Raw genomic sequence first — 71,588 nt, 5'->3', positions numbered from 1 at the left:
CCTCCCAGGCCATTTCATTTAGCACTCCAGGAATCCCACGGTGTCTCAGGTGGTCGTGGCCCTCAGATGCATTATTCCGACCAACTAGCCTACAGTGCACCACCAGCTCCTATTAGTGCACCTCCACTCTAGAGTTATCTGGGTGGTTATTCAGGTCGACATGGTCAGTTTCAGGGTCAGCAGTCACAACAGCCGAGGTTATGTTATACTTGTGGTGATCCGAAGCACATTGCTAGATTTTGCCCTCGGGCAACGGGCATATCACAGCATCAGAGTTCTCGTGCCATGGTTTTCGCACCAGTTGTTGCACCACCTGCTCAGCTAGCTAGAGGTAAGGGTCAGGCAGCTAGAGGTAGAGGCCAGACTGTTAGAGGTGGAGGTCAGGCCGTTAGAGGTGGAGACCAGCCAGCTAGAGGTTGTCCCAGGGACGTAGTTCAGAGTGGTAGGGCCCAGCCCCGGTGTTGTACTTTCCCAGCCAGGCCCGAGGCTGAGTCTTCTAACGTTGTTATCACAGGTATTGTTTCAGTTTGCAGTAGAGATGCTTCAGTTCTATTTTATCCGGGGTCTACTTACTCCTATGTGTCATCCTATTTTGCTTCATATTTGGTTGTGCCCCGTGATTCTCTGAGTGCTCCTGTGTATGTGTCCACACCAGGGGGGGATGCTATTGTTGTAGATTGTGTTTATCGTTCGTGTGTGGTCACCATTGTGAGTCTTGAGACTCGTGTAGATCTTCTACTTCTTGATATGGTTGATTTTGATGTCATACTGGGTATAGATTGGTTGTCACCTTATCATGCTATATTAGATTATCACGCCAAGACAGTGACCTTAGCCTTGCAGGGGTTGCCTCGATTAGAGTGGAGAGGGACTCTTGGCCATACTACCAGTAGGGTTATCTCTTATGTGAAGGCTCGGCATATGGTCGAGAATGGGTGTCTAGCTTATTTGGCTTATGTCCGTGATTCTAGTGCGAAGATTCCTTCCATGGATTCTGTGCCAGTTGTTCGTGAGTTTCCAGAGGTGTTTTCTGCAGACCTATCAGGGATTCCACCTGACAAGGATATTGATTTCTGCATTGATTTGGCTCCGGGCACTCAGCCAATTTCCATTCCGTCATATCGCATGGTCCCGCCAGAGTTGAAAAAATTGAAGGAACAGTTGCAAGATTTGCTTGATAAGAGCTTCATTAGACCTAGTGTCTTGCCCTGGGTGCACCTGTGTTGTTTGTGATGAAGAAAGATGAATCGATGAGGATGTGCATAGATTATCGGCAGTTGAACAAAGTCACCATTAAGAACAAGTATCCATTGCCAAGGATTGATGATTTATTTGATCAACTTCAGGGTGCCCAGGTGTTTTCGAAGATTGATTTGAGATCTGGCTACCATCAGTTAAGGATTAGGGCATCTGATGTCCCTAAGGCATCTTTTCGGACTCGGTATGGGCATTACGAGTTTCTAGTTATGTCATTTGGGCTGACAAATGCCCCAACAGCATTTATGGATTTGATGAACCAGATGTTCAAGCCCTACTTGAATTCCTTTGTGATTGTGTTTATTTATGATATCTTGGTCTACTCCCACAACCAAGAGGAGCATGAGCAGCACCTTCGGATCGTTCTTCAGACTTTGAGAGACAACCAGTTATATGCTAAGTTCTCAAAATGCGAGTTTTGGTTGCGTTCAGTCGCTTTCTTGGGTCACGTTGTATCAGTAGAGGGTATTCAGGTGGATCCTAGGAAGATTGAGATAGTTCAGAACTGGCCTAGACCTACATCAGCTACAGAGATCCGTAGTTTTCTGGGTTTGGCGGGCTATTACCGTCGATTTGTGGAGGGGTTTTCATCCATAGTAGTCCCGTTGACCGGGTTGACCCAAAAAGGTGCCCCGTTTAGGTGGTCAGACGAGTGTGAGGCGATCTTCCAGAAGCTCAAGACAACTTTGACTACGGCACAAGTATTGGTGTTACCCACAGGTTCAGGATCTTATACAGTATATTGTGACGCATCTCATATTAGTCTGGGTCCGGTATTGATGCAGGGTGGCAATGTTATTGCATATGCTTCGCGGCAGCTGAAGGTTCACGAGAAGAATTACCATGTTTATGATCTAGAGTTGGCAGCCATTGTTCACGTGCTGAATATTTGGAGGCACTATCTTTACGGCATGCCATGTGAGGTATTCACGGATCATCGGAGCTTGCAATATTTGTTCAAGCAAAAAGAGCTCAATTTGAGGGAGAGTAGGTGCTTAGAGCTATTTAAAGACTATGATATCACCATATTGTATCATACCAGGAAGGCCAATGTAGTGGTCAATGCTTTGAGTAGAAAGTCAGCTAGTATGGGTAGCCTTGCTTATATTCCAGTTGGTGAGAGACCACTTGCATTAGATGTTCAGGCCCTGGCCAATCAGTTCGTGAGGTTGGATGTTTCTGAGCCCAGCCGTGTTCTAGCTTGTACAGTTGCTCGGTCTTCTTTGTTTGAGTGCATCAGAGATCGGCAGGATGACGATCCTCATTTACTTGTCCTTAGAGACACAGTGCAGAATGGTGGTGCCAAGCAAGTTACTGTTGGAGATGATGGAGTTTTGAGGATGCAGGGTCATATTTGTGTGCCTAATGTGGATGGACTTCGTGAGTTGATTCTTGAGGAGGCCCACAGTTCCCGGTATTCTATTCATTTGGGCGCCGCCAAGATGTATCAGGACTTGCGGCAACATTATTGGTGGAGGAGGATGAAGAAGAACATAGTTGCATATGTAGCTCGGTGCCTAAATTGCCAGCAGGTAAAGTGTGAGCATCAGAGACCTGGTGGTTTACTTCAGAGGTTAGAGATTCCTGAGTGGAAGTGGGAGCGTATCACTATGGATTTTGTTGTTAGACTCCCACGGACTTAGAGGAAGTTCGATGCAGTTTAGGTCATTGTGGACAGGCTGACCAAGTCAGCGCATTTTATTCTTGTGGCAGTTACCTATTCCTCAGAGCGGTTGGCAGAGATTTACATCCGCGAGATCGGACATCTTCACGGTGTGCCCGTGTCTATCATTTCTGATCGAGGTACGCAGTTCACCTCGCACTTCTGGAGGGCAGTACAGCGTGAGTTAGGTACGCGGGTTGAGTTGAGCACAACATTCCATCCTCAAACGAACGGGCAGTCCGAGTGTACTATTCAGATCTTAGAGGATATGCTCCGCGCATGTGCTATAGACTTCAGAAGATCGTGGGATCAGTTCTTGCCCCTTGCAGAGTTTGCCTACAACAACAGCTACCAATTGAGCATTTAGATTGCTCCCTATGAGGCATTATATGGTAGGCGGTGCTGGTCACCAATTGGGTGGTTCGAAAGTATCACGATGATCCATCCTATGTGTTAGATTTCAGCTCTGTCTAGTTGGACAAGGATTTGACTTACGAGGAGGAGCCGGTGACTATTCTAGCCCGGCAAGTTCGCCAGTTGATATCAAAGATTTACCCTTCAGTTCGAGTGCAGTGGAGAGGTCAGCCTGTTGAGGCAGCTACTTAGGAGTCCGAGTCCGATATGCGGAGTAGATATCCCCACCTTTTCACCACCTTAAGTACTTTTCTATGTCTGCTCGAGGACGAACGGTTGTTTTAGAAGTGGAGAATGTGATGACCCAAAAGGTCATCTTATGTTTTAGAACTCGATTCTGCGCTCTTAAGCCTTAAAAATCTCATTCTTACCTTCCTCATTTTGCATGCGCAGTCCGGGCGTGTTTCCGAAAAACTTTTATATTGAAAATTAATGAAAATAAGAATTTTTGCCTTAAAAGTTGATTTTAGTTGATTTCGGTCAACATTTTTGGTAAATAGGCCCGGATCCGTATTTTGATGGTCTCGGTGGGTCCGTATCAAATTATGGGACTTGGGCGTATGCCCAGAATCGAATTCGAAGGCCCCTAGCTTGAGTTATGAATTTTTGATGAAAATTAAAAGTCTGAAAATTATTATTTTTTAAGAATTGATTGATGTTTGGCATTGTTAGTACCGGGTCCGTATTTTGATTCTGGAGCCCGGTATAGGTTCATTATAATATTTAAAACTTGTGTGTGAAATTTGGTGAGAAATGGAGTTGATTTGACGTGATTCGGACGTCCAGTCGAGAAGATAGGAATTTTAAAGTGTTCTTGAGAATTTCATTTGATTTGGCACTAAATTCGTAGTTCTAGGTGTTATTTTGGTGATTTGATTGCGCGAGCAAGTTCGTACGATATTTTTAGACTTGTGTGCATATTTGGTTTGGAGCCCCGAGGGCTCGGGTGAGTTCCGGATAGGCCACGGGATGTTTGGACTTTGGAAATTTTGGTTTTCTGCAGATTCTGGTGTTCTGGCATGTCCTTCTTCACGTTCGCGAAGGTACTCTCGCGAACGCAAAGAGTAAACTGGTGAGGCTGAAATTTCTTCTCCGCGAACGCGAAGTGATGGGGGATTTACCCTTCGCGAACGCGACCGGCTCATCGCGAACGCGAAACACTTGGAGACCTGGGGGAGGGTTAGCCATTCGTTCATCGCGAACGCGAGCAAGGTCTCGCGAACGTGAAGGACATGGGGTAGTGACCATCGCGAACGCGAGCAAGGTCTCGCGAACGCGAAGGCTTGGCAGCCGATACTCTTCGTGAATGCAACAGTGGCCTCGCGAACGTGATGCACACTGTCGTCCAGTGCATAAAACAGAATCAAGAACGGGAAAAAGCCATTTTTCCAACTTTCATAAAAACAAACGGGCTAGAGGCGATTTTTAAGAAGTGTTGGTAAGTGATTCTAAACCATTTTCTTTCAATTACCCATTACATTTTATGAATTATCAACCAAAAATCTAGAGATTTCATGGTAGAATTAGGGGTTAGGGTAGAAACAAGGGATTTCGGAAATTTTGGGATTTAGACCTCAATTTGAGGTCGGATTCCAAAACCAATTTTGGTCTGAACCTCGGATTTTGACCAAGCGGGCCCGGGGTTGATTTTTTGAGTTTTCGGAAGAAAATTTGGGAAATTTAATTTATGCAATATAATTGATTCCTTTAGCAATATTTGATATTATTGAGTCATTTTTGAATAGATACGAGTGATTTGGAGGTGAATTGTAAAGGAAAAGCTGTGATTGAAAATTAGGTGGTCTTCGGAGCAAGGTAAGTATTGTGTCTAACCCTAACTTGAGGGAATTAGGAACCCCAGACTATTTGTTATGTGAAATTAATGTGAGCGGCATATATGTGAGGTGACGAGTACTTATGTGCTGCCAATTTACCTGTTTTCCCTGTTTCTCCCGTTATTCTTATATTGTCTCTTTCCTATGCCTAATTGCTACGTATTTATACTAGTGTTGTTAAATTGATCGTTCTTATCATGTTTACGGATTTTATGGTGATAATTGAGAATTTATTTCAAAGTTGAGATTGATATTGTGGAACCAAATGTTGAATTAAGGCTTGTACTTGTTATTCTATATTCCTGTTATTAAGTATGCATTGCATTATGGTAAGGGAGAGTGTTAATGCAGGAAGGGTGATGCCGTGCCATATTGTGAGTGTTAAAGCACGAAGGGTGATGTCGTGCCATATTGTGAGTGTAAAAGCACGAAGGATGATGTCGTGCCATATTGTGAGTGTTAATGCATGAAGGGTGATGACGTGCCATGATATGAGAGTTAATGCACAAAGGGTGATGCCGTGTCGTTTCTATTGATTTTTATGGTGAGGTTGAGAGTAAAAGCACAAAGGATGATGCCGTGCATTTTTCCTTTACTGTATTCGTGTTCCTGTTGATTCATAATATATTGGTTGTTCAAGTTATCATTCTGCTATAGTTCTTTATCTCGTATTTCCCCCAGCATGTTTCCCCCTCCTGATATCTCCTATCTAATTCTTCATTAGTGTTATTTGTATATACATTGTTGAACTGTACAGGTTGATTTGTAGGTGCCTTGCCTTAGCCTCGTCACTACTTTGTCGAGGTTAGGATCGACACTTACCAGTACATGGGGTCGGTTGTACTGATACTGCACTCTGCACTTTCTGTGCAGATTTTGATACCGGCTCGGGTTTATCGAGATTTTAGTTGTTGGACCCGCTATCCGGAGACTCAAGATAGATCTGTCGGCGTTCACAGATCTTGAAGTCCCTGTCTATATTTTCTGCTTTACTGTTTCTTTCATTCAAACAATTGTATTTCTCTCAGACTATTTCTTGTAGTGAATTATAGAATGTTCGTGAATTGTGACTCCAGATCCGGGTAGTAGTAATTATTGTAGTTTTTATATTATTCCACACTCATTATATTTCACCTTCGTTAATTTGTTGTTATTTACTCAATGGGATAAGAATTGGTTTAATGAATTCTCTAACGTTGGCTTGCCTAGCAAGTGAAATGTCACGGTCCTGGCGGTGGAAATTTCGGGTCGTGACAATTATGATCATTTTGATCATTTGCTCATATCCTTTTCTAGGATTGTTACCTTTGGAACCGATCGGTTTACTACGCTTCATGCGTACATTAAACTTTATCCTTCAGGGACCTTAATTTTAATAGGAGTATTTGTAGCTGAAATATGATATTTAATATTAGATCACCAAATGCTTCTGTCATTTGACTTGAATTATCTTCTAAGTGAGGATCATATTAATGATAATTCGATTCATATAGCATATTTCCAGTTGTTTATTCCATCCCCCAAATGTTAGAAAAACTAACTCATATCCCCAATTGTCTTTAGGAAACTTATCTTTGTGCATTGTGGTAGAGAAATTAATCATATACCACACATCAAAAGTTATTAGATAGTAAAATTATTTGGTTTTTGATCCTAAACCAATTGTAAGGGGAGGACTTATCATATTTTGTTGGTCTGATGTATACAAGTGTTGTTGTATGCAATTTAGAAAATCTTAGACCAACACATGAGGCTTTGTTCTCATAAGCAATAGTTTAGCCATTAATAGGAGGTATTCAATGCTAAACTAGCTTGGATATAAACCAGCATCTTCAAGATGAACTATCTTGATTTCATAATCTGAAAATTATGCTCTTAATTGAGAAAGGCAATTTGAAATGTCAACTGCAGGTTGACAATAAAGATACATGTAACCATCTCATATATGCATTTATAAGTGGTTCACATGATAGGTGAATGAGCCCATATTCACCTTTTATATATTCCAAAATTCAGGGGTTTTAGTCCCAACTTTAGTTGGTGTAATCAATTTATTATGAGAACAAGCAACACAAGAGAATTCTTGAAGAATCTTCTAGCTCTTCAGTATATGCTTATCTGAATTCTCAAATAGCCCATTTAAAAATGGCAAATGAAAACTTCAAGTTTATCATGGCACGTGCTATCACTAAGTAAACTTCTGGTTTACTATGGCATAAACTTTTACATCAGTAAACTTCTGATTTACTGTGGCTACTTTTGTATTAGTAAATTTCTGGTTTACAGTAGCTACTTTTGCCTCAGTAAACCTTCTGGTTTACTGTGACTGTTTTTGTATTAGTAAACTTCTGGTTTACTGTGATACATGATATAGTACAAATTGAAGAATAAGGCGGGTCACTTCTCACATACATATTATTTTACCCCCTACAATTGTGGAAACATAAAGATTTTCAATCTTTCAATCATTTGTAGTCTCAATATGATAGCCATTTGAATTAGTAAACTTCAGGTTTACTACAACATATATTTTGACTATAATCATGTAATATGAATGATATATTTGTATATAAGTTCTTCGAGAGACTTTATTTATTATCCACAATCTAATATTTATCAGACACTACTGGTGTCATGTGTCTTCTGGACAAACAGTTAGCTCTTCAAAAGTTGTTGATACATTTTGTACTATCAGATATTGCTCAGACACTTCTGGTATCATGAGAGAAAATCATAATCAAATAAACAATATAAAACAATTGTTGAAGCACAAAAAAATACCTCTTCGTAATATTTTCCAACTTCAGGAGGAAATTTCAATTGTTTTACTTCTTCAGGACAAAATTTAAAGATGAAATATTGAGTATATATTCTCTCAATCATATTAACTCTTCTCGAGGTAAATTTTAATAAATTTACATCAAGAGCGCGTTCATATTTACGGCTTTATTAATATTATCACATTCACTTCAGGGAATGGATTTATATTTATCAAAAATTCTTATCCTTCAGGAAATCGAACATAATTATCTGAACGCGCATTAATCACATCAAATTGTGATATTTCAACCTCTTTTAAAACATTTACTACTTCAGGAGAAAATCGAGGCGTACATGTAATATAGAGAATATGTCTCTAGCTTATCTTTAATTGTAACCATAGAAAGCCTAAATTATCACTTCTGATGGTCATAGGCATATACCACTTCTGGTTGTTAACAAAATTTAGTTATAATGAGATATATGAAACATAACCACTTCTGGTGGCTATATATTTCTTGCAAACTCTGCTGGACAACCTTAATTTTATTCAGACCTTTATTTGTATTATTCTAAAAACTCGTGCACTTGTGACTCCAATCCTGGGATGGTATTTAGACATCGCTATTATTATGGATTATTCACTACATTTCAGACCTTACTTCCACATTTGTTTCTTTATTATTAATTAGTTTAAAATTATTTTAAAATGGCTAATATTATTCTAACGTTAGCTTGCCTAACAAGTGAAATGTTAGGCGTCATCACGATCCCGAAGGTGGGAATTTCGGGTTGTGACAAGTACCTTTTCAAGGTATTAGAACACATAAATAATTATTAAATTTAAAGATGACCTTTTGGGTCATCACATTCTCCACCTCTAAAGCAAACGTTCGTCCTCGAAAAGAATTAGAAAAAAAAGTACCTGAGCTGGTGAAAAAGTGTGGATATTTACTCTGCATGTCCGACTCGGACTCCCAGGTAGATACTTCTACCAACTGACCTCTCCATTATACCTGAACTGAAGGATAATTCTTAGACGTCAACTGTCGGACCTGCCGGGCTAGAATAGCTACCGGCTTCTCTTCATAAGTCAAATCCTTATCCAATTGGACTGAGCTAAAACCTAACACATGGGACGGATCACCATGATATTTCCGGAGCATAGACACATGGAACACCGGATGAACTACAGATAAATTAGGTGGTAGTGCAAGCCTATAGACTATTTCACCCACCCTTTAAAGAATTTAGAAGGGTCCAATATACCTAGGGATCAACTTACCCTTATTTTCGAACCTCATTACACCTTTCATAGGTGAAACCCGAAAAAATATTCTTTCTCCAACCATGAATGCAATATCACGAACTTTACGGTCTGCATAATATTTTTTTCTAGATTGAGCTGTGTGAAGTCGATCCTGAATAACTTTGACTTTGTCCAAGGCATCCTGTACCAAATCGGTACCCAACAACCGAGCCTCTCCCGGTTCAAACCAGCCAACTAGCGAACGACACCGCCTTCCGTATAATGCCTCATATGGAGCCATATGAATGCTCGACTGGTAGCTATTATTATAATCAAACTCCGCAAGTGGCAAGAACTGATCCCAATAACCTCCAAAGTCTATAACACAGGCGCGAAGCATATCATCTAATATTTGAATAGTGCACTCTGACTGTCCGTCTGTCTATGGATGATGTTGTACTTAACTCAACCCGCGTGCCTAACTCACGTTGTACATCCCTCCAAAAGTGTGAGGTAAACTGCATACCTCGATCTGAAATAATAGACACGGGCACACCGTGAAGGCGGACAATCTCACGAATGTAAATTTCAGCTAACCTCTCTGAAGAATATGTAACTGCCACTGGAATGAAATGTGCTGACTTAGTTAACTTGTCCACAATGACCCAAACTACGTCAAATTTTCTCTGAGTCCGTGGAAGCCCAACAAAAAAATCCATAGTGATACGCTCCCACTTCCACTCAGGAATATCTAACTTCTGAAGCAAACCACCAGGTCTCTGATGCTCGTACTTAACTTGTTGACAATTCAGACACCGAGCTACAAATGCAACTATATCCTTCTTCATTCTCCTCCACCAATAATGTTGTCGCAAATCTTGATACATTTGGTGGCACCTGGATGAATAGAATACCTGGAACTGTGTGCCTCTTCAAGAATTAATTCACAAAGCCCATCCACATTAGGCACACAAATACGACCTTGCATTCGTAGAACTCCATCTTCCCCCACAACAACCTTTTTGGCATCACTGTGCCGCACCGTATCCTTACGGACAAGTAAATGAGGATCATCGTACTGTCGCTCTCCGATGCGATGCAAGTTAGAACCCGACTGGGTTCCGAAACATCTAACCTCACGAACTGATTAGCCAAAGTCTAAACATCTGCAGCTAATGGTCTCTCACCAACTGGAATATATGCAAGACTGCCTATACTCACAACCTTTCTACTCAAAGCATCAGCCACCACATTGGCCTTTCCGGGGTGATACAAAATAGTGATATCATAATCTTTCAACAACTCCAACCATCTTCTCTGCCTCAAATTGAGATCTTTTTGCCTGAACAGATACTGCATGCTACGATGATCAGTAAATACCTCACACGAGACACCGTAAAGGTAATGTCTCCAAATCTTCAAAGCGTGGACAATGGCTGCCAATTCTAAGTCATGAATAGGATAATTCTTCTCATGAACTTTCAACTGCCGCGATGCATATGCAATTACCCTATCATCTTGCATCAATACTGCATCAAGCCCAACGCGAGATACATCACAATACACCGTATAAGATCCTGAACTTGTGGGTAATACCAACACTGGCGTCGTAATCAAAGCAGTCTTGAGCTCCTGAAAACTCAACTCACACTCGTCTGACCATCTGATTGGGACACATTTTTGGGTTAGTCTGGTCAATGGGCTTGCTATAGATTAAAACCCCTCCACAAACCGACGATAATAACCTGCCAAACCCAGAAAACTCTGGATCTCTGTAACTGAAGTAGGTCTAGGCCAATTCTGAACAGTCTCAATCTTCTTAGGATCCACTTTTATGCCTTCTGCCGATACAACATGCCCCAAAAAGGCAACTGAGTTTAAAAAAATTCACATTTTGAAAACTTGGCATATAACTGATTATTCTTCAAAGTTTGAAGTACACTCCGAAGATGCTGCTCATGCTCCTCTCGACTGCTGGATTAAATCAAGATATCATCAATGAATACAACCGCAAAAGAATCCAAATAGGGCTTGAACACCCGGTTCATCAAATCCATAAATGTTGCTGGGGAATTCGTCAACCCAAATGACATCACTAGGAATTCGTAATGCCCATACGAGTCCGAAAAGATGTCTTAGGGACATCAGATGCCCTAATCTTCAACTGATGGTATCCAGACCTCAAGTCGATCTTTGAAATCACCTTGGCACCCTGAAGTTGATCAAATAAGTCATCAATTCTTGGCAGTGGATACTTGTTCTTGATAGTAGCCTTGTTCAATTGCCGATAAACTATACACATTCGCATTGAACCATCTTTCTTCTTTACAAATAGTACCGATGCACCCCAGGACGAGACACTAGGTCTAATGAATCCCTGATCAAGCAAGTCTTGTAACTGCTCCTTCAATTCTCTCATTCAATTCTTTCAACTCTGGCGGGGCCATACGGTATGGTGGGATAGAAATGAGCTGAGTGCCCGGAGTTAAATCAATATTGAAGTTAATATCTCTGTCGGGTGGCATTCCAGGCAAATCTGCAGAAAATACTTTTGGAAATTCACGAACAACTGGTACTGAGTCCATAGAAGGAACATCCGCACTGGGATCGCGAATATAATCCAAATAGGCTAGACACCCTTTCTCGACCATACGCCGACCCTTCATATAAGAAATAACCCTACTGGTAGAATGCCCAAGAGTTGCTTTCCACTATAATCGAGGTAACCCCGGCATGGCTAGGGTCACCGTCTTGGCATGGAAATCCAATATAGCATGATAAGATGATAGCCAATCCATTCCCAAGATGACATCAAAATCTACCATATCAAGAAGTAGAAGATCCACACTAGTCTCAAGACTCCCAATAGTAACCACACACGAACGATGGACATGATCTACCATGATAGAATCTCCCACCGGAGTGGACACACACAGGAGCACTCAGAGAATCACGAGGAATCACCAGATATGAAGCAAAATAAGAGGACACATAGGAATAAGTAGATCTCGGATCAAATAGAACTGAAGCATCTCTATGGCAAACTGGAACAATACCTGTAATCACGGCATCGGATGATTCGGCCTCATGCCTAGATGGAAAAGCATAAAATCGAGGCTGGGCCTCACCACTCTGAACTACGTCCCTGGGACGGCCTCTAACTGGTTGGCCTCCACCTCTAACGGTCTGACCTCCACCTCTAGCTGCCTGACCCCTACCTCTAGCTGGTTGAGCAGGCGGTGAAGCAACCGGTGCTGGAACCATAGTAGGAGAACCCTATTGTTGCATGCTGCCCTGAGACATGGGGCAGAATCTAGCAATGTGCCTTGGATAACCACAAGTATAACAGGACCTCGACTGTTGTGACTACTGGCTCGAACGGGCCGAATAACCGATGTAGTGACTCTGGAGTGGTGGTGCACTGATATGAGCTGAATGTGCACTAAATGATGGCTGCCCAGAGTAAGGCATAATAGGATCGTGACTCCCTGAAGCACCGGGAGATGCCTGAAGTGCTGAATGAAACGGTCTAGGAGGATGATCCCTACCAAAATTACCCCTGCCTCCAGACGAGGCACCACTGAAACCACCGAACTGACGAGACCTCTTTCCTCTCTCATGTGCAAGAACCATCTCGATCCTCTTCGCGACATTAGCAGCCGCCTGAAAGGAAATCTCATTTCCGGTCTCCTTGGCCATCTGAAGCCTGATAGGGTCAGTGAGTACCTCAATAAACCTCCTCACTCTCTCTCCCTCAGTATGTAGTAAAAGGAGAGCATGACGAGCTAAATCCACAAAACGTGATTCATACTGAGTAACAGTCATACTGCCTTGCTGTACACGCTCAAATTGCCTGCGGTAATCCTCTCTCAATATGATAGGGAGGAACTTCTCTAGAAATAGCCGTGAGAATTGTTCCCAGGTCAATGCAGGCAATCCAACTGGTCTGGTCAATGTATAATCTCTCCACCACCTCTTGGCGGAACCCGTCATCTGAAATACAGCAAAATCGACCCCATTGGTCTCAACTATACCCACGTTCCGCAGCACCTCATGGAAGCGATCAAGATAATCCTATGGGTCCTCAGAAGGTGTACCATTGAAGTGAACTGGAAAGAGCTTAGTAAACTTATCCAATCTCAATAAGGCCTCAGAAAATATGGCAGGCCTATCACCGGCCTACGCCGCAATAATTGGCTGAACTACCCCAATTGGTGGGGCTGCTGGAGCCTGATTCTAGGAAGCCATCTGCTCCGTAGCAGGAGTAGTGGGAGTTTGTGCTCCTCCCCCAGCCTGTGAGATGGCTGGTGCCATTGGAAATGTACCATTCTAGGCCACGCCCTCCATAAGACTTACCAAACGGACTAGAGCGTACTGAAGCACTGAAGTAGCTATAAATCCTTCCGGGACCTGAACGGGTCCAACCAGAACAGTCTGAATGGGAACCTCCTCCTGAAGATACACCTGAGGATCTATAACAGGTGTTGTTGCTCGAACTCTAGACTGAGCTCTACCTCTGTCTCGGCCCCTAGCATGACCTCGGCCTCGACCTCTACCCCTGGCCATAGTTGCCACCGGGGGCTCTGGTCCCTGTCCGTCGATAGATATATTACGTGTTCTCGCCATCTACGAGAGAATAAGAATAAAATGGTTCAATTATCAATGATAGAATAAGATCGCACGACATAATAAGCAAGAAGTGATATTGTTCCTAAACTTTATAGCCTCTGAAAGATAAGTACAGACGTCTCCGTACCGATCCTTCAGACTCTACTAAGTTTGCTCGTGACTCGTGAGACCTATGTAACCTAGTGCTCTGATACCAACTGTCATGACCCGAAATTTTCACCTTCGGGGCCGTGATGATGCCTAACATTTCACTTGATAAGCAAGCCAACATTATAATAATATTAGCCATTTTAAAATAATTTTAATCTAATTAATAACAAAGAAACAAATGCGGAAGTAAGGTCTGAAATGTAGTGAATAATCCATAATAATAGGGATGTCTAAATACCATCCCAGGACTAGAGTCACAAGTGCACGAGCTTCTAGAATAATACAAATAAAGGTCTGAATAAAATTCAAGCTGTTTGAAATATAATACACAGTTGAGATAATATAGAAGGGGATTTCAGAACTGCGAACGATGTGCAGTTATACCTCAAGTCTCCACTGGTAGCTGTATATACAAATACAAAGTAACAATAATACAACAAATAACAATTTATAAATTGGGAGGGAACATGCGAAGGGGAAGGATATAATAATTTCAGCAGGAAGAGTATCACTTAGCAGTCAATTAATTTATCAATAATAAAATGAGCGAATGATAATATGAAAATGGCATGGCATCACCCTTCGTGCTTTTACTTTCATTTGACACGGCATCACCCTTCGTGATTTTACACTCACAAATGGCACGGCAACACCATTCGTGCTCTTACACTCACAAATGGCACGATAACACCCTTCGTGGTTTTACACTCATAAATGATACGGCAACACCCTTCATGCTTTTACACTCTTCCTTACCATGAAAATAATAATATAAATTCGGAAGAGTATTTAAGTACGGGGATATACACTTATCAATCAATTCAATACCAAAATACCGACTTCACCTTCCAAAATATTCATCAATAATTAAATGAATAATAATTTCACGAATAATGATCAAATAATCAATAATAAACTTAAGCAGGAATATCTTAATTAAATAGACAATTATTCACAATAAACAAATTCTACTTGTATTCTTTGACTTAACCACAACACATAAGTACTCGTCACCTTACATATACGTTGTACCCACACATTAAATCATGTAGCAAATAGACAATTAAGTCATACTCCCTCAAGTCAAGGTTAACCACGATACTTACCTCGCTTTGCAACCAAATTCAAGAATCCAATAAACCTTTGCCTCGCGAATTTATGTCCAAAATCTTCAAATCTAGTCATAAACAATTCAATATACTCAATATAAATCGTAGGAATTAATTCCATATGAATTTACTAATTTTCTGGATTAAAATCTGAAATTCATCTAAAAAATCAGCAGTGGGGCCCACGTCTCGAATCTAAAAAACTTATGAAATCCGAACACCCATTCCGAGATGAGTCCAACCATACAAAAATTATTAAATTCCGATGTCAAATGGACATTCAAATCTAAAATTTTCATTTTTGAAAAGTTTTACAAAAATTCTAATTTCTTCCATCTAAATCTGAAATAAATAATGAATATAGACATGGATTTATGAAATATAATCACTTTTGATTATAGAATACTTACCCAATTCAAAGTCGTGAAAAATCCCTTTGGAATCGCAAAAATCCGAGACTCAAAACTCAAAAATGAGTAAAAATAGCCAAACCCCGATTTTATATATTCTGCACGATATTTTCGCATCTACGGGCTATATTTTTGCACCTGCGGCCTAGCATTTGCGAGACAAAGATCGCATTTGCGGAGCAGGGCTGCCCAGCAGAGGGCCGCATCTGCGGACATTCACGTCGCAGATGCGACTACACAGAAGCACGAAGGAAGCGAGACCTCCGCTTTTGCGGTCTCTCAGCCACAGAAGCTGTCACACCCCTTTTATACCCCCAAAGGATATATGTGTTATGGATTATTGTGGGTTAAAGAGTTTTTCCAATTAAAGTGACAAATTTGAGTAGGGATTATTTTATTTACAGAGTCGCCACTTGGAATTGATTTTTTTGGGTGTTCCAAGTCACCATTTATTTGAATCCCTAGTCAAAGGAAGGTTTGACTCTATTATTATTGGTCTGCAAAAATAAAGTACGGGTAAGGAATTCTGTTGATCGAGGAGAAGGTGTAAGGCATTCCCCGAGTCTCGTGGTTCTAGCACGGTCGCTTTATTGACTATATTTGGCTTATATTATTTTTGGATACCCTTTGTTTTATTGGTTCTCATGTTTTACCTATGTCCGCTTTTATTGCTTGATTAGATTTATGAAAAATTATCTTGAAATAAGTCACGCGTACGTGTACTCATTTTTTTGTTTGGCGTCAAGAATCATGTTACGCGTACGTGTACACAATCAATAACACATTTATTATTATTCGAAGTTGATTGGTCAAGTCATGTGAACGCGCACTTGTATTATTTTCTTAAACTAATTTGAAATTATTGTAAGACCAAGAGTTTATGGATAGAAAATTATTTGGAAGAAGGAAAATATATTAGTTATTTAAACTATTGAAAAGTCATCCACACTTAGAAATATTTACAACTTACTACTCTATCTTTGAAATTAGGAGACATTTATCCATTATGGAAGAATGAGCTAATTATTAGTTTAGTGACAAAATTATTGGGCCTGACAGATTTATACTCAATCCAACCCATGTTTAATTCTTTCTTTCCTATTAAATGTGGTAACTCATTTCTGCTTCATTTACTTGAACTCCAATGCATGGCCCATTAATATGGCAAGATCTTCATTTTTAGTTCTAAATAACAAATCTCATTAAGATGAAATCCTATTCAAATAATCCGTTGACAAATCGCTTGAAACATGTAAAAAAAAAAACTACAACATGATAATGTATATAAATAAAATAACACAAAATATTATCATATGAACCTCTATAAGAACATCACACAAAACAATGAAATAATTAACAAAAGGAGGATAAGCAATGAACCTTTAAGCAAAAATTTTCCTTCAGAACTTGATTAATACAAAAATAATTCTGAGCCGAGCAAATACACCAAACCAAGGGCAAATCGGCAGATGAGCAGAAATCTAGCGATGAACCTTCTAAAATTCGAGCCCGGACCGAAACTCGACTGTATCTCGTGAGGCTGCTGGTTTTTGGGGTGAGAGAGGTGACTATCAATGAAGCTTTACAAGGTGTTTTTAGGCTTGAATTTGAGGTATTTTTGGGTCTTAAACAGGGTGATGAATTGCTTGAAATTTCGAAAGAAATAATGAAACGAGTAGAAATTCACTTAGCACAGAAGAAGAATTTTTTTTTCTCTCAATTCTCTCCTCTATTTTTTCCTTCCTTCTCCTCTTTTCTCCTCACATTTCTCTTCTATTTATAGGAAAAACATTCGAAATGTTTTCAGATTTATTTTTTTATTTTTTTATTTTTTTTATTAAAAAGAATTCCCACTTCTTTTTTTAAAAGAAAAAATAATTCCCCACTTTCCTTTACTTTTTTTTTAATTTACCACTTTTTTTACTTTATTGTTTTTATTTTTCACTTATTTTACTTTTCTTTTTTTAAATTTCCACTTTCTTTTACTTTTTTTATAAAACAAATCACCTACCTTTACTTTTATTTTTTAATTTCATCTTTCTTTTACTTTTCATTTTTTTTAAATTTTCACATTTTTTTTACGTTTATTTTTTTAATTCATACTTTTAATTTTCCTATTATTTTATTCCCATCCGAAAATTAAAAAACAATAATTTGTTTATGTTTTTTTATTTTATTTTAAAATAAAAATAATACTAAAAATAATAATTTGACCTTTTAAATTATTTGTAATTTTCACCCTATATTAAAAAAATGTAACAAAGTTAAACAAATATATATTAAAATTTTAAAAATATTTACATAGTAGAAGGTGGTAAAATTCAAATATAGTCAAAAATTAGGTGCTCACAGCTGCCCCTCTTTGCTTGGAAACATGAAGAGTTTTCAGACAAAAACTAGGTGAGCCATGTGACTAATTTTTTATCAAACCGTTTTTCAAAAAGAAAAGAAATAAAAGATAGGGTGTAACCGAGTCCTGGTTTTGGACTACCTACATATCCTGGGTTATAGGGGAATCAGGTCACGTGTAGTTCAAGGAGAATGGTGGAATGATGAGTCGAGGAGTCGAGTGAGGTTCCGTCGAGGCTTTGATCCGCGATCCTGCTATTATTAAAAAAAAAAAAAAAAAACCTATCAACTATGAGTTACAAGATTCCTATCTATGAATCTTCTGAAACTTGATCTTGAATCTTGACTGGTTCTTCATGCAAACTCTGATCTAAACCTTGATGCTCGCTAGTTGTAGGTGCTAGTTCATTGTTCTATAGCTTCTTCTAATCAAAATGGGACTCCAATGCTCGTGGCTTCATTCATGTCTTGAGCATTCCACATCTTTTCAACTACTTTTGCATTTTGGATTCACCTATTTTTTCTTTTCTTTTATTCTGAATTGAGACTTATTCTTTTGGCCATCTCGAACCATATGCCTTGAGGCAAAACCTACTCAGACACCAAAATAAACAAACAAACAAAATTTTTCTGCCCCAGTTTGCACTAGAAAAATTTCGTGAGTTATTGTAACAAAATTCTAAACTAGCTCTTTATTGAAAGAAATAAAAGGTCGGGAATGGTGTACCCCAAAAAAAAACAGAGATTAGGGAATGGAGACCCTATGTCTAAAATGAAAGAAACTAGGGAGTGGGGACCCTATATTGGAAAAATGACTAGGGATTAGTGTACCATAATACTGGTAAGAAAATGTAACCAGAGGTTGGTACCCTATATTACGAAAAAATAATGTAATCACGGGTTGGTACCCTATATTACTGAAAAGAATGTAGTCATAGGATGGCGTCCTGTATTACTGAAATGAAAATGAATCCCCTGGGAGAAAAGGTTCTACCTGGGTTAAACTGTGAAAAGCGAGCCTGGGCGAAAATTACTTCTACCCGAAATATGAGTTGGATCCCACTAGACGAAAAGTTTCTACCTGAGTTAAGCTACGTAAAACAACTTAAGCGAAGAGTACTTCTACCCGGAACTATGAGCTGGATCCCCCTAGGCAAAAAGTTTCTACCGGGGTTAAGCTACGTAAAACAACCTGAGTGAAGAGTACTTCTACCCGGAACTATGAGCTAGATCCCTCTAGGCGAAAAGGTTCTACCTGGGTTAAGCTATGTAAATATCCTGAGCGAAGAGTACTTCTACCTGGAAACTATGATCTGGATCCCTCTAGGCGAAAAGGTTCTACCTGGGTTAAGCTACGAAAAATACCCTGGGCGAAAAGTACTTCTACCCGGAAACTATGAGCTGGATCCCCCTAGGCATAAGGTTCTACCTGGGTTAAGCTAAGAAAAAAAAGCATGGGCGAAGAGTACTTCTATCCGGAACTATGAGCTGGATCCCCCTAGGAGAAAAGATTCTACCTGGGTTAAGCTACGTAAGACAACCTGAGCGAAGAGTACTTCTACCCGAAACTATGAGCTGGATCACCCTAGGCGAAAAGGTTCTACCTGGGTTAAGCTGCGTAAAACAACCTGAGCGAAGAGTACTTCTACCCGAAACTATGAGCTCATCTAGGCAAAAAGGTTCTAACTGGGTTAAGCTAAGAAAAACAAACCTGAGCGAAGAGTACTTCTACCCGGAACTATGAGCTGGATCCCCCTAGGCGAAAAGGTTCTACCTGGGTTAAGCTACGTAAAACAACCTGAGCGAAGAGTACTTCTACTCAGAACTATGAGCTGGATCCTCCTAGGCAAAACGGTTCTACCTGGGTTAAGCTAAGAAAAACAAGCCTAGGCGAAGAGTGCTTCTACCTGAAAATATGAGCTGGATCCCCATAGGCGAAAAGGTTCTACCTGGGTTAAGCTACGTAAAACAACCTGAGGGAAGAGTACTTCTACCCAGAACTATGATCTGGATCCCCCTAGGCGAAACGGTTCTACCTGGTTAAGCTAAAAAAACAAGCCTAGGCGAAGAGTACTTCTACCCGGAAATATGAGCTGGATCCCCCTAGGCGAAAAGGTTCTACCTGGGTTAAGCTACGAAAAACAAGCCTGGACGAAGAGTACTTCTACCCGAAACTATGATCTGGATCCCCCTAGGCGAAACGGTTCTACCTGGGTTAAGCTATGAAATGAGAGGTATAGACATTAGTGATGCATGCTGAAAAATAAAATAAAATGGAGATTTTGAGGGACTTACCTTTGGTGATATTCGTCCTTTGAGAATCGCCATTCTGCATTGCTTTGTTCCTACTTTAAACAAAGAAAAACTGTGAGTTTTCAAAGTGGTGGTTGGTTTGCGGCCTTGATACCCTAAGTATCTTGAAGTCACGGTCATTGCTGTAGAAGAACTGATTCTTCCAGTATGGTACTGATATTCTTGGATACTCTGTATAGCTTCTTGGAGACTTTGGCTCTCCGATGTTTCCCCCGACTGTTTCATATTCGGATGTCCATGGTACCGCTAACCCTTGTCCCTAAGGCAAGGCAAATTTCCTTTAAAATAGAACTTAGTTGTCTTGTAACTAGTACCAGTTCGTGTTTGTAGTGCTTATCAACTTTCCCCACGAAGCAAGTCTTGCTTAGGCGACCTTTTTAGTTTCTTTGAGACGATTTGTTTGTCTTATCAAAAGAGATCATAGATAGATTCGTGCCTTCATCAATGTCGTATATGCCCCAAATTATGCTTGGTATTATAGGGAAACTGTAGTCAATTTTACAGCCATTTCTTTTCTTTGCTTTTGATGCAAGATTAGACCGAAAAATGAATCAAAGAAAAATTATGGGTTAAAATAGAAAAGCAATTGAAAGTGAGAAAAAAAAGGAATTGTGTCTAAACAAAAGGTGCCCCTTTCGGGGGACAGGAATAAGGAGACTTATCTGGAGGTATATGTCGATTTTAATGAATCATGACATGTATTTTGGACTGGATGCTTGATCCGTCTGAGTTGTCTAATTCTCAAATATCTGTCGCAAATGTTCATCTTGAAACTGCCTTAGTTGTGCTCATATCGGAGTATCAAACACCCTCATTCGGCTAGTAGCGCCCTTTGCGGGTTTTCACTAACTGGTCTCTCTCATTTTTTTTCTCACCATCGCCTTATAGTGCTCTATGCGAGTTTTCACTACAAGACTCTCTCATTTTTATTTTCTCTGCTCGTCATCGCCCTATGGTGCCCGTGAGGGTTTTCACCAATAAGACTCTCTCATTTTATTTCTCTCATTTTGGTTGCATTGGATCCAAATGATTGTATCCTCCAATTCTTGAACATTCTCGTTGATTGATAGGAAGGACTTGAAAAGGATTTGGGTAAAAAAAATTGGATTGAATTACAACTTTGAGACCTTTCAAGTGAAACCATCGTGAACCATTGTAACATCTGCCCCAGTTTCAACTTTTGGGAGAATGTGGATTTTTATTTTGGTGTGACTCAACTCCAGAGAGAGGCTGCCTACGTATCCTTTCAAAATCAAGTCAAACGTAGCTCAATGAACTTTGTTTTTATATATTTCTTTGGCTTTTTCTTCTGTTTTGTTTTGTTTTCTCTTTCTTTTTCCTTTCCTTTTTCCTTTTTTTTTTTCATTTTTTTTTCTTTTTGTCTTTTCTTCTTCTTCTTTTTTTGTTTTTTTTTCTTTTTCATTTTTCATTCAATTTTTTTCAATAATAACTTCCAGGTTCCAAAGAGGGTAATAAAAAAAGGATCCGGGTCTAAATGTTTGCAAAGGGTTGAATATTTGGATAGTGAAAAAGATAGCCTTCTTCATCAAAACCAGAGAACATTAATGTTATATAGAGGATCAAGCATAGTACCTTTTGACTGCACTTGCGTTGACAGTTCTTTCAGGGACATTTCCTTCGATGTTTCCCAGGTACAATGCTCTCATTTGGCAGTACTCTTGTTACAATGTATGGATCTTTCCAATCTTGAGCCAATTTCTCTTAATTGTTCCGATTTTTTATTTTATTTCCTTAAACTTATCTTCATTGCATTCTGACTCTTGAATCATTATGTCAAAGTCTGACAGCATTTTAGGATCTGGGCATGAAGTCCGCAAGCATGTCATGTCATTAAAATCTGCATTAACAGAACTGAAAAGAGAATAACAAAAGTGACAAAATTAAGAAAAGAGATATTTCTGGACAACGAAATACTAATTTTATTTGATTTTTTTGATTTCTTTTCCTTTGAATTTTAAAGATAGAAGGGTTTACATTGGAAAGTAAGACAATAAACTAAAACATCCTGAATACACCCTGAGATAATCCGAACACAGAAAGGATAGCAAGATCAGCTACCGAGACTCCCGTCTGATTGGGGACTTTCAGGCTTGGCGACCGTTATTTTTTTGGCTTTTCTTCTGTCTCGACAATGGCTGTAATGGCCTTTAGTGCCGGATCAAATTCCCCATCTTCATAGATAATTCCGACTACTGGCTCATTGGTGTGAGTAGGCAGAGGATTGTTCATCATATTAGGGGCCTCTTCATCCCTAAGCATTATTGCCTTGACCTCGATGAGGTCTTCCACTGCTCTCTTAAGAATCCAACAGTCTTCTGTATCATGTCCTACTGCTCCAGAGTGGTATTCACATCTAATATTAGTCTGGTGCGCCGGTTCGAGGCTACTGGCTGCAGTAGATCTAGCCTTACTAGTTTTTGGAACAAGCTCGAGTATGATTCACCAACAGGGGTGAACTGATTCCTTCTCAGGAGGCTCTCCTTTTTTTTCTTTTCTTTTTTTGATTTTTTTTTTCATACCTTGATTTCTTTATCTTTTTGTTGTTTTTCGCTCTTTGTTTTTCTTTGTTATTTTTTTGTCACTCTTTTCTTTCTTTTTCACTCAATTGTTTTCTTTTCTTTTTTTCGGTTTATTTTTTCACTCAATTTGTTTATGGCTATGATCGAATCCGATGGGGATTGTCTACGTATCATAACGCCGCATGAATCAGATCATTACGTAGTTCAGGGAATATTATGATTAAAGTAAACAAACTAGCCCTTTTTTATTTATTTCTTTTACTCATACACAAAACACACTACGAAAACTTTTAACAAGGAACATATTTTTGATTTTTTTTGTTTTTTTGGAGGGGAATTTTTGAAAGTAAAACTTATTTAAGAGTAAAGAAAATATTTTTGTATTTTGATTTTTTTTATGTTTTTTAATATATATATATATATATTTTTTATTTTTTAGTTTGAGAATTTTTTAAAAGAAAGACTTCTAAAGAAGAAAGAATTTATTTTTTTTGAATTTTGATTTTTATTTTATTTTTTCCGAAGAAAGACTTCTAAAGAAGGAAAAAAATATATTTTTGGATTTTGATTTGGTTTTCTTTTTGGAATGAAAGACTTCTAAAAAGAAAGAAAATATTTTTTATTTTATATTTTATTTTATTTGGGATTTTCTAATGAAAGATTTCTAAAGAAGGAATTAAATAAAAATATTTTTGAATTTTTAAAAATTGGGGCCGAAACCGATGAGGTTTGCCTATGTATCTCACATCTGGTGAGAATCAGACCCGCGTAGTTCGGTAAATATTTCAGGAATGGAAAGACACCTTTTTTTTTTTTTTTTTGGAAAAATTGAATCTTATTTTGTAATAATCGTTTTGGGGTAGACTTTTGACAAGGTTTTAGATTTTCAAATACCAAGATTTTTTTAAAAACAAAACGGATAAATTTTCTCTCATATTTTATTTCTTATGGTTTTCTCTCAATTCTTATTCTTATTTTTATTTTTTAAAAGCCGGTCAACATAAACAAACTGAATCAAACATAATGTACATGTAGCACATAAGATGCATCAGGATAGTCTTGTAATTTTCAGGTACAACTGTCCTAGACGGACCCAACCCCTGTGTTGAGTCCCCAAAGTCAAATGCACATGATGCAAACAAACGTTCCTACTAGGGATCCGGCATGAAGATATGTTATTGTAGGTTTAAAATTCTGGGGGAGTGTTTTAGACCTGGCTTACCCAAGCGGACAACTCGAACCGAAGTGGGAGCAACGTACCGGGAGCACGAAAGTCTACCCGGCCTAGTTACTGATCCAGCCTCGTTCTATTTGGTATGACCTCTAACAGAAAGTGAGCCACACACACGTGTGCATCATAAATTCAGAAGACTCAGAAGGGAGGCGTAAGAAGGCATTTTATACATTTCAAATAATATCAAAGCGGTAAATGAGCGGCAATTAGCACATTAGGCCCACAAACACAATAATATCAACAATCAAAAAATCCAAGTATAGATCATATTACAAGCTCGAATTCTGAACCCTGAACCAGAGGTTCTCGGTTCTTTTCCCCAGCAGAGTCGCCAGAGCTGCCACACCCCTTTTATACCCCAAAAGATATGTATGTTATGGATTGTTATGGGTTAAAGAGTTTTTTCAATTAAAGTGACAAATTTGAGTAGGGATTATTTTATTTACAGAGTCGCCACTTGAATTGATTTTTTGGGTGTTTCAAGTCACCATTTATTTGAATCCCTAGTCAAAGGAAGATTTGACTCTATTATTATTGGTCCGCAAAAATAAAGTCCGGGTAAGAAATTCTGTTGACCGGGGAGAAGGTGTAAGGCATTCCCCGAGTCCCGTATTTCTAACATGGTCACTTTATTGACTACATTTGGCTTATATTATTTTTGGATAACCTGTGTTTTATTAGTTCTCATGTTTTACCTATGTCCACTTTTATTGCTTGATTAGATTTATGAAAATTATCTTGAAATAAGTCACGCGTACGTGTACTCATTTTTTTTGTTTGGCCTCAAGAATCATGTCACGCGTACGTGTACACAATCAATAACACATTTATTATTATTCGAAATTGATTGGTCAAGTCATGTGAACGCGCACTTGTATTATTTTTCTAAACTAATTTAAAATTATTGTAAGACCAAGAGTTTATGGAAAGAAAATTATTTGGAAGTCAGAAAATATATTAGTTATTTAAACTATTAAAAAGTCATCCACACTTATAAATATTTACAACTTATTACTCTATCTTTGAAATTAGGAGACATTTATCCATTATGAAAGAATGAGCTAATTATTAGTCTAGTGACAAAATTATTGGGCCTGACAGATATATATACTCAATCCAATCCATGTTTAATTCTTTCTTTCCTATTAAATGTGGTAACTCATTTCTGCTTCATTTACTTGAACTCCAACGCATGGCCCATTAATATGGCAAGATCTTCATTCTTAATTCTAAATAGCAAATCTCATTAAGATGAAATCTTATTCAAATAATCTGTTGACAAATCTCTTGAAACATGTAAAAACAAACTACAACATGATAATGTGTACAAATAAAACAACACAAAAAATTATCACATGAACCTCTATAAGAACATCACACAAAACAATGAAATAATTAACAAAAGGAGGATAAGCAATGAACCTTTAAGCAAAAACTTTCCTTTAGAACTTGATTAATGCAAAAATAATTCTGAGCCGAGCAAATACACCAAACCAAGGGAAAATCGGCAGATGAGCAGAAAATCTAGCGACGAACCTTCTAAAATTCGAGCCCGGACCGAAACTCGACTGTACCTCGTGAGGCTGCTGGTTTTTGGGGTGAGAGAGGTGACTATCAATAAAGCTTCACAAGGTGTTTTTAGGCTTGAATTTGTGGCATTTTTGGGTCTTAAACAGGGTGATGAATTGCTTGAATTTTCAAAAGAAATAATAAAATGAGTAAAAATTCACTTAGCGCATAAGAAGAATTATTTTTTTCTCTCAATTCTCTCCTCTATTTTTTCCTTCCTTCTCCCCTTTTCTCCTCACATTTCTCTTCTATTTATAGGAAAAACATTCAGAATTTTTTCAATTTTTTTTTAAATTAAAAAGAATTTCCACTTCCCATTTTTCTTTTCTTTTTAAAAAAAAAAAAAAATTCTCCACTTTCCTTTACTTTTATTTTTTAATTTCCCACTTATTTTACTTTTTTTTAAATTTTCACTTATTTTACTTTTCTTTTTTTAAATTTCCACTTTTTTTTACTTTTTTTAAAAAAACATTCATCTACCTTTACTTTTATTTTTTAATTTCATCTTTCTTTTACTTTTCATTTATTTTTAATTTTCGCATTCTTTTACTTTTGTTTTTTTAATTCATACTTTTAATTTTTCAATTATTTTATTCTCATCCGAAAATTTACAAAAAAAATTATTTTTTCGGTTTTATTTTTATTTATTTTATTTTAAAATAAAGATAAAAAATAAAAATAATACTAAAAATAATAATTTGACCTTTTAAATTATTTTTAATTCTTACCCTATATTAAAAAAAAATGTAACAAAGCTAAAAAAATATATATTAAATTTCTAAAAATATTTACATAGTAGAAGGTGGTAAAAATTCAAATATAGTCAAAAATTAGGTGCTCACAGAAGCGACCTCGCACCTGCGGCCAAAATTGCGCAGGTGCGACACACCACAATCAGACTTGCAATTTTTACAAAAATGGTCTGAAACTCGTCCGAAACTCACCCGAGCCCCTCGGGACCTCGTCCAATTATACCAACCAGTCCCGTAACATAAAACGAACTTACTCGGGGTCTCAAATCATATCAAATAACATCGAAATTACAATTCACACCTCGATTCGAACTTTTGAGTTTCAAACTTTTCAATTTACAAAACTTGTGCCGAAACATGTTAAATAAACCCGGAATGACTTCAAATTTGGCACACAAGTCATAAATGACATAACAGAGCTATTCAAATTTTTAAAATCGGATTTTGACCCCGATATCAAAAAGTCAAATCCGTGGTCAAACTTTTAGAAATATTTGGCCTTTAAATTACTAGTTTCCGTTAAATGGTCATAACTTGAGTTAGGGACCTCCAAATTAAATTTCGGACATACGCCCAAGTCCCAAATCATGATACGGACCTACCGGAATTATCAAAATACTGATCTGGGTCCGTTTGCTAAAAATATTAACCAAAGTCAACTCAGTTGAGTTTTAAGGCTATATTTCACATTTTAATCTATTTTTCACATAAAAACTTTTTAAAAATTTATACGGACTGCGCACGCAAGTCGAAGAATGACCTTTCGAGGTCTTAGAACACATAAATAATTATTAAATTTAAAGATGACCTTTTGGGTCATCACGATACTGTATACGTAACATATTACCAAGCAAGCGATGATAAAGATATTAAAATATAACCAAAAGGCTCAAATTAATTTACGCAAATTTGGCTACTCTAGATGTAAGTGATATCTACATCACTACTGCCAAGAAGAAAAACTCACCACCTCAAGTATATAATCTGTCTTATGATGCTCGGATTGAATAAGATCTAGCCACGGACATAAGAGCGTTTCCTTACATAGGAGATGAACACTGAAATAGAAATTAAATTTGAAGTGCTCAAAATGGCAAAGTCTTGTGCTGATAATGTGTTATATAATAAAGACTGTAAAGTAAATAAATCGAAGACAAGTATAGATGAAGATTGATATTTTTATTCAACTTCAAACTGATGTACATAATGAACTGAAATCTCCTCTATTTATAGAAGAAAGGAAGCTACTGTGTAAGCTGCTACTGCAAGTTGGTGTGTAAGTTGCTTGTAAGCTACTACTGCAAGCTGCTGTGTAAGCTGCTTGTAAGCTATTATTGTACCAGACCGGGGATAATATTTATCCATAACGGAGTACCAAAAGGATAAGCTTCTTCATGAGGCTTATTTCCAATAGAGTACTAAATAGATAAACATATTTACGACGGAGTCCCATATGAATAAGCTTCTTCAGGAAGCTTATTTATAACGGATTACTAAATGAACCTCCATAATATAATATATTCAAGTTAACTAGTTTAGTTAAATAGAAGTAACGCTACTTCCTCAGCTCTAAGTCTCTCTTTCACTCTCGTATTTTTTCTTTTATTTTTCTCTCTTAATTTTGTTATTCTATTCTTAATTTTATTGTTTTGTTCTTATTCGGATAGCAATAATATGGATGATCTGATTTACTAGTATCTTTCATTGAGTATCAAACTAGGATTTAAGAACTTCTAAATGCTATCTCCATTCTCCGTAACTAAAATAGGAATATTATTTTCTTCAGCCACTTCCCAATAGTAATACTGTCTAAATTAGTAATATAAGTTTGTTACATAAATATACATGTATTTGTATTATTATTATTATTATGATTGTTATTGTTGATGTCGTCATGTTTTTAATTTCATAGAATTTAAAGTATTCCAGGATGAAACTTCATCTAAGGCTGCAAAGTAAGAATTGGACCTTTACTTAGATGAATCAAAACTTGATCTTGAGAAGTTTTAAGAGATTGATGTTGTTATGTATTGGAAGGATCATTCTAAAAAATGTCTCGATCTTTCAGTGATAGCGCGTGATGTACTTAGTATTCCTATTACTACTGTAGCATTGCAATTAACATTCAATTTGTGGGCATGTTCTCACAAAGTATAGAAGTTGCACCCATCATAAAATTGTCCAAACACTTGTTACTATTCGAATTGGTTGCACGGCTTTTTCCAAACTCAAATTGGTATTATTTTTATGTGAATTTGAATATTATTAGTTTTTGAAATTTAGTTATGTATAATATATTACTAATTGAAATTATGAATTATAGATATAGATGATAAATAAAGATGTTAAGATAACCCTATCACAAACGGATTTAAATTTATTTGAAGAAAGTGATGTGTTGGTGTTGTATATGCCATGAGCGTCATAGATATTTTCTTCAATAGTTTATTTTGAGTTTTTACTTTTAATGAATGAAATATTACCATTTCTTTTCTAGTGTTTATTATGATATATTGGAACACTATCAAAAGTTATTAAGTTTGTATGATCTTTTTGTCTAATAAGTTTGACTCGTAAATATTTTTATTTTTGAGTTTTTAGGTTAGACATTCAATTTAAAAAATGTAAAAATTTATTTTAAAAAATAATTGATCAGCCCATGAGGCCCGCGATCATTGTAGGACTGGGTTATGCTGATCATTTTAATAAGGAATCTTTACATAAATAACCTGTCATATTTGTTGTTTATTTTTTCTAACCGATATATATAAATTATATATATAAAAGATGGATTATACATATTTTATATATCCGCTGATTATATTTAGTTTAAGCAATTGAGTGGACGACTATTTAAGTTAATTTTTCTTTTAATAATGAGTCAATCCAGTCCGAGCAGTCAAATGCCAAAGCCCACGTCCTTGCAAAATCTTCCACTTGTCAAGTACTTAAAAAGCCTCACACAGGTAGTATTCGTTGTGTTAATCACAAAATAAAATTCTCATTTCAATTCAATTTTACTTTGGGATGGTGGAAAATTTCGTCAGTTTTGCACAGTCCACTGAAAAGCGGTAATTCCATTTAATCTATCATTCCTTTCAAGTTTCACTTACCAAATAATTGCACCCCCTGAACTGAATTGAAGCTTCAATCTTTCAATTCTATGAATCACAAAGTAGAAACAAAGATACTTCATCTCTAGACTATAGTAACTACATTTTTTGACTGCTGGCTATGAAAATCCCTCCGGTGAAGCCTCACTTTTTCAAGCCAATTCAGCCAGGTTTCAAGCAGGGTCTGGTGAGTAAAATTAACCCTTTTAGTTATTTTCATTTGTCTACTATGTATGCATATATGTATGATATGGTATGGAGGTGAAGAATTTATCCCAGAAAAAAGCGCACTATTATTCTGAAATTAACCATTTGGGCTAGCTAATTGTAAGTGCCCATTTGGGCTAGCTGATTGTAAGTGCCCATTTGGGCTAGCTGATTGTAAAGAGCCCAAGGCGGAGCTAAGATTTTGAGTTTACGGGATTCTGGATTCGAAAAAGTGTGGCTTACGGGTGAGTACATTATTTATACATATTAAGTGAATTTTTTAATACAAATAAAGAGTTTGAGCTAAAACTATTGACTTCTGACGAGGATCAACCCCTATAAATAGATGTTGAGCATAAAGTTGAAATAGATTTGTAGAAACTGATATGTTTGGTAAGCTGTTCTTTTCGTAAAATGACCAAAATATCTTTAAAATTTTGTAAAGCATATAAAAATAAAAGTATCTTTGTAAGGAAAAGGAGGAACGACTAATATGGAACGGAGAGGAAGTTAAAGTTTTATTTTGGGAAATTTGAGAATTAGAATGTAAAAATCTCAATCAAACTAAGAGGGTGTTTGGCTAAGCTTATAAGCTGGTCAAACTGGCTTATAAACACGTTTTGGCTTATTTACGCGTTTGTTAAACACCCAAAGTGCTTATAAGTCAAATGCTTATAAGCTAAAATCAGCCATAGCCCATAAGTCATAAGTTGGTCACTTTTATGGCTTTTCAGCATATAAGCACTTTTAGTTTGACCAAGATTTTTACTAGTTTATACTTAATAATATTTTTTAATTTACAAAATACTTTTTCTCAAAATAAATTTTCTGACTTTCTCTTTGTTCCATATTCGTTGTTCATCCTTTTCTTTACAAAGAGACTTTTTAGTTTATAATCTTTTATAAAACAAAATTAAGGGTATTTTAGTCATTTTAATAAAAGAACAACTTATCAACACTTTTCTGTCAAACACATCAACTGCTTATTATTAGTTTCAGCACGTCTATCCAAACACGTAAATGCTTAATTAAAAAATCACTTTCAACACTTAAAAATGCTTTTCAGCACTTCAAGCTTATCATCAATTTACAATCAGCTAATCCAAACGGGCTCTAAAAGTGTTTATAAGTTGAAAAGTTATCAGTTGAGGTCAACCAACTTATGACTTTTGGCTAATTTTTAGCTTATAAGCACTTTGGATGTTTACTAACCACATAGGTAAACCAAAAGGTAGCTCATAAGCTAGATTGAACAGCTTATAAGCTTACCCAAACAACCTCTTAGAGCCATTTCATGCCGCAATCAAAACAGCATAGTGATTGGAAATGGGGCAACCCTAAGTTTATGTTGTACTGCAGAAAATACCTAAAGGTTTCTTGAAGTATCTAAAGGACCATGACCATAATGAACATGCAACATTGAGAAGGGATGGTAAGAAGTGGCTGGTGAAGCTGAACGGCCGACGACTAGAAGAGGGCTGGGAAAAGTTTGCAGAGGAGCATGATTTGCAATTGGGAGATCTGTTGGTCTTCAAACACGAAGGTAATATGGAGTTTGAGGTAATCATATTTGATTCAAGTCATTGTGACAGAGAATATGCCGAGTATCTGCAAGAAGAAGAAGATATTGTTGAAGGGGAATGCAAGAAATTTGAATTAAAAGGTAAGATCTTTAGAGTCCATTAGTTTATGCTTGATAAATTTGTAAGCTAATTCCCTTAGTCTTTAAAATAAGTTTCAATTTATTTAGATGAAAAACTAGCCAAATGGTTGGGTGGATGTTTAGATGTTATTCATGTTTTAATTGTAATCATTTTGTCATATTTAATTTCTTCACATGGATTTGTCTACAATTAACAATGTAAAAGACAAACCAAACCCCTGCATCTTGTTTGTCATATTTAATTTCTTCAGATGGATTTCCCCATGCAGAAGCCGCTACTCACAACCCTTTTGGTCAATCTCATTTTGAATGCACTGTTAGATCCTATTACCTGACAAATGGTTACTTGGTAAGTCTCAAAATTCATCCCCCCCCCCCCCCTCCCCAACCATTAAGAATCTTCAGGTAAAGGAAACATAAGCACCATTTTTTTTTCCTCTTTGTTAATTGGAGTTATTTACGGTGATAACATGATGCCTATGACATGCAATGTGCAAATGTTATAAACAATTTCAGCGTGTTCCGTCACGATTCGCATCGAAAAATGGTCTCACCTACAAGAAATGTGATTTGATTATTAGAGATGAAAGACAAAGGTCATGGAATTTAAAGCTATATACCTCCTGTCATCACGTCTATATTGGTGGCAGATGGGCTAAATTTCATGCTGCAAATGACTTAAAGGTGGGAGATCGAATAATGTTTGAGGTTGTTACTAATGGAGAAAGACCAATTTGGAAATTTCATGGTAAGGTTTCTTATTTAAGCAACCTCTTATTTTTCTATGATCTTTTTACTAGGTTATATACACCTTGAAATTATATTACATCTTCAATAACATTATTCAGTATTTGGTTGTCCATACTGTAAAGCATGTTCGTCATAAACAACTACACTTTTCAAATTTACCGAATCCTTGGCCATTCCGCCGGATACCTGTGCTATCCGGTACATGTGCTGATGGGACGTAGCAGGTATCCGGCGGAATGGCCACCACACCAATGTCATAAAAGAAATGTCAAAATAAAGGGGCGGTTTGCTCTATCTATTCATCAAATTTAGATGTTGAGTCCTCTAAATTTCAAGTTTTTGTTATTTAGAAAGTTGAAAGCAATATCTATAAAAGTTCTTTTACAGTTTTACCTGGAAAGGGTGAAATAGCTGTCTATAAGATGTACTTGTTTTTGTGAGCATTTGTCTTCGAGTTAATTAAGATGGTCTTCTATAAGTTCTTACTCAAGCTTATAGGACAGTCATTTTGGTAACTCTACAAACATGTTGCTGAAAGAACAAGGGATCCAATAGTCATTTTAACCCATAAAAGCACTTTTACAAGTCCTACTAAACTCTACTGAAGTATATTATCCTTTCTCTTGTTTGCTTGGCCCTTGAGTTTCTTCATTGCTTGTACAAGTTGAGGGAGGGTGGTGATTTTCAATATGTTGTTCTAATGTATGCATTGTTGGAATATAGTCAGATTCAAATTTTATATCATTGAACTTTATTTTCATAACATCAGGAAGCTAAAAGAAATATCAAGAAGGGTCTACTTTGGGGAGTGAATTCCTGCTAATATCGAAAAATAAGCAAAAGATAGGGTGGATATTTGGACAATATTCATATTTTAAATTGTATTCTTTTTGTCATACTTAATTTCTTGACATGGGTTTGTGTTATCACCCTATAACAGTCAAACCAAACCTCAGCATCAAGTCATCGAGCAACGCATTTCCCTATGCTGAAGCTGCTACTCACAAGCCTTTTGGTCACTCTCATTTAGATTCAAGGCACTGTAACAGAGAATATGTGGAGTATCTGCAAGAAGAAGAAGAAGCTGCCAGCGATGCTGTTGAAGGGACTTCCAAGGAATTTGAATTAAAAGGTAAGCTCTTTGGAGTCCATTAGATATGCAGTTTAGTCCTCAAGCTTTTCGGTGATATATTGATGACATGAGTATAATGCAGTAGTTTGTGTCTTTGTGATTTTATTAAGAAAATTAGAACTTTAAAACAGTAGCACAAAATACTGTAATTACTGAAGTGCACATTAATTGCATCACAATAATTACCACATGATAATATCCGGTTTCTACGTATTAGTACAACTAATTTATACTTGACGAATTTGCAAGTTAAGTCCCTTCCTCCTAAAACAAGTTTCAGTTTATTAAAATGAAAAATTAGCCAAAAGATGGGGTGGATGTTTAGAGGCTATGCATGCTTTAATTGTAACCATTTTGTCATATTTAATATTCTTGACATGGGTTTGTCTACAATTTACAATTTAATAGACAAACCAAACCCCAGCCTCATGTTGTCAAGCAAGGTCAATCTCATTTTGATGATATGTGCAAATGGTTATTAAACCATTTCAGTAATTTCCTACACAATTTGCGCTGGCAAATGTCCCACCACCAACAATTGTGGTGTGATTATTAGAGATGAAAGACAAAAGGTCATGTAAATTTAGGTTACCTATATACGGGTTTCAAGTCTATATTGGAGGTAGAAGGGGTGCAAATAACTTAAAGGTGGGAGATCATATAATGTTTGAGGTTGTTACTATAAAACGATATTTGTAAAACATTTCCTATATGTGGAATATATTTTGTAGCAAACAATTTAGCTACACCAAAAAAGGGCCCAATTTATACATTCCATTTCGTAATTAAATAGTGTATTATCGTGTCATATATCATTGTCTCTCTTTTATAGAGGTCTTTTTTAGTTGCTGTTCCTTGTTATAAGAAGTGTGCTTGGTCTTTCATTGGTTATAATTCATCCTAAAGGGGCAGTTGCACTATTTATTCACTCAAGTTTATATGTTGAGTGCTCTAAAGGCGACCTCACCGGTCTTTATACTTTGTTAAATTCACCATGAAATTTATTTTTGTGTTTGGCTATTCAAACTGTAATAAATGTTATTCATAAACAACTACATGTTCTAAAATTTACCCACCAAACAGTTTTCGAGATGATTTATGAATTGATCTTTGTAAAACATTTCCTATATGTGGAATATATTTTGTAGCGAACATTTTAGTTATACCAAAAAGAGCCTAATATATACACTCCATATCGTAACTAAGTAGTGTATTTAAAGTGTTATATAACATAGTTCTTTGTTTTCTAGGGTTCCTTTATTTAAAGTGTTATATAACATTTTAGTTCCATTTGTTTAATTAAGTTTATATATTGAGTGCTCCAAAGGCCCTGTCCCAGGTTCCATGAGGATAAATTTTCATATGTTGTAATTTTAAAAAGTTTGAAGAAAATTCGTCTATTTTAAAATGATATTTGAAGAATAATATCTATACAAGTTCTTTTTCTTGCAAAGAGAAACAACTATGCGGGAAATAGTACTGAGAAGGCCCTTTTTGTTGAATGTTTCTGTTCGAGTAAATTAAGATGGTCTTCTATCAGTTCTTCCTCTACCTTTCTAGACAGTCTTTTTGTGATTCTACAAACATGTTGCTTAAGGAACAATGGATTCAATAGTCATTTTAACACATAAGATCACTTTTACGACTCCTACCAGATTCTACCGAAGTATATCATCCTTTCTATAATTTGCTTAGCCTTGAATTTCTTACCCAAGTTGAGGGAGGGTGGTGACTTTGAATATACTGTGTTAATGTATGCATGGATAGCATAACCCAGTAAATACTAGTATACTTATTCTTTTTTGCGTTTCTAGAATCTAGTCATATTAAAATATAAATCATTAAACTTTATTTCTGTAACATCATTCTTGTTTCCTTATTATTTGGAAGCCAAAAGAAATTTCCAGAAAGGTTTACTTTGGAGAACGAGCCCTACTCATTTTGTGGTCGATGTTTATACACTGTTCATACTTTAACTATAATCTCTCTGTCATACTTAATATCTTGACATGAAATTGTGTATACAATTACCTTGTAACAGACGAACCAAACCCCAGCGTCAAGTCATCAAGCAAGGCATTTCCCCATGTAGAAGCTGCTATTCACAAGCCTTTTGGTCATTTTGTATGCACCATTCGACCCTATTGCCTTACGTATAGTTACTTGGTAAGTCTAAAAACCCATTTCACACAAACCCTTCAAGAATGTTCAGGCTAAAGTGATTCTGCATTACCATTTTCTTCTTTCTTCTTTGTTTTGACGTCAATCTTGGTGAAAAATCTGAAGTTTTTACTTATATGCGCAAATGGTGGTATACCATTTCAGATCCTTCCTACACAATTTGCACTCACAAACGGTCTCATCAACAAGAAATGTGATTTGATTATAAGAGATGAATGGCAAAGGTCGTGGAATTTAATGCTACGTCCTTTTGGTACTAGCGTGTGCATTAGAGGTGGATGGCGTAATTTCCGTGATACACATTGCTTAAAGGAGGGAGATCAAATAATGTTTGAGGTGGTTACTGATGGAACAAAACCAGTGTGGAAATTTCATGGTAAGTGTCTTTTATTTTTTGATCATCTTATATACGATACACTATGACTATATTTAGTAAGATCTTGGATAAAGGAAGTTTTACTTAAATGGAAGAAAGCACTTAGCGTTCTAGGAGAGCATAATTCATTTTCATTTGTAGCATTTTCAATTCTTATTCTTATCACTAGTTTCTATCAGCATACAAAAATTATTTCAGCTCTTTGATACTCATTTTTATCACCTAACATCAACCTCCCTCCTACTTCCCACAACTACACCTTTTCAAAATTTTAATCAATCAATGATTTGAGAAGTGTAATATTTCTCACAAAAAATATTTTCTACATTTTACTTAGGTAGTCTAATAACAGTTCTTCCTCAACTTTTTCTAGAGAATCATTTTTTGCACTCTTCAGACGTGCCTTTCGGTTGAGTTAACTTCAAGTTCAAAACTAATTCATTAGACGATATTTTTGTTACATAGTTCTCATCTCCGCCTTTTCTTTCAAAATAACTTGGAAGCCTAAAAAGTTTCAAGAGTTTTATGGTTTATGTATTGTCTCTCAAAACTGTACTTATTTTTAGAAAATTTTTAATTAAAAAAGTATATACATGCTTTATAAGAGTTTGACGATTATGCAACCCTATAAAGAATGTCATAGAATGTAATCAACATTTAAACACTTCTGCTTCCTAGCAGGTTTTACATTACTAACTTACATAAACTAATGTATTTTTGGAGGCAAAATTTCTGGAGAGAATTCAAGAATCAATCAAGGGGTTGACTGAACAATGAAGTTTGTTGGTGACAGAAAAGAAATGGAACACTGAAGCAATTGAACGGAATATCTCTCTTTCTCGGTTGATTCAATATACGGTTCACAACCTCAACAAAGCATGTCATGTTTTGTTCCAGAAAACTCCATGTAAGGAAGTAACTAATGACTCAACGCAGGTTTCTAACCCAGAGTACGGTGTTTCTGGTGTAGCAGGAAAAGAGGTTGTATGGTGTTTTGGGTGCTATTTCTTGGCCATTGGAACAACAAGGGTGTGATATGTTCATGTATTCTGACTCGTGGATTGCTAACATCCACGAATTGTTGCACCAAAGGATCGATCTAGTGGTTAACAAAATGGGTGAATACTTCGGAGATCAGGGTTCGAATTCCATCCGAGACAAAAAAAATGCTAGATAAGTTCTTTCTATTTGTCTAAAGCCATGGTAGGCAGAATTATTTGTAAGATGTATTTGTGGGAGGCAAGCTGAATCGGATATCACAGTTATTGGAAAAAAAAGGAACACTTTCTGAATGAGCTGTGTTCATATTATGATTTGATCCACCGTTATAAACTTCCATGAATTCCTTTGAAAGATTTGGGAACTTATCCATTTGTTTAATGATTTGTTCCATATTTCCTGCCTAAGTTATATTTATAGCTCATTGAGCTGAGTTATGTTTTGGCTTTTCCATTGGGTGTTCATTACAAAACTCTTTCTCCCAACAATGAGAGAAACAGAGAAGTGATCCTTCAAATGCCTCAAATATGGCCTTTAACCACTCCTTTATTTTTGTTTCGACATTTATCTTTGGTTGACCAGTGTTAGAATTTGCTGATTGGCAGTTGTTCGTGCAGCAAATCTACTTTTTTTTTTTGGTTGGGAAAAGGGTCAAATTTGCCCATTTACTATTTAAAACTGATCAATTTTAAGCTTTGTTAAACTTTTGGTCTAATATTAGATCCACTACTATAAATGTCTTATTTGTTGCCTTTAATCTCTATTGGAGCTCCAATCTGAGCGTATTTTAAATAAAGTTAATTAGCGAATACAAAATTGAGCGACTTGGTAGTACGGGCCTACAAAGGCAAATTTGAACCTTTTTCCTTCTGTTTTTATAAAAGGGAAAATAGCTATTATATATTAGGTGATATCTTAATTTTATTTTTTGTCATACTTTGGAGTCATTTGCATTCTTGCCATTAGCAAGTCTTGTATTTGCCTTGATCCTAACGAAGCTCCAACTTAAAGTATAATAGAGGGTGATGTTAAACAATTATGAACAGTAAAGGGATAAATTTGGATCCTTTTCTCAAGTATTTTGATACATGGAATCTACTCGGTCCATATTGGAGCCCTATTAAAGTTAGAGGCAAACACAACATGATTTACAAAGTATTACAAAAGATAAAAATTAAGATATTTCGTATAGTACATTACTAAAATTAGATAATGAGGCAGCAGGCGACGGGCAAGAAAAAGTATGTGAATGTATTTTTGGATCTAGTATATATTCTGATACATGGAAATCCACTACAATTATACTATCAATCTTCCATGTTACCATGTATAATAGGTTAATTACTGGTCTTCTTCCCACAATTTTAGGTGATATACTAGCTATGCCTATTCCTTGACCTTGGCAAGATTTTCTTCCATATCTTCCCCTATTCCATAAAAATTCTCTCATAAATAACATATCAAATCTTCATAATTTTATCACACGGTATTCTCTTTCCATATGTGCCTGGATCTTCACAAATTCTTCTTTATTAAACAAACCTTACAACAAGTAAATGTTCTTCGATCAGTATTTATCGAGTCAATATTGAGTTCTGACTATATTGATTTGTTGCCGCACAATTACTACATTTTCTTGGCCATCATGAAAGTATCTCCAAATAAACCTCACTTTTTAAAACCCATCTTGCCAGGTTTCAAGCACGGAATTGTAAGTAATAATTTCAATTATTTCATCTTTTCTTTGTCTAAGAAATGTTTGTATCCCATTAAAGAAACATACCAAATATCAAAACCATAGTCCATATGAATATTTTGTATAGAATCCTTACTTCAACTCGGACAACTCTAAAACACAACAACTTCGGCTGATCAGTCCCAAATAAAGTTGGGGTCGGCTATATGAATCCTTATTTCTTTCTATAAGCTCAACTCATATCATCATCGTAACAATTTCGGGACCAGACTCCTCTTATTGTATGTGACTTTTTACTGCAGAAAATTCCTTTAGGTTTCTTGAAGTATCTGAAGGATCACGACAATATTGAACATGCAATACTGAGAAGGGGTAGTAAGAAGTGGCTGGTGAAGGTGAATGGCCGACGTCTAGAAGAAGGTTGGGAAAAATTTGCAGAGGACCATGATTTGCAATTGGGAGATATGTTGGTGTTCGGACATGAAGGAAATATGGAGTTTGAAGTTTCCATATTTCATTCAAATCAATGTGAGAGGGAATATGAAGAAGAACAAAAGGTCCATAATGTTGAAGAGACTTCCAAGAAATTTGAATTCAAAGGTGAACTTCTTTAATTTAATTAGGGCACATTTGGTATCAATCTACTCTTCAAATTTGTTATTTATGGAAGTTATTTATTCAAAACGTAGTCCATTATTGTTCGTTTAAGTTACTCCTTCCTTTTTTTAGTCGGTCCAAAAGAATGACACATATTTATATTTATTAATAATTTAATTAGATTTTCTATTTTATCCTTAACGAGATATTTAACCACACAAATATCTCTGAAGGGTAGCCTTGACGTAGAAGGAGTTTTAATATTTAGATGCTATTCATATTTACAATTTTTTTGTTTCATATGTTAAATTTCTTGACACTATACTACTTCTTGACAAACCAAATCCAAGCATAACTCATCAAACAAGGCATTTCCCTGTGCAGGAATTGACACTCACAAGCTTTTTAGTCAATCTCGTTTTGTATGCACTGTTAGACCCTATTGCCTCCAAAACGATATCTTGGTAAGTCTAAAAAACTTACACTACAAATATCTTTTTAACAACACCATTTTTCTGAATATGAAATATGCACACTGTTCATTATATTTGCAATTGAAATTTCAGAATATCCCTAAGCAATTTGCATGGGCAAATGGTCTCATCAACAAGAAATGTGATTTGATTATTAGAGATGAAAGGCAAAGGTCGTGGAATTTAGTAGTACGTTCGTATAGTACTAACGTGTATATTAGCGGTGGATGGAATGAAATCCGTGATATACATTGCTTAAAGGAGGGAGATCGTATAATGTTTGAGGTTGTTGCTAATGAAAAGAAACCAACATGGAAATTTCATGGTAAGTTTTCTCATATATCGTTTTTTAATTTTTAAAATCATCTTATATACACATAGAACGAGAGTCTTGGCGTAACTGGTAAAGTTGTAGTCATGTGATTAGGAGGTCACGGGCTCGAGCCGTGAAAATAGCGTCTTGCAGAAATGCAGGGTAAGATTGCATGCAATAGACCCTTGTGGTCCGATCCTTTCCCGGACCCCGCGCATAACGAGAATTTAGTGCACCGAACTGGCCTTTTATCTTATATACACGTACAGTATGACTCTGTTTGCTCTACATTTTGGATAAAGAAAATTATAAATGGAAGAAAGCATTTTGAATTCTAGGAGATTATAGTTGATGTATCATCTCTTGTTATTGTTCATAGTTCTTACAAATAGTTTATTTTAGAAAGATTTTACATGCTTTACTAGAGTTTGAAAATTATATAACACTATATATTTATTAAAAAAAAAGGTAGTGCGATGCACAAAATATCCTGCATTCACGTAGGGTCCGAAGAAGGGCGCACCCTAGAGGTGTGATGTAAACAGTCTTCCCTAATATAAGCATTAGTGGTTGCTTTCATGGCTCAAATCGGTGACCTATAGGTCACACGGATACACTTTACCGTTGCTCAAGGCTCCTCTTTGTAAGTAACACTTTATAGAATTGTCATAATATATAGTGAAAATTTTGAGAACCTAGGCTTCGTAGCAGAGATTTTATACTTACATAAAGTAATGCATTTTTTGCAGCCAAATCTGGAGAGGATGCAAGCATCATTCAAGAGGTTGACTGAACAATGGAGCAACTGACGAGGGAAAAAGAAAAGCAACACTTTAAGCAATTGAATCTTGAAGTTTATTCCTTAGTTACTTCTATAAACTAGATTACCTTGAATAACTAGAACAAGATCGATTTAATAGATCAGTTCAGGATGTTCTAATAGCTATAGATCGAACCTATTTAATTTTTACAGTATGATGGTTGTTTATTTATGGGTTATCTGTATTTTCTATGTCTTTTTTTGGGACCAATATTAGCCTATACAGTTCGAAGGAGAGCTTTGGAGCAACTGTGAAGTTGTCTCTGTACGTGTGACCTATAGGTCACGAGTTCGAGCCGTGAAAGCAGCCACTAATGTTTCATTATGGTAGGCTGTCTACCTCACATCTATTGGAGTGCGACCCTTCCTCGAACCCTGCTATTGTACACCGACTGTCTTTTTTTATCAGCATATAGAGTTCATCTAACATTTAAATTTAATCATAATTATAGGGTTAGTGGAAAAGTTTCATCATATCCAAATTAACATAAGATCAAGAATTATATTGGCAAAAACTACACATAAAAGAGTGAGATCATCCTAAACTTCATCTTTTTTCTTCCTCAAAACATCTCAAAATTAATCATGTACCACAAAATGTAATATTTTTTTTGCGAAACTCATTAGCCCAACTAATTTGTATTCCTACCGAGTAGCTTAAGGTAAAATGTTACCAAGACACGTGATTGCTATAATTACAATCAATGAATATATTTAGTCATTTAAAATATTTTCCCATGAAGTACACATCCTTTGGAATTTTCCCCTTTCATATACAACTTATAAGTATCCCTGTTATTTTCTTTTTATTAAAACAGGGTAATGAAAAAGAAAATCACCCTTTTTAATAAGCTGCAACCATTGAGGCCAAAACAACAAACAAACCAAAGGAAACCTTCAATTTTCCAGCGGATGATCCTGCCGGTGGTGGCGACTGAGCATCGGCCGGAGGCGAATCATCGGCCGGAGAAGGTGAACTGGCCGGAGAATCGGCATCCTCAGAAGGAGAAGGAGCCTCTGTTTCTTCAACAGGGGACTCTGCTTCTTCTTCTTCAGCAGGGGACTCTGCTTCATCATCAGAAGGTGGTGGTGAACTCTTAGGTGAAGATGGTGCATTAGCCTTAGGTGGTGGAGCTGAAACTGGTGCAAGTGTTCCATCTAATCCAGGTGTAAAAATTGGCTGAGAAATTCCAAGAATTGATATGTTATAAGGCTGATTCATTACTGATTTTTCTAGCCTTGAATCGCGTTGAGCGCCTTTAACAGCTGATCCAAATACAAAACTACCATCTTTAGCTGTCACATTCAAGAAACCTTGGTCATATGCTGCTTTACCTGATTGTTGGTACATATTTGTCAATTTTGCTGTTTTTTCCTTCATATTTCTGAGTTTCATTGGATCATAGTAATCTAATACGACATGGGTTGATAAATCTCTCTTGAGAACATCATCTGATTTTGAGGTAAGATCACCAATTGCACCATTTGGAACGGCTAAGACTGTAATTGTGGCCCTTTTGTTAATTTCAGTGGCTAAGCCAGATTTAGAAAGAAGTTCATTGAAGGTGCTGTAATCTGAATATTGGCTTAGAATTTTTGTGATATTAAAGGCCGAGGCCGAGGTGGCGGCCAAGAGGAGGAAGGTACAAAGCAGTGGAGCAATTGAACGACTCATTTTTGCTGGTTATTTTTTTTGAGTTTTTTACCAGCAAAAATGTGTTTTAATATTTACTTTTTTCTTCTTCTTATGTTTCTTCCTTTAGAGAAAAAATAGACCAGCTCCGACTTGTTTGTTTGAAGAAATGGAGGATTATATATAGTTGGAGTTATGGAGATGAAGGGTTGTTGAGCTTGTGGATGGGAGTGAACTTTTCTCTCCCATGCAAATGCATGGACGCATAAATAGCACAGTTACAAAAAAAATTCTTGTTTAGAGGCAATATCGGTCAAAATTTGGATAAGAATGTTTATGTCCCATTACCATAAAGATTGGAATGAAGTAAACTTGTCCTGAGGATTTATCATTAGTTTTTTTCTTGATCACAGATTTAATGATTACGACATTATTTTAAAATCTAAAGCTTGAATGATTACGGACTTTTTTTTCTTTTGAACGTTTATAATTTATATTTAGTACTCCCTCGGTTTTAATTTATGTGAACTTATTTGACTCGGCATGAAATTTAAGAAAAAGATAATACTTTTGAACTTGTGGTGTAAAATGAGGCACATATATTTTGTGGGACTATGAATCATTGCATAAAGATAAATTGTTTCTAAATATGAAAAATGATAATTATTTTTGGCACGGACTAAAAAGAAAAATAGGTTCACATAAATTGAAATGGATGGAGTAATAAATATAAAATTCAAAATAATAATAATAAACACAACATTCAGAAAATAGTAGAAAAAAATCTTAATTTACATGATATATGTTATAAAAATTGTTTATGTTTATCCGAAAATCGGATAACGTTAGATTTGTGTATGGTTCTAAGGATATGCGATGCAATTTGATATAAATCGTGTAGAAAAATAAAAATATGGGTATTTTTGACTATGAGAATGAAAAATAGTGAGCAAAAAGAATGAGTAAAACAAGCACCAAGGATTCTCTTTTTTGTCCTTCCCTTTTGATCTTTTGTTGCCATCCATCTTATAGTAGAGGGATCCTACTTTTTATACAATAAAAAATACGTAGTGGAGGGCCCATGATATATTGTATTTTCCTCGTTTTCCGCCAAGATTCTCTCACATAGTGCGGTTGCAACGGCCCTAATCTGCGAGCTTGATACTGGCTCGAGCTCAGTGTTGGACCGAGCCCTCGGCCTTGGTCCGAGCTCGATTCTGACTTGGGGTCTCGGTATTCAGGGTGAATGTTGGTTGGTCCATGCATTTTCGATAATCTCTGCTTTGCCTCGTAGTTCGAAGCTTGTCATTTGATCGGTCTTGGAGCTCGAAGTTCGCCGCCCTTACTTCGGATCTTGACCGAGCTTGTCATGCAGATATCCTTTGATCGAAACATTATCATCTCGATCAGTCTGTACGACTGACTCGAATCGGTTTTGACCGTATATAGATAGTCCCCTCGTTTCTCGGAACAGGATATGGCGAGAAACGATGTGATTTCCCAACAGCTCGATCAGATATATATACTGACATTTTCATCGATCCCGGCCATAACATATGTGATAGCTGTCCCATCGGTTCGGTTTCACCGAGGCATTTAATGTGTCAGACGGTGGTCGGCCACCTCTGATATTGAACCGTCATTGCTTCAATTTATAAATAGCCTTTCCTTCCACCATTCATCATTTTATGTCTTAGGTCGATCGATCGCTGTCATTTAGAATACGGCCTGCGATGAATACTGAGTCATTTAGGGCCTTAGGTTGATCGCTGCGTTCTTTCGATACCGCTTTCGGCTTTTGTATAAAGAACTTCCCTTTGGAAGAGTAGACGCCTCTGTAAAAAAAAATTGAAAATATAAATCTTTCTTCCTTTTGAAGAAAAATAGCCTTTCAAACTGAATAGATAGTTTGAATTTAAATCTCTGTTGCCTTCGGGCCTTGTGGGTAGTCCCCTTCGCTTTATCGAACTCGAACATCCTTCAGCTTAAATAGTCAAGTGTTCGTTTTAACTCGAAGAAAATGAGTAGTTTTGCTCGAAATCGAAATAAAAGTAGCCCGTGGGCTTAGTAATAAATGATTCGAAATCGATGCAATGCAACCCGTAGGCGTAATGATCGAAGTAGCCCGTAGGCTTAGTAGTCGAGTAAGTGCTTGCTCGAACTTGAAGTAAAAGTAGCTCATAGGCTTTAGTAGTCGAGTGAATGATTCGAACTCGAAATAACGTAGCCTGTAGGCGTAATGGTTGAGTGAGTGCTTGCTCGAACTCGAAATAAAAGTAGCCCGTAGGCTTTAGTAGTCGAGTGAATGATTCGAACTCAAAATAATGTATCTCGTAGGCGTAATGGTCGAGTGAGTGTTTGCTCGAACTCGAAATAAAAGTAGCCCGTAGGCTTTAGTAGTCGAGTGAATGATTCGAATTCGAAATAATGTAGCCCATAGGCGTAATGGTCGAGTGAGCGCTTGCTCGAACTTGAAATAAAAGTAGCCCGTAGGCTTTAGTAGTCGAGTGAATGATTCGAACTCGATATAATGTAGCCCGTAGGTGTAATGATCGAGTGAGTGCTTACTCGAACTCGAAATAATATAGCCCGTAGGCGTAATGGTCGAGTGAGCGCTTGCTCGAACTCGAAATAAAAGTAGCCCGTAGGCTTTAGTAGTCGAGTGAATGATTCGAACTCGAAATAATGTAGCCCGTAGGCGTAATGGTCGAGTGAGCGCTTGCTCGAACTAGAATTAAAAGTAGCCCGTAGGCTTTAGTATTCGAGTGAATGATTCGAACTCGAAATAATGTAGCTCGTAGGCATAATTGTGCACATCAGTCCAAGTAATGGCTGGGTACTCGATCAGATTTTGCTTCAGCCGCCGTGAAGCCATCGAGCTTCGCTCGTTTAGACCTTGAGTGAAAGCTTGAACAGCCCAATCATCTGTGACTGGTAGCAGATCCATTTGTTCCATTTGAAAATGAGCTACGAACTTCCTTAGCATCTCGTTATCCTTTTATATTACCTTGAATATGTCCGACTTTCTAGTTTTGACCTTTATAGCTCCGGCATGTGCTTTTACGAAGCAATCTGCAAGCATAGCAAAAGAATCAATAGAGTTAGATGGTAAATTATGATACCATACCATTGCCCCCTTTGACAGGGTTTCACCGAATTTTTTCAATAATACAGATTTGATCTCATCATCTTCCAAATCATTGCCCTTGATGGCACACGTGTAAGAAGTGATGTGCTCGTTGGGATCGGTCGTTCCGTTATATTTGGGTATTTCGGGTATACGGAATTTTTTGGGGATTGGTTTTGGGGCAGCACTCGAGGAAAAAGGCTTTTGAATGAATTTTTTCGAGTCTAGCCCTTTTATCATTGGTGGAGCTCCCGAGATCTGATCGCCCCTGGAATTATATGTTTCTATTTTTTTATCGTTGGCTTCGACTCGTTTTGTGAGTTCCTTGAGCAATTTAGTAATTTCGGGAGTAGTCCCCGATTCTGGCACGTTTAACTTCACTATGGCTGGTTCCGTTTTGTGGGTGATTTCTCGAAGCGGACTGGACTCCTGCCTGCTTCGTTCCTGAGTTTGGCTCTGCAACTGAGCTATCGCTATTTGTTGGGCTTGTAACATTTTGAAGATCACCCGTAAGCTGACTTCGATCTCTTTCACGTTATCGGTGTCTCGAGCTACGGATCGAGTACCGCTCTGAATACTTTTTTCCGGTTCGGAACGTTGGTTCGCCTCAAGAGCCATTTGTGAATTGATATCCAATGGTACTTCGGCTCGAATTTCGGGTTCTTCGATTCGAGCCTTGTTGTCATCGTCAGGTAACCTTCCGACCTCGGGCGCGAAGTTGTTGGTTTCATCTTGAAGGCCGACTTCAAGGTCGATAGGTAGGGCCATTGCTGACCTGAAGTTGTAAGCTGGAGTGTACTGTAGATTTATATCAAACAATCACTGTTACTCTTAGCCCCACGGTGGGCGCCAAACTGTTTACCCGAAAATCGGATAACGTTAGATTTATGTATGGTTCTAAGGATATGTGATGCAATTTGATATAAATCGTGTAGAGAAATAAAAATATGGGTATTCTTGACTATGAGAATGAAAAATAGTGAGCAAAAAGAATGAGTAAAACAAGCACCAGGGATTCTCTTTTCTTTTTTTTTTTCCCTTTTGATCTTTTGTTGCCATCCCTCTTATAGTAGAGGGATCCTACTTTTTATACAATAAAAAACACGTAGTGGAGAGCACAAGATATATTGTCTTTTCCTCGATTTCCGCCAAGATTCTCTCCCATAGTGCGGTTGCAACGACCCTAATCTGCGAGCTCGATACTGGCTCGAGCTCAGTGTTGGATCGAGCCGCCAGCCTTGGTCCGAGTTCGATTCTGACTTGGGGTATCGGTATTCAGGGTGAATGTTGGTTGGTCCATACATCTTCGATAATCTCCGCTTTGCCTCGTAGTTCGATTTGGATATGGGCTCGATAATCATATCGAGCTTGTCATTTGATCGGTCTTGGAGCTCGAAGTTCGCCGCCCTTACTTCGGATCTTGACCGAGCTTGTCCTGCAGATATCCTTTGATCGAAATATTATCATCTCGATCAGTCTGTACGACTTACTCGAATCGGTTTTGACCGTATACAGTTTATTTGAAGAAGTACACGTTAAAAGTTAGCAGTGGTGGTGGCTGGCTATGGTGATGGTCTGCAGAAAATTGCTAGTGATGTGGTTGTGATTGGTAGAGGAGGCTAGAAAATGGTGGTCGTGCAAAAGAGGTGGTGGTGCTCGTGCAGTGGTAGCTGGCTATGGATGTCGTTGATGGTGGTGATTCTCCGGTGGAGGTCAATGGTTAGGTGGTTGGTGTTGTCGTGGAGGTGGTGAACAGAGGCGGATCCTGGATTTAAAGTTTATGGGTTCTTGTCGTAATCTCAAATTATAAACAATAATAACTGGGTTCATAGTTAGATATTTATAGATATTTAATAAATTTTTTAATAGAAATACAAGGTAGAGGCGGGTCCAGTATTTAAACCATATGGGTTCAACTTTTAAAGTTTTTAGTATTAAACCCATTATATTTCTAAAGTTATGGGTTCATATCTACTATTTTTATAATTTTAATAAATTTTTACTCCGCGTCAAAAGTTATGGGTTCAATTAAACTTGTCGGTAATACGCTAGGTCCGCCCATGATACAAGATCTACACAGAAGTTACTGGGTTCTCAGGAACCCAATATATAACTATACTCTTGTAATACCTCCAATATTTTAAATGAGGACAAATAGGGTATTTAGTAAATGATTTAAGTTTAAAGGAAAAAAACTAACTAATAAAACAAAAATAAATACGAGCAAAGAAAGGATGAAAGAAAAGAGAAAAGGAGAAAGAAGTTGGTGCAGTCTTGGTACCGAAAAACCTCACACCCAACAGGATTTTTTTCATATTTTTGCGCCTCAGTGATAAGGTAATTACATGTATTCTTCCTTCTTTAGAAAACACTATTATTTTATTTACATGATTCCTTATGCGACTGAATAGATATGAGGTTGGGATTGAACTAAGAGTTTAAAAGATAAAGTTAAGGAATTTTTGAGAAATTCATGAAACTTTTCAGTGAATTAACTCGGTATATTATATGGATGAGTTGTATTTAATAGATTTTGAATTGGTTTAGGTTAAGTGTAGCAATGAGTTGGGATACTGAAATGGGTCTTAATATTTCAAGTAGAATAAGAGGGATTTGTTGAGTTATTATAATTCGGAGAATTAAGAGCTAAATATGAAACTCTGAGGATTTTGGCATTCTAAATTAGCTATGAATTAGCCTAAACATGAAAATTAACATGAGATCGATATTATGTAATTATAGATTGATTGGAGAAATTTATACGAATTGCTCGAGGTGAAGCATTTAGTATTTCGGCACGAGTACTGTGAGTAGTAATCTTACCGCAATTTGTGTTTTCATAACTTGCATGATTTACACATGATTTTTAATATGAATATGTTACCGATTATTTTGAGTTATATGTGGGACAAATCTTTTACTCGATATGATACCAAAATAGTTATTTGAGATGATTACCGTTGTTTTAAATATTTTCGTTGTCACTAGATCTGTTTTACCGTTACTTGAATTTACTGTTATTGAAATGAGATTATATGATTTGATAAGAACCGAAATACCCTATATTGTTTTAAAATATTTTCTACGAGTATATACGGATTACAAAGACAAGTATAAATGGGAGTAGACATTGAAGGATCCCGTAGCTAACGGCGGGTTCGTTAGACCTGGTGCACCTTGTAATTACAGATTACCGTTACAACCCTAGCTAGTGAGAAGGTAGAACTAGCATATCGTTACTGATTTCCTTCGAGTAGGGACTACCGTTATAGCTTCTTGCGAAGAAGTCCACAGTTATACCGATTACATGATCCGTTCATTGGAACCTCCCAAATGTGAATATTGATATTATACAGTGGTTACCGAGCTTATTACTGAATTGTTAATTGTATTATACTACAAGAAAAACATGATGAGACTGAAAATTATTTATTGTTTCTGAAATGGCATTTTTATGTTATTTTCTGTTTGACATACTAACATGTTTTCTGACTTGTCCCCAATAAAAATGGTTGTCGTTAAGTGTTATTACTCACTGAGCTAGCGACTCATTCCCCGCTAATTTTTTTTTACAGAGACAACAGTTGACGCGGGCGAAGATTTCGTTAATTAGAGCGCACTGCTTAATAGTTCTTGGTGAGCCTCGCACTTGTTCGCGTGGGCGGAAATTTTATTTATTGTTATGGTCTTTTCTTTGAACTCTTAGAGTTGCTCCATAGTCATTAGTTTTAGAGTCTTGAGTATTCTTTTGTTATTATAGATTTATGTTGAGTATCGCTCATTCTTATCAAAGTTGGAGATAAAGTAGTATTTCTAGTTGTTAGTGGGTGGACTATTAATGGTAGATATTTGTTTTGGTTAATTTATAAAGCCATTGTCGTTTGAATTGATATTAGAATGTTTGGTTGTTGATTTGAGACAGAAAATTTTTTGGGATAGTCCAAAAACAGGAAAAACTCTGTCCGATTTTCTGTAAAATACCAATGAGGCTTACTTAGGGGCACTTGCTCCTAAGTGTCAGTCATGATCCTAAATTGGGTCATGACAAAGTTGGTATCAGAGCTTAGGCTTTAAGTCCCGAATCATGCAGCAATGTTTAGTAGAGTCTTGTTCATAGGTATGTAGGCGCCCATACTTATGATCTTGAGCCTACTGAACATCTAGGAATGTTTTCCCTTCATTCATTCTTTGATCATGCGTTGAGATAACTTGAGATTGACTTTGGAGTATTTCTTTCGCAAATGTCTAGGACACGCACACCTTCATCTGCTGGACGTGGTACTACCCGGGGTGGCGGTCAAGTTGGGGTTCATTAAACTAGAAGACATGCTTCTCCTCAACCTGAAGTTGGGAACATAGGTCAACCCCAAGCTGCTATACCAGATCAAGTGCAAGGGCAGAGAGTTCAGGACGCTCCACCACTAGTGACAACTGTTGTACCTATTGTTGCCTTACCTGCAGATGCAATGGAAAAGTTATTGAATGTGTTAGAGGCATTAGTTCCTACTTAGGGTGGAAGTTCAGCTCCTCAGGATACTTTACAGACACAAGCACCTGTACAGACTCAGACTTTCGGGAATAAGGAAGTATCCCTACAAGAGTTCCTGAAATTGAAATCACCAAAATTCACAGGTTCTGATAATTCGGCAGATCCTAAAAGTTTCTTGGATGGGACAGTCAAGGCATTACGTGCTCTTGGATGTTCTAGTGAGAGAGCCGTGGAGCTCGTAGCATACAAACTAGAGGATATGGCTAACACATGGTATGAAACTGTATTGCTAGGAAGGACAGTAGGAGCAGCACCACTGACATGGGACGAATTCACTAAATTGTTCATGAATCATTTTCTTCCGGAAAGCCTGATGCAAAAATATGCTAGAGACTTTGAGAGATTGGTTCAGACTCCAGATATGGATGTGTCAACATATAACACCAAGTTTTGTAAGCTTTCTAGATATGCCCCTTACTTAGTGCCTACCGAAGAAGCTCGAGTTCAGAGGTTTGTTGATGGATTGGTTGGTCGTCTATACACTGTAATAGCCCCATAGATGAAGACTTTATCCTACTCTGATGCAGTCGAACTTGCTAGAAAGATTGAAACCAAGGGACGTGAGGAGCATACGGCTAGTGATTTACGTAAGAAGGCCAAGACAAGAGGGTCTTTTAGTAGCAATTTTAGTGAAAATCGAAGAGCAGGAAATCAGGGACAACAACAACAGGGATCTCAGACAGGGACACACTTGTCTTCACAGTCCACATACAGACCACATTACAAACAGGGTACTAGGGGACCATCATCATCTGGACATCGTAATTCTGAGCAGATATATGCCACTACTTCAGTCTGCCAGACCTGTGGTAGATCACATTTGGGCCAATGTCGTGTTCTAATGGGAGAGTGCTTTCGGTGTGGCCAGTTGGGACATCACTTGAGGGATTGCCCTCAGCCTCCGAGAAATTTCAAATAGGCTTCTATTCAGTCAGTTGCACCTACTCAGACTACTCGTAATACTTCATGTGCTACAGGTACAGGAAATAGAGGTCGAGGTGCTGGAGACCGTGCTACTGTGAATCAAGGACAAGGGAATGCTGGTAGAGGTTAGGCGAGAGTTTTTTCATTTACTAGACATGATGCTCATGCCTCGAATGCTGTGGTTACATGTATTCTCTCTGTTTGTTCATTTGATTTACTTGCGTTGATTGATCCGGGATCTACTCACTCTTATGTGTCCTCGTACTTTGCTTTGAGGTTTAGTAGACAGCCTGAGCTATTGAATGATCCTTTTCTAGTTGCTACTCCTGTTGGAGAGTCTCTATTAGCTGAATACGTGTATCGTGCTTGCCAGATTCGGGTTGAGGGTAGAGATACTCTAGATGACCTTATTGTACTTGATATGATTGACTTTGACATGCTGATGGGAATGGATTGGTTATATTCTTGCTATGCTATCGTCGATTGTCATGCAAAGATAGTCAAGTTTGAGATACCAAACGAACCCAGTTTTGTTCTAAAAGGGGGTCAGGTTCCAGAGATTTACAAAGTTGTATCTTTTATGAAAGCTCAACGACTTCTGAAGAAAGGTTGCTTGGGTCTCTTAGCTATTGTAAATGACACAAGAAAGGAAACAATTAGTATAGAAAATGTGCCAGTAGTGAGAGAATTTTCTTATGTATTTCCTGAGGATTTACCAGGATTGCCTCCAGTACGAGAAATAGATTTTGGTATTGATTTGCCACCTGACACACAGCCCATATCAATACTACCATATCAGATGGCACCAGCAGAGTTAAAGGAGTTAAAACAACAACTGCAGGATTTGTTAGATAAGGATTTTATCAGACCGAGTATATCTCCATGGGGTGCACCGGTACTGTTCGTAAATAAGAAAGACGGATCCCTAAGAATGTACATTGACTACAAGCAGTTGAACAAGATAACAATACGCAATAAATATCCGTTTCCTCGTATAGATGACATGTTTGATCAGTTACAAGGAGCTGCCCACTTTTCAAAGATTGACCTCCGTTCTGGTTATCATCAACTTAGAAACAAAGATGAAGATATTTCTAAGAGTGCTTTCAGAACTCGATACCGGCACTATGAGTTTCTTATGATGCCTTTCGGACTGACTAATGCTCCAGCTGGGTTTATGGATTTAATGAATAGGGTGTTCAAGCCATTTCTGGATAGATTTGTAATAGTATTTATTGATGATATCCTGATATATTCTCGTAGCCAAGGTGAATACGAGAATCATTTGAGGACTGTGTTGTAGACATTGCGAGAATATCAGCTTTATGCTAAGTTCTCGAAGTGTGAATTTTGGCTAGACTTTGTAGCACTTCTAGGGCATGTTGTATCCAAAAATGGAATTATGGTAGATCCTAAGAAGACAGAAGCTGTGCAGAAATGGCCCAGGCCTACTTTTCCTACAGAGATTCGCAACTTTTTAGGCTTAGCAGGCTATTACAGGCATTTTGCGCAGGATTTATCCAGAATAGCAGCGCCACTGACTAAGCTAACACAAAAAAATGCAAAGTTTTAGTGGACGGAAGAATGTGAGCAGAGCTTTCAGAAACTCAAAATGTGTTTGACAACTTCACCAATATTAGCCTTACCATCAGGTTCTAGAGGATTTACAGTATTCTGTGATGTCTCGAGGGTGGGATTAAGATGTGTTCTCATGAAAAATGATCGTGTTATAGCTTATGCTTTGAGACAATTGAAAAAGCACGAGCAAAACTATCCTACACATAATTTGGAGATGGCTGCAGTGGTATTTGCTCTAAAACTTTGGAGGCATTACCTATACGGTGAAACTTATGAGATTTATACTGACCATAAAAGTATGAAGTATATCTTTCAGTAGAGAGATCTAAATCTTTGGCAGCATCGGTGGATGGAACTACTGAAGGACTAGGACTGTTCTATTTTGTATCATCCTGGTAAAGCCAATGTGGTGGCTGATGCATTGAGTAGAAAATCTATGGGGAGTTTGGCACATATAGCTCCTACAAAGAGACTTTTGGCCAAGGATATTCAGAGACTAGAAGGTACGGGTATCATATTTAGTGTCAGAGATTCGGAGGCATTGTTGGCTTGTGCTCACGCTAAGTCTTCATTTGTTGAGTGCATTAAGGCCACCCAATATAAGGATGAGCGATTTTGCAAATACAGATATGAGGCCTTAGCTGGTAAAAGCAAGGATATGATTGTTGAAAGTGATGATGTTCTTCGAATGGGTGACATGCTATGTGTCACAGACGTAGATAGGTTGAGGCATGCTATTCTTAAAGAAGCTCATAACTCTAGATACATTATACATCCTGGATCCACAAAAATGTATCATGACCTAAAGCAATTCTATTGGTGGGAAGGTATGAAGAAAGATGCTGCTAACTTTGTTTCTAGTTGTTTAACTTGTCAGCGGGTCAAGGCTGAGCATCAGCGACCCGCATGACTGTTATAACAAATTGAGATTCCAGAGTGGAAATGGGAAAGAATTTTTTGTCACCGGTCTACCACAAACCCTTAGAGGTTATGACTCAGTATGGGTGATTATAGATCAATTGAAAAAATCAGCACACTTTTTGCCAGTGAAGACTACATATAGTGGAGTAAGATATGCACAGATATTTATGAACGAAATTGTCCGACTTCACGGAGTTTCAATATCCATCATCTCTGATAGAGGATCATAATTTACCTCACACTTTTGGAAATCTTTTCAAGAAGCATTGGGTACACGAGTAGATCTTAGTACTGCATTTCATCCACAGACAAACGGGCGGTCTGAACGTACTATACAGATCTTGAAGGATATATTGAGAGCTTGCATTTTTAAGTTTGGAGGTAGTTGGGACGCTTATCTACCTTTAGCTAAATTTGCTTACAACAATAACTTCCAGTCCAGTATTCAAATGGCACCATACGAAGCATTGTATAGTAGAAGATGTCATTCTCCTATCGGATGGTTTGAAGCTGGTGAGACTAACTTATTGGGACCCGACCTAGTACAAGAAGCTATGAACAAGGTCCAGTTGATCAGACAGAGATTGCTTACAGCTCAAAGTAGACAAAAGTCTTATGCTGATAAGAGAAGAAGAGATTTAGTGTTCACAATTAGGGACGAAGTGTTCCTACGAGTCTCCCCTATGAAAGGTATGATGCGGTTTGGGAAAAGAGGAAAGTTGAACCCCAGGTTTATAGGACCGTATGAGATACTAGACCGAGTGGGAACTGTGGCTTATCGTTTGGCACTCCCTCCTGAGTTGTCCTTTATTCATCCAGTGTTTCATATCTCAATGCTAACGAAATGTATATCAGACTCATCTCAGGTGCTTGAAGCACCTGCTATACCGCTTGATGAGAAGTTGTCTTACGAGGAGGAACCGATGGCTATTGTTGATAGGAAAGTAAGAAAGCTACAGTCAAAACAAATTGAGTTCGTAGAGAAATCATATAGTTGAAGAAGCTACTTGGGAAATAGAAGATGCTATGCGAGTCAAGTACCCCCATTTGTTTCAGTCTACAGGTACATACTTGAGTTAAATTCGGGGACCGAATTTCATAAGGTGGGGAGGATGTAATACCCCCAATATTTTAAATGAGGACAAATGGGGTATTTAGTAAATAATTTAAGTTTAAAGGAAAAACAAAACTAACTAATAAAACAAAAAAAATACGAGCAAAGAAAGGACAAAAGAAAAGAGAAAAGAAGGAGGAAGAAGTTGGTGCAGTCTTGGTACCGAAAAAACTCACACCCAACTGAATTTTTTTCATATTCTTGCGTCTCAGTGATAAGAAAATTACATGTATTCTTCCTTCTTTAGAAAGAACTATTATTTTATTTACATGATTCCTTATGGGACTAAATAGATATGAGGTTGGGATTGAACTAAGAGTTTAAAAGATAAAGTTAAGGAAATTTTGAGAAATTCATGAGACTTTTCAGTGAATTAGCTAGGTATATTATATGGATGAGTTGTATTTAATAGATTTTGAATTGGTTTAAGTTAACTGTAGCAGTGAGTTGGGATACTGAAATGGGTCTTAATATTTCAAGTAGAATAAGAGGGATTTGTTGAGTTATTATAATTCGGAGAATTAAGAGCTAAATATAAAACTCTGAGGATTTTGGCATTCTAAATTAGCTATGAATTAGCCTAAACATGGAAATTAACATGAGATCGATATTATGTAATTATAGATTGATTGGAGAAATTTATACGAATTGCTCGAGGTGAAGCATTTAGTATTTCGGCACGAGTACTGTGAGTAGTAATCTTACCGCAATTTGTGTTTTCATAACTTGCATGATTTACACATGATTTTTAATATGAATATGTTACCGATTATTTTGAGTTGCATGTGGGACAAGTCTTTTACTCGATATGATACTGAAATATTTATTTGAGATGATTACCGTTGTTTTAAATATTTTCGTTGTCACTAGATCTGTTTTACCGTTACTTGAATTTACTGTTATGGAAATGACATTATATGATTTGATAAGAACCGAAATGCCCTATATTATTTTAAAATATTTTCTACGAGTATATACGGATTACAGAGACAAGTATAAATGGGAGTAGACATTGAAGAATCTCGTAGCTAACGGTGGGTTCGTTAGACCTGGTGCACCTTATAATTACAGATTACCGTTACAGCCCTGGCTAGTGGGAAGATAAAACTAGCATACCGTTACCGATTTCCTTCGAGTAGGGACTACCGTTATATTTGACTTCTTGCGAAGAAATCCACAGTTATACCGATTACATGATCCGTTCATTAAAACCTCCCAAATGTGAATATTGATATTATACAGTGGTTACCGAGCTTATTATTAAATTGTTAATTGTATTATACTACAAGAAAAATATGACAAGACTGAAAATTATTTATTGTTTCTGAAATGGTATTTTTATGTTATTTTCTGTTTGACATACTAGCATGTTTTCTGATTTGTCCCCAATAAAAACGGTTATGGTTAAGTGTTATTACTCACTGAGCTAGCAACTCATTCCCCGCTAATTTTTTTTTACAGAGACAGCAGTTGACGCGTGCGGGGATTTCATTAATTAGAGCGCATAGGTTGATAGTTCTTGGTAAGCCTCGCACTTGTTCGCGTGGGCGAAAATTTTATTTATTGTTATGGTCTTTTCTTTGAACTCTTAGAGTCGCTCCATAGTCATTATTTTTAGAGTTTCGAGTATTCTTTTGTTATTATAGACTTATGTTGAGTATCGCTCATTCTTATCAAAGTTGGAGATAAAGTAGTATTTCTAGTTGTTAGTGGGTGGACTATTAATGGTAGATATTTATTTTGGTTAATTGATAAAGTCATTGTCGTTTGAATTGATATTAGGATGTTTGGTTGTTGATTTGAGACATGAAACTTTTTGGGATAATCCAAAAACAGGGAAAACTCTGTCAGATTTTCTGTAAAATATCGATGGGGCTTACTTGTGGACACTTGCTCCTAAGTACCGGTCATGATCCTAAATTGGGCCGTGACAACTCTACATCCGCCACCGATGGTGGATGTGGTTGGTTGTGGTTGCACCATGGAGACTAGAGGTGGCAGGTAGCTAGTGTTGAAGGTCCTTCCCAATGATGATTATGCGATAGTGATTGTTGGTAATGATAGTTGAATGATAACTGTAAGGCTATTGGTGGTCTTTTAATGGTCGTAGTATACTACTGCAATAAATAATACTAGTATATGTTTATTTATTGCATCAAAGAAAATCAATAGTAGAGGTTCTAGAATTGTTTCCAAATAAGGTTGAAAGAAAACTAAATAGAATATTAAAATTAATCACGTTAAATAGATATCGTGAGTAATATGAAAGGTATAATGAAGATGGAGAGCATCCCATTCATTAACTCACAATCCCTTGATAGATGACATACGTAAGAGGAAGAAGAAGCTAGAATTTAAAGTTTATGGATTCTAAATGCGTTACTGAGCTCTCAACTTGTCTTAATAACCGTTTCGCAATTTAATATTATATATATTTTATGAATTTTCTAATACAAATATGGATTTAAGCAAAAGCTATTGGATTCGTCCGAATCCGTAGTTAACGCTCTCCCTCCGCCCCTACACTCCGGGGATGACGCATGTTCGACGAAGCGGTGTCACGTCAGTAAAATTTTACTGAATATATGCATTAATACTTTGAGAATGGATAAGTAGGATAAAATAACACCACTTAGGACGGATTGTCTCCCAATGTGTTGGTTATGTGTTTGATTTTGTTCTAAGAGGGATTAAAAATTATGATTAAGTAAAATTGAACTTAGGACCTTTTCTAACTTAAGACTAAACAAAACTAATTGACTAAGACTATTTCTTGTCTAGAAATATAATAACTAAAGTTATTTATTTCTATTATTCTATAAATTTGGATACGCTTACAACAATTCGTGACGCGAGATCAAATATACCATAATAAAATGGTGAGACAGACCGTTGCAAAAATACCATACTGGGTATGGTTAAGAATACGTTAAACAACTCATATTATTTTTCACCGTACAAATATTTTTCTAATTGGATAATGTATAGTACATGATTTTATGCCGTACAAATAGAGGTTAATTAATACGAAAGTAAATTCATTCCGTCAACTCAAATTATGAAAGACTTTGAAAACGACTGATTTATGCATGCATGCGAATGTAAGGGTTAGAGACATTCACTCGAATTCACAAGCTAAGAACTCTTCACCTCCATTAACTCCACTCTATATAACCCTCCATTTTTTCTCTTTTCATAAGTCGGAGTTGGTTGTTTTTATCTAGGAAGAAACATAACAAAAAAAATCTCATTTTTGCTGGTATAAAAAAACTAAAAAAATAAATATATTTTGTATCTTTTTTTCTTTCTTTCTTTGGCTTTGATCATTGCCGGCAAAAATGAATCGTTCCATTGTTGCCCTTCTCTGTTACTTCCTTCTACTAGCTTCCTCAGCCTCAGCTTTTAATATCACAAAAATTCTAAGCCAATTTTCTGATTATAGCACTTTTAATGACCTTCTTTCTAAATCTGGCTTAGCCACTGAAATTAACAAAAGGGCCACAATTACAATTTTGGCCGTTCCAAATGGTGCAATTGGTGACCTTACCTCAAAATCAGATGATGTTCTCAAGAGTGTTTTATCAACCTATGTTGTATTAGATTACTATGATATCCCGAAACTCAAAAACTTAAAGGACAAAACTGCAAAATTGACAACAATGTACCAACAATCTGGTAAAGCAGGATATGACCAAGGTTTCTTGAATGTGACAGCTAAAGATGGTAGTTTTGTATTTGGATCAGCTGTTAAAGGCGCTCAACGCGATTCAAGGCTCGAAAAATCAGTAATGAATCAGCCTTATAACATATCAATTCTTGGAATTTCTCAGCCAATTGTTACACCTGGATTAGATGGAACACTTGCACCAGTTTCAGCTCCACCACCTAAGGCTAATAATGCAACATCTTCACCTAAGAGTTCACCACCTTCTGATGATGAAGCAGAGTCCCCCGAAGAAGAAGCAGAGTCCCCTGTTTCTGAAGAAACAGAGGCCCCTGCTCCTTCTAAGGATGCCGATTCTTTGGCTAGTTCGCCGGCGGCTGATTCGCCACCGGCTGACGCTCAGGCGCCACCACCTGCAGGATCATCTGCTCGGAAATTGAAGGTTTCCTTTTGTTTGTTTGGAGTTTTGGCATCAATGGTTGCAGCTTTCTAAAAAGGGAGTTTTGTGAGGATGTCCAAGATTCTTGGATTGTAGAGAGAAAAAATAAATGATACATCTTATGTACAAGAGTTTAGATGTTAAAACACTATGATTTTCGAAATATATAAGAAGCGTATACCTTTATCCATAGATGTAAGATGATCTCTCTTTATGTTGAACAACAATAGTCTTTTCATCTTGTTTTCTTCTTTTTTCCTTTAGTTATACATGAGGAAACATAGTACTTCCTCATCTCATTTTATGTAATATATGAGGAAACATATTTTTATGAGACGTGGCGTCTAAGAAAGAAAGAAAGATAGATTTTTATAATTTATGTTGGAAACAAACCATAGACATTTGTATAACTATAAATTATCTCATTAATAATAAAATAAAAAGTTTAAAGTTATATTATTTCCACATATAAAAATGTGTCTTCTTTTTTGGAACAAACTAAAAAGAAATATGTGCCACATAAATTGGAATCGATGAATAGTAACGTTCTTTCTTAGAAAAAGGACCAGCTTATGAAAAATCACTTTATATTTTATTTTCCATCAAGTGAGAAATTATTTAATCATTTTATTTAAATCAGAATGACTCTTAAACTTAGACCAATTAGATTTTACACTCAATATGTATTAACCATAATAATAGACCAAATAGGAAAGACAACTCGTATATCTCAAATTCTTTCCATTGACACACATCATGTTATTCACCTCATTGTTCAATAAATATACGGAGAAGAGTAAAAAAATACCGTTAATATATTGGATTTAGTTATATGTTCTTTGTTAACGTACAGCTTGTAGAAGCTTCTACTATTATTTTCTGGCTCAACTATATCACCAAATAATTAAAAATGTCTAAATATGCCCCTCATAGTAACGAGAAAGTCACGTCGAAATATACTTAAGCATTTCCAATTGATAAAATGCTTTAAATTATTGCATTTGTTGCTAAACCCACAGCGGAGCTTGATATGGCGTACTGCCTTTTTACTGAACTAATCGAAGAGTTAGTCCAGCCCATAGGTTGAATTGTACGGGGCCAGTTTAATTTGGACTATAATCCACAATACTATAGGGGGATTTGCAGCCGTACCCTATATTTGTGCCACCTTTTAATATGTACCCTATTTTTAAAAATTATTGATTTAGTAGTCAGTTGACAAAAAATCCGTAATAATATGACAATTACACCCCTGATAATATTAGCATTAGCATGCTACTTTGGAGATGACCTTATTCGCATTAGTATACTGTAAAACAAGCCCTGATAAACGTAGCAACATGCTAAAGTTTGGAGATGACGTTGTTTTACAGTACCAGAGGTTATTCATTAGCATGCGAGATGGTGTAAAACTTCAGCCAATTACAATAGCAGCTGAAGTTGTTTTACATTGAAGATAAAACTTCATGCTAATGCATGCTGAAGTTATTTATCCTGCAGTCAACAATTTTGTCATGAGTTTTATCCAAAACTTCAGTCTAAATATGCTGAAGTTATTTAGTTCATTTGCTAAAACTTCAGACTAAACATGCTGAAGTTATTTAGTTCATTTGCTAAAATTTCAGACCAAATATGCTTAAGTTTTTATCTTGCAATTGTAATTTTCTAATGAGTTTTTGCTAATGCATGATGAAGTTATTTAGTTCATTTGCTAAAATTTCAGACTAAACATGCTTAAGTTATTTAGTTCATTTGCTAAAACTTCAGACTTATCATGCTTAAGTTATTTAGTTCATTTGCTATAATTTCAGACTAAACATGCTTAAGTTATTTAGTTCATTTGCTAAAATTTCATGCCAAAACATGTTAAAGTGTTGTCCTGCAGTCTAGAGTTTTGTCAAAAGTCCTGAAGGACAAAATCATCTTTTTAGAACGCTTTTAACAAAAAAAATGTGTACGGATGCAAATGAAAAAATAAAACGGGTATAAGTTAAAAGGGGGCGACCAAATAGGGTGCCCCATGCAATTTTTACATACTAGAGACTCAAGACTGAACCTTTTAGGGAAAATGACACTGTATAGCTGCTCTTAAAATAATAGCCAAAAAATATATAATTTTTGCATATATTTTGTATATATATATATATATATACATTCTATACGTTATATACAAAAATTATACAAATTTTATATATTTTTTCGGCTAACAAATATATATAGTTTTTGGTACGGGTTAAAAGTGAAAAAAAGCCTAACCTTTTATTCTCGATGGGCTAGTTTAAGGGTCAGCCAGGTCCATGAGTTTAGAACACATTGGTCGATGTATACTGGTTTTGGAGCGATCATAAATTCTTTTAAATATATTTGAAAGAAAATTTACAATAGTCTAATTATGATTTTTGTTTCCGAATAGGGGTGTAAAACAAAAAAAAAAAAAATATAAGATTTATCATTTGTGTGGCATACATATGTAGAGATATTTATAATATTATTAATCTTTCTTCTCTTTTATTGTGTGATAAGGGGGAAATACTTGTGTCTAAGGAAAGGAAATAATGAAGAAGTGAAAGATGTAATAATTTAGTTGGCACCGACAGCTGAAGAAATAAAAAGTGGCCCAGGAGACCATAGCATATGCCTTATTTTTATGCCATAAGTTTATAATGGGAAGATATATCTGTCGGTGAAGCCTCTCAACTTTTCAATTTCCTTCTCTTGCTTTTGAGTTATTCCAAATAAATTTTAGAAATAGAAAACATTCATTTTGATTATTCAAAAAAGGAAAATAAGTCAAAATGAGTACATTTGATCTGCGTTTCACCTTGGGTTCAAAAATGCACTCTCTGTTGAAAACATTGATTAGTCTTGCTTTTTTAGCTTGTTTGGCAAAAATTCTCTTTTTTCGTCAATTATTTCTTTTTTTTAAAGTTAAGATATTTGGCCAAATCGAAGGAACAAAAAAAAAAAATACTTTTGAGTAGAAGTAAAAATAATTTTTGAGAAGCAGAAAAAATTTAGTTTCTTCTCAAAAACACAATTTTAAAAATCATATTGAAAAAAATACACTTAGAAATAACTTCTAAAAACTTGGTCAAACACTAATTGTTACTCAAAAGTATTTTTTAAATTAATTAGTACAAATTATTTGTCATCAAAAGTATTTTTTTTGAAAAATAATTAAACAAAGTCATTGTTCGCATTTACCATCGTCCACATAAATTTACTCTTGATGCGATATGTAATTTAAAAGCCACGTCTCCGGATGTCAATTGTTGTTGTCATCGACAGTAATGTTATTATCATTATTATTATTATTGTTATTATTATTATCATTATCAAATGAGTTGATTTTACATTTGTTTGAAAGAGAAAAGAAAATATGCTGACTAAAATACAACTGATATAACTAACTTTAGAATTTTAGTTGATTAAATAAAAATTTCGTAAACCAAAATCATTCCTACCAATCTTAGAAATGTCATTTTCAGGTATTTGTTGATTAAAAAAGCGACAGCACCATTTCTCCCACGTGAGAAAAAAAAACTTTGAACTCTCTTCTCCCCCCCTCACTCCAAGTTTTAAAAAAAATATTTTTCTAATAGTTAACTATTCATTAACTTATTTCTTTATTTCAGTAATAATTTATTGCCCATACAGTTACAGCCAATATTTTTTCCATCAGTTATGGTCCCTATTATTTTTCAATCCCAAAACAGCTCAAATCACCAGGCAAAAGAGGACAAGAAAACATTCTGCCACTGCACTGTTTTATGTACTTATCCCTATAGTCTAAGGTAAAAATAAATATTTTAAAAAGGATGTGAATTTTATGTGTCATTTGTGGATCCCAAGGTAAAACAATGATGTTAATAAATGTTAAAAACAAGCCTAACAGCAACATCACCAATAGCAAACCGATAATGTTAAAGTACTTAAACAAAAGAATATTCATAAAAAATACTTACTTTAACAGCCATCTTTACTCTAAAGTGTCTAATTATGAATTTGAGCATTCAAGATTAGCGCTTTATACTAATGCTTTTATAGGTGGCTGCATATCCTTTTCCAACCCTGTAAGGCAACACCCCCTCCCCCCCACAAAAAAAAAAAAAAAAAAAAAGCCCCAAATAGAAAATTAAGAAGAGCAAAAAGTTTAATGAATAGAAAGTTTATCTCAAAGCTGGAAGTTGGAATGTTTTTAATTTTCACTTGGTACTATACAGATTATTTTTGTTTAATCTAAAATAATATTGTAGCATTAGTCTTTCAACTAATTTTCTACATTCAGTCAACACATGAAAACATTCTTCGTATTTAAAATAATAATAATAATAATAATACTCCATCCGTTTCAATTTATGAACATATTTTTTTTTTAGTCCGTGCCAAATAGAATGACCCCTTTCATATTTAGAAACAATTTACCTTTATGTAATGAGTTATAGCCACACAAAATATATGTAACTCATTTTACATCACAAGTTCAAATTTTTATTTTTTTTTCCTTAAATTTCGTGCCTGATCAAGTACGTTCACCTAAATAATTAAAACGGGAGAGTAATAAATAAGAAAGCACTTAAACAAAGTATTGCTGCTATTATAAAGTATCTACTTATAAGTTTGAACTTTGAACAATCAAGATTAACACTTCATTATACTAAAGGTAGTTATTAGTGGCGGGCTGCATATTCTTTTCCAACACTGTACTACCCCCCTCCTCCCCACCTTACCCCATCCAATTAAATTTTCAAAAGAGCAAAAGTTAATTAATATAAAGTTTATTGTAGCCTTATTCTTTCACCAAAATTTCCTTGTTTTCCACATTCAGTCAACACATGAAAACATTCTTCACTATTTACAGTTATAGTGGATAAACTTGTCAGCTAGTGATTTTTACTTTTTACAGTTATAGTGGATAAACTTGTCAGCTAGTGATTTTTACTTACTTTTAATGCATTTTAGGTTGTACTACCACAGCTAGCTTGAATCAAAAAGTGGAAATAAAATCTTGAAGAAAAGAGAGTAAATTTCACAGCTGGTAATTGTATTGATATTGGTATATACTTTCCTCTATAATAGTGCTTTGCTTTTTAGCTTGAGTAGTCTCTAAGAGTATGCAAAGAATAACTTCTTTTCTAGCTCTTACATTCTGTTACGTTGGTTGTAAAAATAAAGGGCTTTGAAATAAGTTCTTGAATTCTTGAATGATGCAAGACAATTCTTGATTCTTGTTCTGAATGAGTATAGTGTGAGTTTCTTGATTTTGTTGGATCTGGTAATTTGTTGTTTTTAAGTGGCTTAAATGGCTCCAAGATTGAGTTTTTTTGACTGGTGGGGTAAGGAAACCCAGAGGGGAACACCAGTGATAGTGAAAATGGAGAACCCCAACTTCTCCATTGTTGAAATTGATGGTCCTGATTCTGCATTTAAGCCAATAGAGAAGAGTAGAGGCAAGAATGCTAAGCAAGTGACATGGGTTTTGCTTCTTAAAGCTAATCAAGCTGTTGGCTTTGTTGCTTGGCTTGCAACAATTTTATGGACTTTATTTGGAACTATCAAGAATAGGCTGATTTTTAGAGAAGGGGTTTCTCTTGCAAGTGAGAAACTTGGAAAAAGTAAACTACTTTTCAGAATAATCAAAGCTTGTTTGGTGATTTCTTTGGTTATGTTGGCCTTTGAGGTTGTTGCTTACTTCAAAGGTTGGGATTATTTTCAGAATCCAAGTTTGTATATTCCACATACTTCTGATGTTTTGGGGTTGTTCCATGTAACTTATGTTGGTTGGTTGGATTTTCGCGCTGATTATATCGCGCCTTCTGTTCAAAATCTTTCCACATTCTGTACTGTTTTATTCCTAATTCAGTCGTTAGATCGTTTGATACTTTGTTTGGGTTGCTTATACATAAAGTGCAAGAAGATTAAGCCAAAGATTGAAGGGGATCCGTTTAAATCGGATGATCTTGAGGGATCAAACAACAGCTACCCTATGGTTCTTGTGCAGATTCCAATGTGTAATGAAAGAGAGGTACTGTACCTAATTCATTTTTTTCTGCTGCCCTTTTGAATTGTGAATATTCTATCTTATTGTTTTTGTTACTATAACTGGGGCTGATATGCGGATGAGGAATTAGCATACTTCTGTGGCTTCTATTTAAGTCTTAAACTTCTTGTTAGGAGAGAACATGAGTCACTTCCAAACTTTGAATTAGTTGAAATTGGTAATATACGAGTAAATTTAGGTGAATTCAACTCCCTCTTTTGTGGTGCTTTTAAACCAATGTTATATATGGTTTCCTTTTTAGCTTTCTGATTAGCACTTCATTGGTGGTTTCCTTTTACCTTTATTTTTCCACAGTAGTGGTCTCTTTCTTACTTTTTCTGTTGTAGGCGAGGGTTGCTCCATATCGGGATTGCTTAATATGACATAATTTGTTTTGCAATACTATTGATATATTTAGTATCTTATTATCAAATAAGGGAATTGAGCATTTTGGGATCTTAATCTGTCCTTGGCATATAAGTAGTACTTAAGACTTTTCATTAGTTGCATTCAAAACAAAAAATTTCTTCTTTTCTGCTTTTCTTTTCCTTATGTATTATGCATTCAAAACTTTTTCGCTATTACTGGTGTTGTGCAGGTATATGAGTTGTCTATAACGGCAGTCTGTCAACTTGATTGGCCAAAAGACCGTTTGTTGATTCAAATTCTTGATGACTCTGACAATGAGTGCATCCAAGAGTTAATAAAGTCAGAGGTTGCTAAATGGAGCCAAAAGGGTATCAACATAATTTATAGGCACCGTTTGGTTAGAACTGGTTACAAAGCAGGGAACCTGAAGTCTGCGATGAGTTGTGACTATGTGAAGGATTATGAATTTGTTGCAATCTTTGATGCGGATTTCCAACCAACTCCAGATTTTCTTAAGCAGACAGTCCCACATTTCAAGGTGAAATATGTTCTTCTTGTTTTCCTTTTGTGAGTTCATTGATGTTGCTGTTGACAATTAACACGTATGTTCTGACTTTTGTCACAGGATAACCCTGAGTTAGGATTGGTTCAAACAAGATGGGCATTTGTTAACAAGGACGAAAACTTGTTGACTCGTCTCCAAAACATTAATCTGTGTTTTCATTTTGAGGTGGAACAGCAGGTGAATGGCGTATTCTTGAACTTCTTTGGTTTCAATGGAACGGCTGGTATCTGGAGAATAAAAGCCTTAGAGGAGTCAGGAGGTTGGCTTGAGAGGACAACTGTGGAAGATATGGATATTGCTGTCCGTGCTCATCTCAATGGCTGGAAATTCATATATCTTAATGACGTGAGGGTAAGTATTGTCCGCTTTCATATTTTTGTTAAATGTGCTTATGGTCCCATCTATTGCTACTCTGACTGGCATTTGTTGCATAGGGGATTTTATTTTGAGTCTTCCTTTGCAAATAGAACTAGTTTTGGATCGAGGACTAATTGCTGTTCCTATTGTGTTGCAAATAGAAGCTGGATTTTATCGACTTAAGATTCAATAGTTAAACAACAGAATGATTTATGGCTGTTAGATTGGTTTTCTCTTTTGGTACTTTTTCTTTTTTAAACAGTTCTCATATTGATATCCAGATTGATGAAACTTTTGCCTGGTCTTATTCCCATTAAATTTTGATTTTTTTTTTTTATTTAAAATATTTTTTGTAGTTTTGTCAATCTAATCACAATGTTCTTCGTATCAATATGAAAAAATAGGTCCTTTGTGAAGTTCCTGAATCTTTTGAAGCGTATAGGAAGCAACAACATCGGTGGCATTCTGGCCCGATGCAACTCTTCCGAGTGTGTCTTCCTGCTATTGTTACTTCCAAGGTACATTGACTCCTCTCTTTAGCTTCGCCAAACTTCCTGATACATAAACATTCTAATGAAGAAAACTTCTGATGCTAGAGAAAATAAATTACTAAATATTGGAATGAAAAAGGAACAAATGAGGCAAAATGTAGTAAGAACTCATATAGCCGATCTTAACTAGCTTGGTATTGAGGCGTAATTGTTGTTATTGGAAAAATTCTAACGAACTTGTAACTTTTGTGCAGATATCAATATGGAAGAAAGCCAACTTAATACTTCTTTTCTTTTTGTTGAGAAAACTCATTCTTCCCTTCTATTCATTCACATTGTTTTGTGTAGTTCTTCCTTTAACCATGTTTATCCCGGAAGCGGAACTCCCATTCTGGGTTGTTTGCTACATACCTATTCTTATGACACTTTTAAACATTCTTCCGGCACCAAAAGCCATTCCTTTCATCGCCCCTTACCTCCTTTTCGAAAACACTATGTCAGTCACAAAGTTCAACGCTATGGTATCTGGACTTTTCCAATTGGGAAGCTCATACGAGTGGGTTGTCACCAAAAAAGCAGGTAGGTCTTCTGAATCCGACCTACTGGCTGCTGCTGAAAAGGATTTAAAAGTGTCGGGAGCACCACAGATTAGCAGAGGGGCTTCTGAAAGCGAACTCTCTGTGCTAAACCGATTGAACAAACAGAAAGATGTAACTTCTACACCTGTTAAGAAGAGCAACAAAATATACAGAAAAGAGCTAGCTCTTGCTTTCTTACTGTTAACGGCATCAGCCAGAAGCCTTTTATCGGCTCATGGACTCCACTTTTACTTCCTTCTTTTCCAAGGAGTGACATTCCTCCTTGTTGGTCTCGATCTTATTGGCGAACAGATCAGCTAATATTGCTCAAGAGAGGAGAAACAACCACCTACTTATTGTGTTCAAGAACTTATACACTTCGTCTCGTCTGAACTTTGTACCAGCAGAACAACAGAGACCAGGGAATAGCTCGGGTATTTCCACTTATCGACTTCTGCTATATGAAGTGAAGCCAATTAGGATTTTGTATGCGAGATGATTATGCCATTGCCTGTGTGAGTTCCCTAATGTTGTTAGATAGGGTAATTGTTGTCAGTCTTTTACAGAGAAGTCAATTGTTTGTCAATAATACTATAGGTAGAAGCAATCTTATTTTCTTTTACTTCCATTTATTTCTGAATTGGGATTTTTCAACCAGGAAGTGTGCTGTTTATGGCATTGCACATTCATCATATTGTGTATATAAGGATCTAAATGGCTAAATAAGGCCTAGTCAATACTTGCTTTTCAAATTCTTGGAATTTTCTACTGTAATGAATGAGACAACCCTCCTTCCATGAACATTTACTTTTATTGGCTTTGATAGTATAGATTGATTTGATTTCTTCATTTTACCTTGTTGCCCTGGTCTAGTGTAAATTCTTACATGCGTCTTATCTTTATATGACTTAGAAAGTAACTTATCTTGTATGCCTTTAAAAAGGACAGCCCGGTGCACGAAGCATCCCGTGTTTACGCAGGGTTCGAGGAAGGGTCGTACCCTAAGAGGGTGTGATATAGGCAACCTACCCCGACGCAAGTACCAGTGACTGATTCCATGGCTCGAACCTATGACCTATGGTCACATAGTGACAACTTTACCGTTGCTCCAAGGCTCCCTTTTCTTGTAGACCTTTATGATAAATATTTATGGCGAAGCCACAATGCTATAAGCGTGTGCAATCAAGTCTTCAATGTCCTTCTCTACTTATCACCTTAAGTGAGCACTTTATAGCATTTTTCTAAATAACAACAGTGTCCTAGTCAGCTTGCGGGCATGTTGACTATTTCACCGGATATATGCTACCTCCTATCAGCGGATGCCAGGTAACTCTACTCATCAAGGTTGAGACATAGGGGAATAAATCACCTACCTTTTCTTGTCTCTACTGGAATTTGAACTCTTTACTCATTTTTTTAACTGCTTGGCTATGTTGTTCGGACTCTCCGAAAATGTCGCCGGATGCGTGTCGGATCCTACAAAAGCAGTGTACTTTGGAGGACCTGACACAGGTCCGTTAGCATTTTGGAGAGTCCGTGTAATATAGCTGCTTGGTACACACTAGGGTGCTCACCTTTTGGCCCTTCTATTAAGACCATAGAATGGTACCGCAAATAATGAGCTTCATGGACAAGTGAGGCTTGCTCAGTTGTTAAATCACCTCCACCCACGACCGTTAGGTCCTGGGTTCGAGTCACGCTGAAGGGAAAGTACGAAAATATTATAGATCCTCCTAATTTGGGAGGGATTTTAAAAAATAATAATAATGAGCTTCATCTCTCCTGGTGAAGAGGAAGGAGAGTGAGAATGGGGTTGAAGAGGGACTCTTTTATGTTTTGTAACAATGTTGTATAAAAGAAGTGTCGGCAATGCAAAAGGAGATAGACCACATGAATGTTGAGTGGAAATTAAGGTCAGCTAAGGACTTAAACTTTCATGTATTTATTCCCAATTATACTTGATATGACATTGTTTTTTGTTTACATAAGGGACCACAAATCTTTTTGTGGGCAATTTGCTGATATTGTGTTTTTGTGTTGTATTGTTTTCTGTTGGGACACTGGGACATGTCTCTTCTTTCATTGACCATCCTTTTATGGTCCATGCCATTAAAATTTTGTCTTTGCAACTAGGAATGATTTTTCATGATTTGACAAGCTACCAAGTGATGACTCCCTTTGGCATATGTCACATTAATTTGATTTTGATATTCTCCAGCTAGGCAGTGTGTTTATTAATTTCCTTTTCACCTATTTTTCGATTTCTGTACTTACTTTCTGCAACATGTTTTCTACAACCGAGAAATTTGCCTCTATCCTTTTTTACTTAAATATCATATTTGGTTCACCCATCGACAATCCGAGCTTGTGAGGGTGCAGACTTTTGTGGTCAAAGTTATCAAGTGGTTAAACATTTTCTTTATAACCGAAAAATCTGCGTACTTTTAACTTCAAAATGCGGTGAATAATGGATTTGTCACTCTATCCTTCTTCACTTAAATACCATATTTGATTCACCCATCGAGAATCCGAGCTGGTGCACATTTTTGTGGTCAAAGTTATCAAGTGGTTAATCTTCTTGCATCTTACATTTTTGGTACACTTTGGCATGTTACATTAAACTGCTTCAGAATATTGATATTCCCTGGCTAAACAATGTGTGTGTTCATTTCCTTGTTACTTGTCTGTTCATTTTTATACTTTCTTTCTGGCTTTAAAAAAAGAATTAACCGAAAAAGTCCGTTACTTTTTAACTTCGAAATTCAGTGGACAATGACTCTTTCCTCTACCCTTCTTTATTTAAATACCGGACTTTGTTCACTTGTGAGGATTCGAACTCGTGAACGGTAACATTTTTGTTGTTCAAGTTATCAAGTGATTAGTCCTCTTGCATCGTACATATATGAGTGTTCTAGTGATTCCTCAGCATTATTTAGGTACATATCACCGTCAAGGATTGTGATGCATTGATAGAATTCCTTTATTTTTAACGAGAGGCTTTGGCTTTGAGCCCCGAGAATGAAAAAAAATTCTGATAGAAAGCACTTTTCCGGTGCTAATTGAGTTAGTCGGGATCCCTATGCAAACATGGAACACCGGGTAGAAAACTAAAATATATATATATAGTAGGTTTATGTTGAGGTTTGGAGTTTCCCTGGCTTTTACTTCGCCCATTGCTTCTAAGCAGTGCCAAGCTATTAAATTTAGTAGAACAGTTCAATCAAATGATTAACCTGATTGTATAGAATGAGTTTAAGTCATGTACGCTAATATATAAGTTTTATATAACATCAAGTTAATTTGATTTACAATAACAAGTAACTCTTCGTATTATCAATTATTGTAACCTCAAAAATTGATTAAATAACTTGATATTATCATTTAAATTACACTGATAGTGTATATATATATATATATATATATATATATATATATATATATATATATATATATATATATATATATATATATATATACCTTAAATCCTTAATAAAACCATCAGGATAAAAAGTTTAACTAGTTCATGATAAATTGAGGGCTAAGAAGGCCAAGGACAAGGTTAAAATTGGAAATAATAAGTTAATTCACGTTTACATTAAAATTGGAAATAATAAGTTAATTCACGTTTACATACTTTCAACTAGAAATGTGAATGGATATTTAAAAACTGACTAAACCGACCTAATTGTACCGCACCGAACCAATTTTTAGGTTTCATTTAATAAAATAGTAGATTTTTTATATAAATCTATAACCGTACCAATAATTAAGATAGGTTTTTTATTTTATGAAAATAAACCGAAAAATACTGAATCGTACCGAATAAATTACATGAAAAAAATATATTTATATGTTAAGTTTAAAAATATTATTAAATTTTTCCTTAGGCCTTGAAATTATGAAAACTGTTACAAGCCAACAAGTAATTAAACTCAAAAATCCTAATTCTCAAACCTATTACACTACTCCTATTAAAACTAAACTATTTCTAGCATATTCACTAGCAAGACACAAGGTATTCTAGCGATTATGAGTAGAAAACTACAATGTATTGAATATGTTTCCTTTCGTTCTATAGACTTTATTCTTGAGTCACAACTTGCTTAATATCTTTCCACTCGTGTGATTTATATTTTTTTTTTGTCTTTGCTTAGTTTCTTTTACGCTGCTAGAGAATAGTTGATGGATCTATACTGTGGTCATCTTTCATGTTTTATTAATTTATCACCCTTTAAATAGTTAAAAAGTCTAGAGAGTTTTGTTAAGTCCTATCAAAGTACGTATATTATTGTATTCTGCTTTTACTAGTGACTTTTAAATGATATTTAAAAAAATATCGAAAATAACCGAACCGTACGGATACCGAAAAGAAAATGAATCAAAGAACATAACCATTTCAAAGAAGTAGGAGACTAACTGTAAGGTGTAGTCCAGAGTTATTCACCATTCCATTCTGGGCAACTTGGGTGTTGACAATCACCTTCCAACCATGGGTCTGGCCGAGCTAGCCTTTAGTTTATGAATTTGGCCAAACTCAATAACTTTGGTTCAAACCTTAAAAAATTATTAAATACGTAACTTAAAACATAATAACTTAAATGAATTAGAATCTCAAACTCATAGGCTTCAAATCTCTACTTCCAACTTGGAGAAGAGGTGTTAAATTGTACATAGGCCCAAAAGCCC

The 71,588-nt window shown here is 36.3% G+C and overlaps 7 protein-coding genes across 9 annotated transcripts; 6 read left to right on the top strand and 1 right to left on the bottom strand.

Moving 5' to 3' along the window:
• Positions 1-29,245: 29,245 nt before the first annotated feature.
• On the top strand, positions 29,246-37,035 carry LOC104105763 (B3 domain-containing protein REM7-like). 3 transcript variants are annotated; one of them, XM_009614151.4, is made up of 8 exons: positions 29,250-29,533; positions 30,913-31,216; positions 31,468-31,565; positions 31,733-31,964; positions 32,907-33,098; positions 35,140-35,264; positions 35,424-35,655; positions 36,379-37,035. In XM_009614151.4, the coding sequence occupies exons 1-8, from the start codon at positions 29,468-29,470 to the stop codon at positions 36,423-36,425; spliced, it is 1,296 nt and encodes a 431-aa protein (XP_009612446.1). In that variant the 5' UTR covers positions 29,250-29,467; the 3' UTR covers positions 36,426-37,035. The 3 variants fall into 3 exon arrangements, with proteins under 3 accessions (XP_070048343.1, XP_009612446.1, XP_070048342.1); XM_070192241.1 differs by having other exon boundaries at positions 29,251-29,533; positions 31,486-31,565; XM_070192242.1 differs by lacking the exon at positions 32,907-33,098 and having other exon boundaries at positions 29,246-29,533.
• An 831-nt stretch (positions 37,036-37,866) lies between these two features.
• On the top strand, positions 37,867-40,526 carry LOC117279136 (B3 domain-containing protein REM8-like). The gene is made up of 5 exons (XM_070190194.1): positions 37,867-37,905; positions 38,653-38,950; positions 39,332-39,411; positions 39,514-39,745; positions 40,483-40,526. Exons 1-5 carry the CDS (start codon positions 37,867-37,869, stop codon positions 40,524-40,526), a joined length of 693 nt encoding a protein of 230 aa, XP_070046295.1.
• Positions 40,527-41,397: 871 nt separating this feature from the next.
• Positions 41,398-42,228, bottom strand: LOC104105776 (fasciclin-like arabinogalactan protein 3). The gene has a single exon (XM_009614168.4). It carries the CDS (start codon positions 42,226-42,228, stop codon positions 41,398-41,400), a length of 831 nt encoding a protein of 276 aa, XP_009612463.1.
• Positions 42,229-49,554: 7,326 nt separating this feature from the next.
• LOC117279139 (uncharacterized) lies at positions 49,555-50,361 on the top strand. The gene is made up of 2 exons (XM_070190193.1): positions 49,555-49,591; positions 49,946-50,361. The coding sequence occupies exons 1-2, from the start codon at positions 49,555-49,557 to the stop codon at positions 50,359-50,361; spliced, it is 453 nt and encodes a 150-aa protein (XP_070046294.1).
• A 3,373-nt stretch (positions 50,362-53,734) lies between these two features.
• LOC138902339 (uncharacterized) lies at positions 53,735-54,283 on the top strand. Its single transcript, XM_070190192.1, has one exon. It carries the CDS (start codon positions 53,735-53,737, stop codon positions 54,281-54,283), a length of 549 nt encoding a protein of 182 aa, XP_070046293.1.
• A 3,454-nt stretch (positions 54,284-57,737) lies between these two features.
• LOC104089935 (fasciclin-like arabinogalactan protein 3) lies at positions 57,738-58,556 on the top strand. Its single transcript, XM_009594954.1, has one exon. It carries the CDS (start codon positions 57,738-57,740, stop codon positions 58,554-58,556), a length of 819 nt encoding a protein of 272 aa, XP_009593249.1.
• A 5,098-nt stretch (positions 58,557-63,654) lies between these two features.
• On the top strand, positions 63,655-67,703 carry LOC104089933 (probable xyloglucan glycosyltransferase 5). The gene is made up of 5 exons (XM_009594952.4): positions 63,655-64,527; positions 65,141-65,449; positions 65,537-65,827; positions 66,238-66,351; positions 66,579-67,703. Exons 1-5 carry the CDS (start codon positions 63,805-63,807, stop codon positions 67,221-67,223), a joined length of 2,082 nt encoding a protein of 693 aa, XP_009593247.1. The 5' UTR covers positions 63,655-63,804; the 3' UTR covers positions 67,224-67,703.
• The last annotated feature ends 3,885 nt before the right edge of the window (positions 67,704-71,588 follow it).

This window comes from Nicotiana tomentosiformis, chromosome 12 (genome assembly GCF_000390325.3).
Source record: "Nicotiana tomentosiformis chromosome 12, ASM39032v3, whole genome shotgun sequence".
NCBI lineage: Eukaryota > Viridiplantae > Streptophyta > Magnoliopsida > Solanales > Solanaceae > Nicotiana > Nicotiana tomentosiformis.
This window is presented reverse-complemented; position numbering and strand designations above follow the sequence as displayed.

Excerpts from the sequence above, each read along its gene's own strand:
- LOC138902339 (XM_070190192.1), top strand. The coding sequence starts at position 53,735 with ATGGCACCATACGAAGCATTGTATAGTAGAAGATGTCATTCTCCTATC.
- LOC104089935 (XM_009594954.1), top strand. The coding sequence starts at position 57,738 with ATGAATCGTTCCATTGTTGCCCTTCTCTGTTACTTCCTTCTACTAGCT.
- LOC104089933 (XM_009594952.4), top strand. The coding sequence starts at position 63,805 with ATGGCTCCAAGATTGAGTTTTTTTGACTGGTGGGGTAAGGAAACCCAG. Across the intron at positions 64,528-65,140 it reads CAATGTGTAATGAAAGAGAG|GTATATGAGTTGTCTATAAC; the intron begins GTACTGTACCTA and ends GGTGTTGTGCAG. Across the intron at positions 65,450-65,536 it reads AGACAGTCCCACATTTCAAG|GATAACCCTGAGTTAGGATT; the intron begins GTGAAATATGTT and ends CTTTTGTCACAG.
- LOC117279136 (XM_070190194.1), top strand. The coding sequence starts at position 37,867 with ATGAGGCAGCAGGCGACGGGCAAGAAAAAGTATGTGAAT. Across the intron at positions 37,906-38,652 it reads GCAAGAAAAAGTATGTGAAT|AAAATTCCTTTAGGTTTCTT; the intron begins GTATTTTTGGAT and ends TTTTTACTGCAG. Across the intron at positions 39,746-40,482 it reads ACCAACATGGAAATTTCATG|CCAAATCTGGAGAGGATGCA; the intron begins GTAAGTTTTCTC and ends CATTTTTTGCAG.
- LOC104105776 (XM_009614168.4), bottom strand. The coding sequence starts at position 42,228 with ATGAGTCGTTCAATTGCTCCACTGCTTTGTACCTTCCTCCTCTTGGCC.
- LOC117279139 (XM_070190193.1), top strand. The coding sequence starts at position 49,555 with ATGTCTAGGACACGCACACCTTCATCTGCTGGACGTG. Across the intron at positions 49,592-49,945 it reads ACCTTCATCTGCTGGACGTG|GTTCTGATAATTCGGCAGAT; the intron begins GTACTACCCGGG and ends CAAAATTCACAG.
- LOC104105763 (XM_009614151.4), top strand. The coding sequence starts at position 29,468 with ATGAAAATCCCTCCGGTGAAGCCTCACTTTTTCAAGCCAATTCAGCCA. Across the intron at positions 31,217-31,467 it reads CAAGAAATTTGAATTAAAAG|ATGGATTTCCCCATGCAGAA; the intron begins GTAAGATCTTTA and ends TAATTTCTTCAG. Across the intron at positions 35,656-36,378 it reads ACCAGTGTGGAAATTTCATG|GCAAAATTTCTGGAGAGAAT; the intron begins GTAAGTGTCTTT and ends GTATTTTTGGAG.